At 42.2% G+C, this 69,783-nt stretch overlaps 2 protein-coding genes and 18 non-coding genes across 30 annotated transcripts; 2 read left to right on the top strand and 18 right to left on the bottom strand.

The window, feature by feature from the left end:
* Window positions 1-481: 481 nt before the first annotated feature.
* On the bottom strand, window positions 482-553 carry trnap-ugg (transfer RNA proline (anticodon UGG)). Its single transcript has one exon. It is a non-coding gene; the product is annotated as a tRNA-Pro (tRNA).
* Window positions 554-1,408: 855 nt separating this feature from the next.
* Window positions 1,409-1,480, bottom strand: trnap-ugg (transfer RNA proline (anticodon UGG)). Its single transcript has one exon. It is a non-coding gene; the product is annotated as a tRNA-Pro (tRNA).
* An 862-nt stretch (window positions 1,481-2,342) lies between these two features.
* On the bottom strand, window positions 2,343-2,414 carry trnap-ugg (transfer RNA proline (anticodon UGG)). The gene has a single exon. It is a non-coding gene; the product is annotated as a tRNA-Pro (tRNA).
* Window positions 2,415-3,274: 860 nt separating this feature from the next.
* Window positions 3,275-3,346, bottom strand: trnap-ugg (transfer RNA proline (anticodon UGG)). The gene has a single exon. It is a non-coding gene; the product is annotated as a tRNA-Pro (tRNA).
* An 861-nt stretch (window positions 3,347-4,207) lies between these two features.
* Window positions 4,208-4,279, bottom strand: trnap-ugg (transfer RNA proline (anticodon UGG)). Its single transcript has one exon. It is a non-coding gene; the product is annotated as a tRNA-Pro (tRNA).
* An 862-nt stretch (window positions 4,280-5,141) lies between these two features.
* trnap-ugg (transfer RNA proline (anticodon UGG)) lies at window positions 5,142-5,213 on the bottom strand. The gene has a single exon. It is a non-coding gene; the product is annotated as a tRNA-Pro (tRNA).
* Window positions 5,214-6,065: 852 nt separating this feature from the next.
* trnap-ugg (transfer RNA proline (anticodon UGG)) lies at window positions 6,066-6,137 on the bottom strand. The gene has a single exon. It is a non-coding gene; the product is annotated as a tRNA-Pro (tRNA).
* Window positions 6,138-6,999: 862 nt separating this feature from the next.
* trnap-ugg (transfer RNA proline (anticodon UGG)) lies at window positions 7,000-7,071 on the bottom strand. Its single transcript has one exon. It is a non-coding gene; the product is annotated as a tRNA-Pro (tRNA).
* An 858-nt stretch (window positions 7,072-7,929) lies between these two features.
* On the bottom strand, window positions 7,930-8,001 carry trnap-ugg (transfer RNA proline (anticodon UGG)). Its single transcript has one exon. It is a non-coding gene; the product is annotated as a tRNA-Pro (tRNA).
* An 861-nt stretch (window positions 8,002-8,862) lies between these two features.
* Window positions 8,863-8,934, bottom strand: trnap-ugg (transfer RNA proline (anticodon UGG)). The gene has a single exon. It is a non-coding gene; the product is annotated as a tRNA-Pro (tRNA).
* An 858-nt stretch (window positions 8,935-9,792) lies between these two features.
* Window positions 9,793-9,864, bottom strand: trnap-ugg (transfer RNA proline (anticodon UGG)). The gene has a single exon. It is a non-coding gene; the product is annotated as a tRNA-Pro (tRNA).
* An 860-nt stretch (window positions 9,865-10,724) lies between these two features.
* Window positions 10,725-10,796, bottom strand: trnap-ugg (transfer RNA proline (anticodon UGG)). Its single transcript has one exon. It is a non-coding gene; the product is annotated as a tRNA-Pro (tRNA).
* Window positions 10,797-11,656: 860 nt separating this feature from the next.
* trnap-ugg (transfer RNA proline (anticodon UGG)) lies at window positions 11,657-11,728 on the bottom strand. The gene has a single exon. It is a non-coding gene; the product is annotated as a tRNA-Pro (tRNA).
* An 862-nt stretch (window positions 11,729-12,590) lies between these two features.
* trnap-ugg (transfer RNA proline (anticodon UGG)) lies at window positions 12,591-12,662 on the bottom strand. Its single transcript has one exon. It is a non-coding gene; the product is annotated as a tRNA-Pro (tRNA).
* Window positions 12,663-13,522: 860 nt separating this feature from the next.
* Window positions 13,523-13,594, bottom strand: trnap-ugg (transfer RNA proline (anticodon UGG)). The gene has a single exon. It is a non-coding gene; the product is annotated as a tRNA-Pro (tRNA).
* An 857-nt stretch (window positions 13,595-14,451) lies between these two features.
* On the bottom strand, window positions 14,452-14,523 carry trnap-ugg (transfer RNA proline (anticodon UGG)). Its single transcript has one exon. It is a non-coding gene; the product is annotated as a tRNA-Pro (tRNA).
* An 861-nt stretch (window positions 14,524-15,384) lies between these two features.
* trnap-ugg (transfer RNA proline (anticodon UGG)) lies at window positions 15,385-15,456 on the bottom strand. Its single transcript has one exon. It is a non-coding gene; the product is annotated as a tRNA-Pro (tRNA).
* An 861-nt stretch (window positions 15,457-16,317) lies between these two features.
* Window positions 16,318-16,389, bottom strand: trnap-ugg (transfer RNA proline (anticodon UGG)). Its single transcript has one exon. It is a non-coding gene; the product is annotated as a tRNA-Pro (tRNA).
* A 13,104-nt stretch (window positions 16,390-29,493) lies between these two features.
* LOC118366028 (eukaryotic translation initiation factor 4H-like) lies at window positions 29,494-40,280 on the top strand. 7 transcript variants are annotated; one of them, XM_035748340.2, is made up of 9 exons: window positions 29,511-29,662; window positions 30,011-30,096; window positions 31,974-32,155; window positions 32,241-32,305; window positions 33,059-33,155; window positions 33,988-34,047; window positions 36,184-36,339; window positions 38,109-38,224; window positions 39,214-40,280. In XM_035748340.2, exons 2-9 carry the CDS (start codon window positions 30,020-30,022, stop codon window positions 39,238-39,240), a joined length of 780 nt encoding a protein of 259 aa, XP_035604233.1. In that variant the 5' UTR covers window positions 29,511-29,662; window positions 30,011-30,019; the 3' UTR covers window positions 39,241-40,280. The 7 variants fall into 7 exon arrangements, with proteins under 7 accessions (XP_035604234.1, XP_035604235.1, XP_035604236.1 ...); XM_035748336.2 differs by having other exon boundaries at window positions 31,968-32,155; XM_035748338.2 differs by lacking the exon at window positions 29,511-29,662 and adding an exon at window positions 29,698-29,905.
* Window positions 40,281-47,715: 7,435 nt separating this feature from the next.
* LOC118366026 (E3 ubiquitin-protein ligase rififylin-like) lies at window positions 47,716-67,835 on the top strand. 5 transcript variants are annotated; one of them, XR_004821862.2, is made up of 8 exons: window positions 47,716-47,922; window positions 54,342-54,527; window positions 56,735-57,136; window positions 57,358-57,444; window positions 61,229-61,442; window positions 62,947-63,099; window positions 63,360-63,383; window positions 63,526-63,638. XR_004821862.2 is itself a non-coding variant. In XM_035748333.2 (7 exons), the coding sequence occupies exons 2-7, from the start codon at window positions 54,351-54,353 to the stop codon at window positions 63,705-63,707; spliced, it is 1,086 nt and encodes a 361-aa protein (XP_035604226.1). In that variant the 5' UTR covers window positions 47,717-47,922; window positions 54,342-54,350; the 3' UTR covers window positions 63,708-67,835. The 5 variants fall into 5 exon arrangements, 4 of the variants coding, with proteins under 4 accessions (XP_035604226.1, XP_035604227.1, XP_035604228.1 ...); XM_035748333.2 differs by lacking the exon at window positions 62,947-63,099 and having other exon boundaries at window positions 47,717-47,922; window positions 63,526-67,835; XM_035748334.2 differs by lacking the exon at window positions 62,947-63,099 and having other exon boundaries at window positions 47,717-47,922; window positions 54,307-54,527; window positions 63,526-67,835.
* Window positions 67,836-69,783: the final 1,948 nt, after the last annotated feature.

Below are 69,783 nucleotides of genomic sequence, written 5' to 3'. Positions count from 1 at the left end.
ATTTTGCACTGGATGCTTCTCAATCCGACCATAACTGCTGATGTCACACCTCTGCATCTTTGGTGAAATGTGGCAGAGCGAGAGCAATATTTGTCAAAACACATCCCTAAAATCTGTCTTCTCATACAAATGTCTGTAGCTTCCGAACGGTTTGACCTACAACATAGTTTGACCATTCTATGGAAAGGGGAGACTCTCACAAACACAATGCTGTTCTCAGTTTTGCTCTACGACCCCCACAAGTGCCACGGGGACTCGTCTGAAGGTCACCTATGTCCCAGTAAAATGACAGATGTTTTAACCAAGGAAGAAATTAATAAATGTTGTGCGATGCTGAAGCCACTAGTGCAGAGCCCAATGGATTAGCAGTCCATTGCCTTAATCACTCATCCACCTGGTCCTGCACTCCTGTGGTGGCAGTCGCCCCTCCAACCAGTTGTCCAAGATCCGCCTGTCTCAGATTGTGAAAGGCTCTTCAAAAGGGCTCGTCCGGGATTTGAACCCGGGACCTCTCGCACCCAAAGCGAGAATCATACCCCTAGACCAACGAGCCATTTATTTCAAGACATTGTTTTGCAGTCGCCAGCAATGACGGTGAAGACATGGATTGACGGGTCGATGTTGCCAGGCCACAGTGAATCACGTGAGTGTTGGTGGTATACTTGTGAGCATAGCTCTCTTCCAAGCAGTTGACCAGGTTTCAGTTCAAATACTCTGTAATTCATCTGCTGAGTCTTTCAGATTCAATCTTCTAGCTGTAACAGCAAGAAACAAATTAAGAAAGAGCTAAATGTAGATTTTGACAATGAAAAAGTAGACATCAAAATCAATTGGAACTCATTTCATTTGATCCGATTGACGCACCGGTATGTGAATAAAATTTAAAAAAACATTGGAATCTGTCAGTATTAAACTAGAAATGTATCGTATTTTGCACTGGATGCTTCTCAATCCGACCATAACTGCTGATGTCACACCTCTGCATCTTTGGTGAAATGTGGCAGAGCGAGAGCAATATTTGTCAAAACACATCCCTAAAATCTGTCTTCTCATACAAATGTCTGTAGCTTCCGAACGGTTTGACCTACAACATAGTTTGACCATTCTATGGAAAGGGGAGACTCTCACAAACACAATGCTGTTCTCAGTTTTGCTCTACGACCCCCACAAGTGCCACGGGACTCGTCTGAAGGTCACCTATGTCCCAGTAAAATGACAGATTTTTTAACCAAGGAAGAAATTAATAAATGTTGTGCGATGCTGAAGCCACTAGTGCAGAGCCCAATGGATTAGCAGTCCATTGCCTTAATCACTCATCCACCTGGTCCTGCACTCCTGTGGTGGCAGTCACCCCTCCAACCAGTTGTCCAAGATCCGCCTGTCTCAGATTGTGAAAGGCTCTTCAAAAGGGCTCGTCCGGGATTTGAACCCGGGACCTCTCGCACCCAAAGCGAGAATCATACCCCTAGACCAACGAGCCATTTATTTCAAGACATTGTTTTGCAGTCGCCAGCAATGACGGTGAAGACATGGATTGACGGGTCGATGTTGCCAGGCCACAGTGAATCACGTGAGTGTTGGTGGTATACTTGTGAGCATAGCTCTCTTCCAAGCAGTTGACCAGGTTTCAGTTCAAATACTCTGTAATTCATCTGCTGAGTCTTTCAGATTCAATCTTCATTAGCTGTAACAGCAAGAAACAAATTAAGAAAGAGCTAAATGTAGATTTTGACAATGAAAAAGTAGACATCAAAATCAATTGGAACTCATTTCATTTGATCCGATTGACGCACCGGTATGTGAATAAAATTAAAAAAAACATTGGAATCTGTCAGTATTAAACGAGAAATGTATCGTATTTTGCACTGGATGCTTCTCAATCCGACCATAACTGCTGATGTCACACCTCTGCATCTTTGGTGAAATGTGGCAGAGCGAGAGCAATATTTGTCAAAACATGACACATCCCTAAAATCTGTCTTCTCATACAAATGTCTGTAGCTTCCGAACGGTTTGACCTACAACATAGTTTGACCATTCTATGGAAAGGGGAGACTCTCACAAACACAATGCTGTTCTCAGTTTTGCTCTACGACCCCCTCAAGTGCCACGGGACTCGTCTGAAGGTCACCTATGTCCCAGTAAAATGACAGATGTTTTAACCAAGGAAGAAATTAATAAATGTTGTGCGATGCTGAAGCCACTAGTGCAGAGCCCAATGGATTAGCAGTCCATTGCCTTAATCACTCATCCACCTGGTCCTGCACTCCTGTGGTGGCAGTCGCCCCTCCAACCAGTTGCCCAAGATCCGCCTGTCTCAGATTGTGAAAGGCTCTTCAAAAGGGCTCGTCCGGGATTTGAACCCGGGACCTCTCGCACCCAAAGCGAGAATCATACCCCTAGACCAACGAGCCATTTATTTCAAGACATTGTTTTGCAGTCGCCAGCAATGACGGTGAAGACATGGATTGACGGGTCGATGTTGCCAGGCCACAGTGAATCACGTGAGTGTTGGTGGTATACTTGTGAGCATAGCTCTCTTCCAAGCAGTTGACCAGGTTTCAGTTCAAATACTCTGTAATTCATCTGCTGAGTCTTTCAGATTCAATCTTCATTAGCTGTAACAGCAAGAAACAAATTAAGAAAGAGCTAAATGTAGATTTTGACAATGAAAAAGTAGACATCAAAATCAATTGGAACTCATTTCATTTGATCCGATTGACGCACCGGTATGTGAATAAAATAAAAAAAACTTTGGAATCTATCAGTATTAAACTAGAAATGTATCGTATTTTGCACTGGATGCTTCTCAATCCTACCATAACTGCTGATGTCACACCTCTGCATCTTTGGTGAAATGTGGCAGAGCGAGAGCAATATTTGTCAAAACATGACACATCCCTAAAATCTGTCTTCTCATACAAATGTCTGTAGCTTCCGAACGGTTTGACCTACAACATAGTTTGACCATTCTATGGAAAGGGGAGACTCTCACAAACACAATGCTGTTCTCAGTTTTGCTCTACGACCCCCACAAGTGCCACGGGACTCGTCTGAAGGTCACCTATGTCCCAGTAAAATGACAGATTTTTAACCAAGGAAGAAATTAATAAATGTTGTGCGATGCTGAAGCCACTAGTGCAGAGCCCAATGGATTAGCAGTCCATTGCCTTAATCACTCATCCACCTGGTCCTGCACTCCTGTGGTGGCAGTCGCCCCTCCAACCAGTTGCCCAAGATCCGCCTGTCTCAGATTGTGAAAGGCTCTTCAAAAGGGCTCGTCCGGGATTTGAACCCGGGACCTCTCGCACCCAAAGCGAGAATCATACCCCTAGACCAACGAGCCATTTATTTCAAGACATTGTTTTGCAGTCGCCAGCAATGACGGTGAAGACATGGATTGACGGGTCGATGTTGCCAGGCCACAGTGAATCACGTGAGTGTTGGTGGTATACTTGTGAGCATAGCTCTCTTCCAAGCAGTTGACCAGGTTTCAGTTCAAATACTCTGTAATTCATCTGCTGAGTCTTTCAGATTCAATCTTCATTAGCTGTAACAGCAAGAAACAAATTAAGAAAGAGCTAAATGTAGATTTTGACAATGAAAAAGTAGACATCAAAATCAATTGGAACTCATTTCATTTGATCCGATTGACGCACCGGTATGTGAATAAAATAAAAAAAACTTTGGAATCTATCAGTATTAAACTAGAAATGTATCGTATTTTGCACTGGATGCTTCTCAATCCTACCATAACTGCTGATGTCACACCTCTGCATCTTTGGTGAAATGTGGCAGAGCGAGAGCAATATTTGTCAAAACATGACACATCCCTAAAATCTGTCTTCTCATACAAATGTCTGTAGCTTCCGAACGGTTTGACCTACAACATAGTTTGACCATTCTATGGAAAGGGGAGACTCTCACAAACACAATGCTGTTCTCAGTTTTGCTCTACGACCCCCTCAAGTGCCACGGGACTCGTCTGAAGGTAACCTATGTCCCAGTAAAATGACAGATTTTTTAACCAAGGAAGAAATTAATAAATGTTGTGCGATGCTGAAGCCACTAGTGCAGAGCCCAATGGATTAGCAGTCCATTGCCTTAATCACTCATCCACCTGGTCCTGCACTCCTGTGGTGGCAGTCGCCCCTCCAACCAGTTGCCCAAGATCCGCCTGTCTCAGATTGTGAAAGGCTCTTCAAAAGGGCTCGTCCGGGATTTGAACCCGGGACCTCTCGCACCCAAAGCGAGAATCATACCCCTAGACCAACGAGCCATTTATTTCAAGACATTGTTTTGCAGTCGCCAGCAATGACGGTGAAGACATGGATTGACGGGTCGATGTTGCCAGGCCACAGTGAATCACGTGAGTGTTGGTGGTATACTTGTGAGCATAGCTCTCTTCCAAGCAGTTGACCAGGTTTCAGTTCAAATACTCTGTAATTCATCTGCTGAGTCTTTCAGATTCAATCTTCATTAGCTGTAACAGCAAGAAACAAATTAAGAAAGAGCTAAATGTAGATTTTGACAATGAAAAAGTAGACATCAAAATCAATTGGAACTCATTTCATTTGATCCGATTGACGCACCGGTATGTGAATAAAATTTAAAAAAACATTGGAATCTATCAGTATTAAACTAGAAATGTATCGTATTTTGCACTGGATGCTTCTCAATCCTACCATAACTGCTGATGTCACACCTCTGCATCTTTGGTGAAATGTGGCAGAGCGAGAGCAATATTTGTCAAAACATGACACATCCCTAAAATCTGTCTTCTCATACAAATGTCTGTAGCTTCCGAACGGTTTGACCTACAACATAGTTTGACCATTCTATGGAAAGGGGAGACTCTCACAAACACAATGCTGTTCTCAGTTTTGCTCTACGACCCCCTCAAGTGCCACGGGACTCGTCTGAAGGTAACCTATGTCCCAGTAAAATGACAGATTTTTTAACCAAGGAAGAAATTAATAAATGTTGTGCGATGCTGAAGCCACTAGTGCAGAGCCCAATGGATTAGCAGTCCATTGCCTTAATCACTCATCCACCTGGTCCTGCACTCCTGTGGTGGCAGTCGCCCCTCCAACCAGTTGCCCAAGATCCGCCTGTCTCAGATTGTGAAAGGCTCTTCAAAAGGGCTCGTCCGGGATTTGAACCCGGGACCTCTCGCACCCAAAGCGAGAATCATACCCCTAGACCAACGAGCCACTTATTTCAAGACATTGTTTTGCAGTCGCCAGCAATGACGGTGAAGACATGCATTGACGGGTCGATGTTGCCAGGCCACAGTGAATCACGTGAGTGTTGGTGGTATACTTGTGAGCATAGCTCTCTTCCAAGCAGTTGACCAGGTTTCAGTTCAAATACTCTGTAATTCATCTGCTGAGTCTTTCAGATTCAATCTTCATTAGCTGTAACAGCAAGAAACAAATTTAGAAAGAGCTAAATGTAGATTTTGACAATGAAAAAGTAGACATCAAAATCAATTGGAACTCATTTCATTTGATCCGATTGACGCACCGGTATGTGAATAAAATAAAAAAAACTTTGGAATCTATCAGTATTAAACTAGAAATGTATCGTATTTTGCACTGGATGCTTCTCAATCCTACCATAACTGCTGATGTCACACCTCTGCATCTTTGGTGAAATGTGGCAGAGCGAGAGCAATATTTGTCAAAACACATCCCTAAAATCTGTCTTCTCATACAAATGTCTGTAGCTTCCGAACGGTTTGACCTACAACATAGTTTGACCATTCTATGGAAAGGGGAGACTCTCACAAACACAATGCTGTTCTCAGTTTTGCTCTACGACCCCCACAAGTGCCACGGGACTCGTCTGAAGGTAACCTATGTCCCAGTAAAATGACAGATTTTTTAACCAAGGAAGAAATTAATAAATGTTGTGCGATGCTGAAGCCACTAGTGCAGAGCCCAATTAGCAGTCCATTGCCTTAATCACTCATCCACCTGGTCCTGCACTCCTGTGGTGGCAGTCGCCCCTCCAACCAGTTGCCCAAGATCCGCCTGTCTCAGATTGTGAAAGGCTCTTCAAAAGGGCTCGTCCGGGATTTGAACCCGGGACCTCTCGCACCCAAAGCGAGAATCATACCCCTAGACCAACGAGCCACTTATTTCAAGACATTGTTTTGCAGTCGCCAGCAATGACGGTGAAGACATGGATTGACGGGTCGATGTTGCCAGGCCACAGTGAATCACGTGAGTGTTGGTGGTATACTTGTGAGCATAGCTCTCTTCCAAGCAGTTGACCAGGTTTCAGTTCAAATACTCTGTAATTCATCTGCTGAGTCTTTCAGATTCAATCTTCATTAGCTGTAACAGCAAGAAACAAATTAAGAAAGAGCGAAATGTAGATTTTGACAATGAAAAAGTAGACATCAAAATCAATTGGAACTCATTTCATTTGATCCGATTGACGCACCGGTATGTGAATAAAATTTAAAAAAACTTTGGAATCTATCAGTATTAAACTAGAAATGTATCGTATTTTGCACTGGATGCTTCTCAATCCTACCATAACTGCTGATGTCACACCTCTGCATCTTTGGTGAAATGTGGCAGAGCGAGAGCAATATTTGTCAAAACATGACACATCCCTAAAATCTGTCTTCTCATACAAATGTCTGTAGCTTCCGAACGGTTTGACCTACAACATAGTTTGACCATTCTATGGAAAGGGGAGACTCTCACAAACACAATGCTGTTCTCAGTTTTGCTCTACGACCCCCTCAAGTGCCACGGGACTCGTCTGAAGGTAACCTATGTCCCAGTAAAATGACAGATTTTTTAACCAAGGAAGAAATTAATAAATGTTGTGCGATGCTGAAGCCACTAGTGCAGAGCCCAATGGATTAGCAGTCCATTGCCTTAATCACTCATCCACCTGGTCCTGCACTCCTGTGGTGGCAGTCGCCCCTCCAACCAGTTGCCCAAGATCCGCCTGTCTCAGATTGTGAAAGGCTCTTCAAAAGGGCTCGTCCGGGATTTGAACCCGGGACCTCTCGCACCCAAAGCGAGAATCATACCCCTAGACCAACGAGCCACTTATTTCAAGACATTGTTTTGCAGTCGCCAGCAATGACGGTGAAGACATGGATTGACGGGTCGATGTTGCCAGGCCACAGTGAATCACGTGAGTGTTGGTGGTATACTTGTGAGCATAGCTCTCTTCCAAGCAGTTGACCAGGTTTCAGTTCAAATACTCTGTAATTCATCTGCTGAGTCTTTCAGATTCAATCTTCATTAGCTGTAACAGCAAGAAACAAATTAAGAAAGAGCGAAATGTAGATTTTGACAATGAAAAAGTAGACATCAAAATCAATTGGAACTCATTTCATTTGATCCGATTGACGCACCGGTATGTGAATAAAATAAAAAAACTTTGGAATCTATCAGTATTAAACTAGAAATGTATCGTATTTTGCACTGGATGCTTCTCAATCCTACCATAACTGCTGATGTCACACCTCTGCATCTTTGGTGAAATGTGGCAGAGCGAGAGCAATATTTGTCAAAACATGACACATCCCTAAAATCTGTCTTCTCATACAAATGTCTGTAGCTTCCGAACGGTTTGACCTACAACATAGTTTGACCATTCTATGGAAAGGGGAGACTCTCACAAACACAATGCTGTTCTCAGTTTTGCTCTACGACCCCCAAGTGCCACGGGACTCGTCTGAAGGTAACCTATGTCCCAGTAAAATGACAGATTTTTTAACCAAGGAAGAAATTAATAAATGTTGTGCGATGCTGAAGCCACTAGTGCAGAGCCCAATGGATTAGCAGTCCATTGCCTTAATCACTCATCCACCTGGTCCTGCACTCCTGTGGTGGCAGTCGCCCCTCCAACCAGTTGCCCAAGATCCGCCTGTCTCAGATTGTGAAAGGCTCTTCAAAAGGGCTCGTCCGGGATTTGAACCCGGGACCTCTCGCACCCAAAGCGAGAATCATACCCCTAGACCAACGAGCCACTTATTTCAAGACATTGTTTTGCAGTCGCCAGCAATGACGGTGAAGACATGGATTGACGGGTCGATGTTGCCAGGCCACAGTGAATCACGTGAGTGTTGGTGGTATACTTGTGAGCATAGCTCTCTTCCAAGCAGTTGACCAGGTTTCAGTTCAAATACTCTGTAATTCATCTGCTGAGTCTTTCAGATTCAATCTTCATTAGCTGTAACAGCAAGAAACAAATTAAGAAAGAGCGAAATGTAGATTTTGACAATGAAAAAGTAGACATCAAAATCAATTGGAACTCATTTCATTTGATCCGATTGACGCACCGGTATGTGAATAAAATAAAAAAAACTTTGGAATCTATCAGTATTAAACTAGAAATGTATCGTATTTTGCACTGGATGCTTCTCAATCCTACCATAACTGCTGATGTCACACCTCTGCATCTTTGGTGAAATGTGGCAGAGCGAGAGCAATATTTGTCAAAACATGACACATCCCTAAAATCTGTCTTCTCATACAAATGTCTGTAGCTTCCGAACGGTTTGACCTACAACATAGTTTGACCATTCTATGGAAAGGGGAGACTCTCACAAACACAATGCTGTTCTCAGTTTTGCTCTACGACCCCCTCAAGTGCCACGGGACTCGTCTGAAGGTAACCTATGTCCCAGTAAAATGACAGATTTTTTAACCAAGGAAGAAATTAATAAATGTTGTGCGATGCTGAAGCCACTAGTGCAGAGCCCAATGGATTAGCAGTCCATTGCCTTAATCACTCATCCACCTGGTCCTGCACTCCTGTGGTGGCAGTCGCCCCTCCAACCAGTTGCCCAAGATCCGCCAGTCTCAGATTGTGAAAGGCTCTTCAAAAGGGCTCGTCCGGGATTTGAACCCGGGACCTCTCGCACCCAAAGCGAGAATCATACCCCTAGACCAACGAGCCACTTATTTCAAGACATTGTTTTGCAGTCGCCAGCAATGACGGTGAAGACATGGATTGACGGGTCGATGTTGCCAGGCCACAGTGAATCACGTGAGTGTTGGTGGTATACTTGTGAGCATAGCTCTCTTCCAAGCAGTTGACCAGGTTTCAGTTCAAATACTCTGTAATTCATCTGCTGAGTCTTTCAGATTCAATCTTCATTAGCTGTAACAGCAAGAAACAAATTAAGAAAGAGCGAAATGTAGATTTTGACAATGAAAAAGTAGACATCAAAATCAATTGGAACTCATTTCATTTGATCCGATTGACGCACCGGTATGTGAATAAAATAAAAAAAACTTTGGAATCTATCAGTATTAAACTAGAAATGTATCGTATTTTGCACTGGATGCTTCTCAATCCTACCATAACTGCTGATGTCACACCTCTGCATCTTTGGTGAAATGTGGCAGAGCGAGAGCAATATTTGTCAAAACACATCCCTCCCTAAAATCTGTCTTCTCATACAAATGTCTGTAGCTTCCGAACGGTTTGACCTACAACATAGTTTGACCATTCTATGGAAAGGGGAGACTCTCACAAACACAATGCTGTTCTCAGTTTTGCTCTACGACCCCCAAGTGCCACGGGACTCGTCTGAAGGTAACCTATGTCCCAGTAAAATGACAGATTTTTTAACCAAGGAAGAAATTAATAAATGTTGTGCGATGCTGAAGCCACTAGTGCAGAGCCCAATGGATTAGCAGTCCATTGCCTTAATCACTCATCCACCTGGTCCTGCACTCCTGTGGTGGCAGTCGCCCCTCCAACCAGTTGCCCAAGATCCGCCAGTCTCAGATTGTGAAAGGCTCTTCAAAAGGGCTCGTCCGGGATTTGAACCCGGGACCTCTCGCACCCAAAGCGAGAATCATACCCCTAGACCAACGAGCCACTTATTTCAAGACATTGTTTTGCAGTCGCCAGCAATGACGGTGAAGACATGGATTGACGGGTCGATGTTGCCAGGCCACAGTGAATCACGTGAGTGTTGGTGGTATACTTGTGAGCATAGCTCTCTTCCAAGCAGTTGACCAGGTTTCAGTTCAAATACTCTGTAATTCATCTGCTGAGTCTTTCAGATTCAATCTTCATTAGCTGTAACAGCAAGAAACAAATTAAGAAAGAGCGAAATGTAGATTTTGACAATGAAAAAGTAGACATCAAAATCAATTGGAACTCATTTCATTTGATCCGATTGACGCACCGGTATGTGAATAAAATAAAAAAACTTTGGAATCTATCAGTATTAAACTAGAAATGTATCGTATTTTGCACTGGATGCTTCTCAATCCTACCATAACTGCTGATGTCACACCTCTGCATCTTTGGTGAAATGTGGCAGAGCGAGAGCAATATTTGTCAAAACATGACACATCCCTAAAATCTGTCTTCTCATACAAATGTCTGTAGCTTCCGAACGGTTTGACCTACAACATAGTTTGACCATTCTATGGAAAGGGGAGACTCTCACAAACACAATGCTGTTCTCAGTTTTGCTCTACGACCCCCTCAAGTGCCACGGGACTCGTCTGAAGGTAACCTATGTCCCAGTAAAATGACAGATTTTTTAACCAAGGAAGAAATTAATAAATGTTGTGCGATGCTGAAGCCACTAGTGCAGAGCCCAATGGATTAGCAGTCCATTGCCTTAATCACTCATCCACCTGGTCCTGCACTCCTGTGGTGGCAGTCGCCCCTCCAACCAGTTGCCCAAGATCCGCCAGTCTCAGATTGTGAAAGGCTCTTCAAAAGGGCTCGTCCGGGATTTGAACCCGGGACCTCTCGCACCCAAAGCGAGAATCATACCCCTAGACCAACGAGCCACTTATTTCAAGACATTGTTTTGCAGTCGCCAGCAATGACGGTGAAGACATGGATTGACGGGTCGATGTTGCCAGGCCACAGTGAATCACGTGAGTGTTGGTGGTATACTTGTGAGCATAGCTCTCTTCCAAGCAGTTGACCAGGTTTCAGTTCAAATACTCTGTAATTCATCTGCTGAGTCTTTCAGATTCAATCTTCATTAGCTGTAACAGCAAGAAACAAATTAAGAAAGAGCGAAATGTAGATTTTGACAATGAAAAAGTAGACATCAAAATCAATTGGAACTCATTTCATTTGATCCGATTGACGCACCGGTATGTGAATAAAATAAAAAAACTTTGGAATCTATCAGTATTAAACTAGAAATGTATCGTATTTTGCACTGGATGCTTCTCAATCCTACCATAACTGCTGATGTCACACCTCTGCATCTTTGGTGAAATGTGGCAGAGCGAGAGCAATATTTGTCAAAACATGACACATCCCTAAAATCTGTCTTCTCATACAAATGTCTGTAGCTTCCGAACGGTTTGACCTACAACATAGTTTGACCATTCTATGGAAAGGGGAGACTCTCACAAACACAATGCTGTTCTCAGTTTTGCTCTACGACCCCCTCAAGTGCCACGGGACTCGTCTGAAGGTAACCTATGTCCCAGTAAAATGACAGATTTTTTAACCAAGGAAGAAATTAATAAATGTTGTGCGATGCTGAAGCCACTAGTGCAGAGCCCAATGGATTAGCAGTCCATTGCCTTAATCACTCATCCACCTGGTCCTGCACTCCTGTGGTGGCAGTCGCCCCTCCAACCAGTTGCCCAAGATCCGCCAGTCTCAGATTGTGAAAGGCTCTTCAAAAGGGCTCGTCCGGGATTTGAACCCGGGACCTCTCGCACCCAAAGCGAGAATCATACCCCTAGACCAACGAGCCACTTATTTCAAGACATTGTTTTGCAGTCGCCAGCAATGACGGTGAAGACATGGATTGACGGGTCGATGTTGCCAGGCCACAGTGAATCACGTGAGTGTTGGTGGTATACTTGTGAGCATAGCTCTCTTCCAAGCAGTTGACCAGGTTTCAGTTCAAATACTCTGTAATTCATCTGCTGAGTCTTTCAGATTCAATCTTCATTAGCTGTAACAGCAAGAAACAAATTAAGAAAGAGCGAAATGTAGATTTTGACAATGAAAAAGTAGACATCAAAATCAATTGGAACTCATTTCATTTGATCCGATTGACGCACCGGTATGTGAATAAAAAAAAAAAAAACTTTGGAATCTATCAGTATTAAACTAGAAATGTATCGTATTTTGCACTGGATGCTTCTCAATCCTACCATAACTGCTGATGTCACACCTCTGCATCTTTGGTGAAATGTGGCAGAGCGAGAGCAATATTTGTCAAAACATGACACATCCCTAAAATCTGTCTTCTCATACAAATGTCTGTAGCTTCCGAACGGTTTGACCTACAACATAGTTTGACCATTCTATGGAAAGGGGAGACTCTCACAAACACAATGCTGTTCTCAGTTTTGCTCTACGACCCCCTCAAGTGCCACGGGACTCGTCTGAAGGTAACCTATGTCCCAGTAAAATGACAGATTTTTTAACCAAGGAAGAAATTAATAAATGTTGTGCGATGCTGAAGCCACTAGTGCAGAGCCCAATGGATTAGCAGTCCATTGCCTTAATCACTCATCCACCTGGTCCTGCACTCCTGTGGTGGCAGTCGCCCCTCCAACCAGTTGCCCAAGATCCGCCAGTCTCAGATTGTGAAAGGCTCTTCAAAAGGGCTCGTCCGGGATTTGAACCCGGGACCTCTCGCACCCAAAGCGAGAATCATACCCCTAGACCAACGAGCCACTTATTTCAAGACATTGTTTTGCAGTCGCCAGCAATGACGGTGAAGACATGGATTGACGGGTCGATGTTGCCAGGCCACAGTGAATCACGTGAGTGTTGGTGGTATACTTGTGAGCATAGCTCTCTTCCAAGCAGTTGACCAGGTTTCAGTTCAAATACTCTGTAATTCATCTGCTGAGTCTTTCAGATTCAATCTTCATTAGCTGTAACAGCAAGAAACAAATTAAGAAAGAGCGAAATGTAGATTTTGACAATGAAAAAGTAGACATCAAAATCAATTGGAACTCATTTCATTTGATCCGATTGACGCACCGGTATGTGAATAAAATAAAAAAAACTTTGGAACTATCAGTATTAAACTAGAAATGTATCGTATTTTGCACTGGATGCTTCTCAATCCTACCATAACTGCTGATGTCACACCTCTGCATCTTTGGTGAAATGTGGCAGAGCGAGAGCAATATTTGTCAAAACATGACACATCCCTAAAATCTGTCTTCTCATACAAATGTCTGTAGCTTCCGAACGGTTTGACCTACAACATAGTTTGACCATTCTATGGAAAGGGGAGACTCTCACAAACACAATGCTGTTCTCAGTTTTGCTCTACGACCCCCTCAAGTGCCACGGGACTCGTCTGAAGGTAACCTATGTCCCAGTAAAATGACAGATTTTTTAACCAAGGAAGAAATTAATAAATGTTGTGCGATGCTGAAGCCACTAGTGCAGAGCCCAATGGATTAGCAGTCCATTGCCTTAATCACTCATCCACCTGGTCCTGCACTCCTGTGGTGGCAGTCGCCCCTCCAACCAGTTGCCCAAGATCCGCCAGTCTCAGATTGTGAAAGGCTCTTCAAAAGGGCTCGTCCGGGATTTGAACCCGGGACCTCTCGCACCCAAAGCGAGAATCATACCCCTAGACCAACGAGCCACTTATTTCAAGACATTGTTTTGCAGTCGCCAGCAATGACGGTGAAGACATGGATTGACGGGTCGATGTTGCCAGGCCACAGTGAATCACGTGAGTGTTGGTGGTATACTTGTGAGCATAGCTCTCTTCCAAGCAGTTGACCAGGTTTCAGTTCAAATACTCTGTAATTCATCTGCTGAGTCTTTCAGATTCAATCTTCATTAGCTGTAACAGCAAGAAACAAATTAAGAAAGAGCGAAATGTAGATTTTGACAATGAAAAAGTAGACATCAAAATCAATTGGAACTCATTTCATTTGATCCGATTGACGCACCGGTATGTGAATAAAATAAAAAAACTTTGGAATCTATCAGTATTAAACTAGAAATGTATCGTATTTTGCACTGGATGCTTCTCAATCCTACCATAACTGATGTCACACCTCTGCATCTTTGGTGAAATGTGGCAGAGCGAGAGCAATATTTGTCAAAACATGACACATCCCTAAAATCTGTCTTCTCATACAAATGTCTGTAGCTTCCGAACGGTTTGACCTACAACATAGTTTGACCATTCTATGGAAAGGGGAGACTCTCACAAACACAATGCTGTTCTCAGTTTTGCTCTACGACCCCCTCAAGTGCCACGGGACTCGTCTGAAGGTAACCTATGTCCCAGTAAAATGACAGATTTTTTAACCAAGGAAGAAATTAATAAATGTTGTGCGATGCTGAAGCCACTAGTGCAGAGCCCAATGGATTAGCAGTCCATTGCCTTAATCACTCATCCACCTGGTCCTGCACTCCTGTGGTGGCAGTCGCCCCTCCAACCAGTTGCCCAAGATCCGCCTGTCTCAGATTGTGAAAGGCTCTTCAAAAGGGCTCGTCCGGGATTTGAACCCGGGACCTCTCGCACCCAAAGCGAGAATCATACCCCTAGACCAACGAGCCACTTATTTCAAGACATTGTTTTGCAGTCGCCAGCAATGACGGTGAAGACATGGATTGACGGGTCGATGTTGCCAGGCCACAGTGAATCACGTGAGTGTTGGTGGTATACTTGTGAGCATAGCTCTCTTCCAAGCAGTTGACCAGGTTTCAGTTCAAATACTCTGTAATTCATCTGCTGAGTCTTTCAGATTCAATCTTCATTAGCTGTAACAGCAAGAAACAAATTAAGAAAGAGCGAAATGTAGATTTTGACAATGAAAAAGTAGACATCAAAATCAATTGGAACTCATTTCATTTGATCCGATTGACGCACCGGTATGTGAATAAAATAAAAAAAAACTTTGGAATCTATCAGTATTAAACTAGAAATGTATCGTATTTTGCACTGGATGCTTCTCAATCCTACCATAACTGCTGATGTCACACCTCTGCATCTTTGGTGAAATGTGGCAGAGCGAGAGCAATATTTGTCAAAACATGACACATCCCTAAAATCTGTCTTCTCATACAAATGTCTGTAGCTTCCGAACGGTTTGACCTACAACATAGTTTGACCATTCTATGGAAAGGGGAGACTCTCACAAACACAATGCTGTTCTCAGTTTTGCTCTACGACCCCCTCAAGTGCCACGGGACTCGTCTGAAGGTAACCTATGTCCCAGTAAAATGACAGATTTTTAACCAAGGAAGAAATTAATAAATGTTGTGCGATGCTGAAGCCACTAGTGCAGAGCCCAATGGATTAGCAGTCCATTGCCTTAATCACTCATCCACCTGGTCCTGCACTCCTGTGGTGGCAGTCGCCCCTCCAACCAGTTGCCCAAGATCCGCCTGTCTCAGATTGTGAAAGGCTCTTCAAAAGGGCTCGTCCGGGATTTGAACCCGGGACCTCTCGCACCCAAAGCGAGAATCATACCCCTAGACCAACGAGCCACTTATTTCAAGACATTGTTTTGCAGTCGCCAGCAATGACGGTGAAGACATGGATTGACGGTCGATGTTGCCAGGCCACAGTGAATCACGTGAGTGTTGGTGGTATACTTGTGAGCATAGCTCTCTTCCAAGCAGTTGACCAGGTTTCAGTTCAAATACTCTGTAATTCATCTGCTGAGTCTTTCAGATTCAATCTTCATTAGCTGTAACAGCAAGAAACAAATTAAGAAAGAGCGAAATGTAGATTTTGACAATGAAAAAGTAGACATCAAAATCAATTGGAACTCATTTCATTTGATCCGATTGACGCACCGGTATGTGAATAAAATTTAAAAAAACTTTGGAATCTATCAGTATTAAACTAGAAATGTATCGTATTTTGCACTGGATGCTTCTCAATCCTACCATAACTGCTGATGTCACACCTCTGCATCTTTGGTGAAATGTGGCAGAGCGAGAGCAATATTTGTCAAAACATGACACATCCCTAAAATCTGTCTTCTCATACAAATGTCTGTAGCTTCCGAACGGTTTGACCTACAACATAGTTTGACCATTCTATGGAAAGGGGAGACTCTCACAAACACAATGCTGTTCTCAGTTTTGCTCTACGACCCCCTCAAGTGCCACGGGACTCGTCTGAAGGTAACCTATGTCCCAGTAAAATGACAGATTTTTTAACCAAGGAAGAAATTAATAAATGTTGTGCGATGCTGAAGCCACTAGTGCAGAGCCCAATGGATTAGCAGTCCATTGCCTTAATCACTCATCCACCTGGTCCTGCACTCCTGTGGTGGCAGTCGCCCCTCCAACCAGTTGCCCAAGATCCGCCTGTCTCAGATTGTGAAAGGCTCTTCAAAAGGGCTCGTCCGGGATTTGAACCCGGGACCTCTCGCACCCAAAGCGAGAATCATACCCCTAGACCAACGAGCCACTTATTTCAAGACATTGTTTTGCAGTCGCCAGCAATGACGGTGAAGACATGGATTGACGGGTCGATGTTGCCAGGCCACAGTGAATCACGTGAGTGTTGGTGGTATACTTGTGAGCATAGCTCTCTTCCAAGCAGTTGACCAGGTTTCAGTTCAAATACTCTGTAATTCATCTGCTGAGTCTTTCAGATTCAATCTTCATTAGCTGTAACAGCAAGAAACAAATTAAGAAAGAGCGAAATGTAGATTTTGACAATGAAAAAGTAGACATCAAAATCAATTGGAACTCATTTCATTTGATCCGATTGACGCACCGGTATGTGAATAAAATAAAAAAAACTTTGGAATCTATCAGTATTAAACTAGAAATGTATCGTATTTTGCACTGGATGCTTCTCAATCCTACCATAACTGCTGATGTCACACCTCTGCATCTTTGGTGAAATGTGGCAGAGCGAGAGCAATATTTGTCAAAACACATCCCTAAAATCTGTCTTCTCATACAAATGTCTGTAGCTTCCGAACGGTTTGACCTACAACATAGTTTGACCATTCTATGGAAAGGGGAGACTCTCACAAACACAATGCTGTTCTCAGTTTTGCTCTACGACCCCCACAAGTGCCACGGGACTCGTCTGAAGGTCACCTATGTCGGCCCTCATTAGTATATGGCCAATCAGAATACAATATGCAAATAATATCACATAATATAATAGCAATAAGGCACCCAGGGGATTTGTGGTGTATGGCCAATATACCACGGCTAACAGCTGTATCTAGGCACTCTGCATTGCGTCATGCATAAGAACAGCCCTTAGCTGTGGTATATTGACCATATACAGTGCATTCGGAAAGTATTCAGGCCCCTTGGCTTTTTCCACATTTTGTTATGTTACAGCCTTATAACAAAACGGATACAATCGTTTATTCCCCTCATCAATCTACACACAATACACCATAATGTGACGACCCTCCCACTCTTGTCTGCCGTATTCTGTCTTTGTTCTTGTTTCCTTATTACGATGCCGGTGGGCGGAGTTGGGAGGGTCGTCAGCTTCATGGGAAACACCTGGGCCAGGTGTCTCCCAGGATAAATAGACCTCTTCCACATTCATGGAGGAGACTCTCTCCATGCAGACACCTTTTGTAGATTGTGTTGTGGTTCTTGGTGGCCTTTTGTTTGTTTGCATTGGCATCTTTCAACACCCTGCATTATCACATTCATGCATGCAAAACACTCACTTACACTACTGATTACTGATTACACACACCATTGTATATTTTCCTTAGTTGCTTTAGTTAATAAATATATATTTTGTTACTCCTTATCTCCACGTTGTCTCCCTTTGTTACGGGCTTTGAGCCGGTTCGTGACAATAATGACAAAGCAAAAACAGTTTTTTAGACATTTTTGCAAATGTACTAATAATAAAAAATGGAAATATTATGAATACATAAGTATTCAGACCCTTTACTCAGTACTTTGTTGAAGCACCTTGGGCACCGATTACAGCCTCAAGTCTTCTTGGGTATGATGCTACAAGCATGGCACACCTGTATTTGGGGAGTTACTCCAATTCTTCTCTACAGATATTCTCAAGCTCTGTCAGGTTGGATGGGGAGCGTTGCTGCATAGCTATTTCCAGGTCTCTCAAGAGATGTTTGATCGGGTTGAAGTCCGGACTCTGGCTGGGCCACTCAAAGACATTCAGAGACTTGTCCCGAAGACACTCCTGCGTTATCTTGGCTGTATGCTTAGGGTCGTTGTCCTGGTGGAAGGTGAACCTTTCGCCCCAGTCTGAGGTCCTGAGTGCTGGAGCAGATTTTCATCAAGGATCTCTCTGTACTTTGCTCTGTTCATCTTTCCCTTGATCCTGACTAGTCTCCCAGTCCCTGCCACTGAAAAACATCTCCTCAGCGTCCCCACCTCCAGACGTGACTCTTGGCATTCAGGCCAAACAGTTCAATCTTGGTTTCATCAGACCAAAGATTCTTGTTTCTGTCACAATGTGCTCAACTGGTTTAAAGTAAGTCAGGTGCAGGAGAGCAGAGATGGGTGATAACAGGCGCACTTTATTCATGCACCCTTTATTCGTGCCTTTACTGAGGAGTGTATTTGTATTTATTATGGATCCCCATTAGCTGCTGCCAAGGTGGCAGATACTCGCGTGCCCTCAGGCCCCTACTCCACCACTACCACATATCTACAATACTAAATCCATGTGTATGTGTATGTATAGCGCATATGTTATCGTGTGTGTGTGTGTGTATGCATTTGTCTGTACCTATGTTTGTATTGCTTCACAGTCCCCGCTGTTCCATAAGTATTTTATCTGTTTTTAAAATCTAATTTTACTGCTGCATCAGTTACTTGATGTGGAATAGAGTTCCATGTAGTCATGGCTCTATGTAGTACTGTGTGCCTCCCATTGTCTGTTCTGGACTCGGTGACTGTGAAAAGACCTCTTGTGGCATATGTCTTGTGGGGTTTGCATGGGTGTCTGAGCTGTGTGCCAGTAGAGATGAAGTCAATCTCTCCTCCACTTTGAGCCAGGAGAGATTGCATGCATATTATTAATATTAGCTATCTGTGTACATCCAAGGGCAAGCCGTGCTTCCCTGTTCTGAGACAATTGCAATTTTCCTAAGTCCTTTTTTGTGGCACCTGATCATACGACTGAACAGTAGATAAGGTGTGACAAAACTAGGGCTTGTAGGACCTGCATTGTTGATAGTGTTGTTAAGAAGGCAGAGCATTGCTTTATTATGGACAGACTTCTCCCAATCTTAGCTACTATTGTATCAATATGTTTTGACCATGACAGCTTCCAATCTAGGGTTACTCCAAGCATTTTAGTCATCTCAATATGCTCAATTTCTACATTATTTATTACAAGATGTAGTTGAGGTTTGGGGTTTAGTGAATGTTTTGTCCCAAATACAATGCTTTTAGTTTTATAAATATTTAGGGCTAACTTATTTCTTGCCACCCACTCTGAAACTAGCTGCAGCTCTTTGTTACGTGTTGCAGTCATTTCAGTCACTGTAGTAGCTGACGTGTATATTGTTGAGTGTATATTATTGACTTTAGCTTCCCTCCAAGCCTGAGGGCACACACTAGTTGGCTTAAATTGAAGATGTGGCAATATCGTCTGCTATTATCCACAGTAATTTTCCATCCAGAATGTCAGACCCCGAAAAGTACAATTATTGTATTTCATAATTTGGTCTGATATACTTGGATGTGTAGTGTCAGCATTTGTTGCTGGCATGCCATCCCTAAGTTTGCTAATCTTGCCAATTAAAAAGTCATTAAAGTAGTTGGCAAAATCAGTGGGCTTTGTGATGAATCAGCCATCTGATTCAATGAATGATGGAACATATTTGGCTTTTTTTCCCAAAATGTAATTTATGGTGCCCCAAAGCTTTTTATTCCTTATATCATTCCTTATATAATTGATCATTGTTTCATAGTATAGTTCATTTTGATTTAGTTTAGTCACATGATTTCTGACGAGGAGGAGTAGTAATAAGGATCGGAGGACCAATGCGCAGAGTGGTAAGTGTTCATTATATTTATTTATAACTCAGAACACTAAATAACAAAATAACAAAGAGAACGAAATGAAACCGAAACAGTCCTGTATGGTGCATACATAAAACACAGAACAGAAAATAAACACCCACGAAATACAAGTGGGAAAAGGCTACCTTAGTATGATTCTCAATCAGAGACAACTAACGACACCTGCCTCTGATTGAGAACCATACCAGGCCAAACACAACACAGAAAACGGAACATAGACAACCCACCCAACTCATGCCCTGACTATACTAAAACAAAGACATAAATAAAAGAACTAAGGTGAGAACATGACAATTTCTTAATTTGCAGGACGTTTGCCAATCTGTTGGGCTGCCAGACTTATTTGCCATACTTTTTGCATCATCCCTCTCAACCAATTCCTCATCAATCCGAGGAGATACAACAGTTTTTACAGTAATTTTCTTTATGATGCGTGCTTATTAGTAACTGGAAGAAGCAATTTCATAAATGTGTCATATGCAGCATCTGGTTGCTCCTCATTACACACCACAGACCAGCAAATATAATTTACATCATTAACATATGAATCACTACAAAACTTATTGTATTCACAATATTAGGCCCAGCCTTTGGAACTGCGATTTTCCTAGAAATGGCTATTAAATTGTGATCACTACATCCTATGGATTTGGATACTGCTTTGAAACACATTTCTGCAGCATTAGTAAAGATGTGATCAATTCATGTTTATGATTTAATTCCTGTGCTGTTTGTAACTACACTGGCAGGTTGACTAACAACCTGAACCAGGTTGGAGGCACTGCTTACAGTTTGAAGGTATTTATTGAGTGCGCAGCTTGATGATAGCCAGTCAATATTTAAATCACCCAGAAAATATACTTCTCTGTTGATAAAACATACATTATAAAGCATTTCACACACATTATCAAGATACTGACTGTTAGCACTTGGTGGTCTATACCAGCTTCCCACAAGAATGGGCTTTAGGTGAGGTAGATGAACCTGTAGCAATATTACTTCAACATTAGATTGTCTCTAAGCTTTACTGGAATGTGGTTTTGAATATAGACCGCAACACCGCCCCCGTTGGCACTTCTGTCTTTTCGGTGTATGTTATGACCATGTATTGCTACCACTGTATCATCAAAGGTATTATCTATGTGCATTTCAGAGTCAGGATAAGAATTTCATGTTACAAACAAGTTATTGATTTCATGGACCTTGTTTCATATGTTAATATGGGCTATTTGTATCACTTTTCTGGGTTGCTTGATTGGTTTTAATGCTTTACTGAGCTGCACAAAGTGGTCTTCCTACTAGGGCACATTGCCTCAGTGCTAACAGTGTAACTCTGGTTCATAGTATTCGGTGCAATTAATTACCTAAATTAAACGGCTTACATTGTGTTTGCCAATGCCCCTAGGATCATGTACACTTGATGCAGCATTATGATGACTCATTGTCACAATGGAAGGGATCAACTGAGCTGGTCTCAGGTGTTGTTTCTACAGGTCTAGTGGACTCCGGTGCCGCAGGGAATTTAATTGACCAGGCCCTCGCCTCCTCCCTGAACATAACTTCGTACCCGCTCTACTCTTCTTTTTTCTGTCCAAGCCCTGGATAGTGCAATTGGGATCTGGCACAAATACGCACATCACAGCACCAGGAAAGCCTTACCTTCCTCATCACCTCCCGTGGCTCCAACTTCATAACTCCACCATCTCCTGGTAAGGATGAGAATCCCCGCCTGGGGACCAAGATGCCAGAGGACCTGCTTCCTACACCCTGTGGTTCCACGTAAGTGAAAGGTCCTACAACCCATCACTCGTTCCTCCCGTATCGTTGGCCATGTGTTTTGGGACGTAGATGTGGACCTCTTACCAGGCTCTGGAGAGGGAACCAGGTCCTGCTACCTGACCTCCAGAGTGTATCTACATCCCCATGGGGATGATACTCATCTTCAATGTGTATTGATTCCTACTAGCCAGCTTTGTAAGAGGTAGATTTGTACTAGCTATGCTGATCCTTAACGTTTTTTCTTTGCATCGGGTCTCACTGAGACTGGATTCCTCAAGAGACATGCTATTCAGCTGCCCATGAACTTTTAAACATATCTATGATCGTATGTTCTTACGGAGCTGCAAAATATAACTTTTTGGGCGACCTGACAAATTCACATAGAAATGTGTATCATACATCTGTCATGCTCAATGAAAGCAAGTCTAAGAAGCGGTAGATTTCTTCTATGTGCGTTATTCTAGGCTTCCCGTTTCATTTTTGCATCTTTTACTTTTGGTTTTGCACACCAGTTTACAACACCTGAAAATACAATATTTTGGGTTATGGAAAATATATTTCACAGCGGTTTAAATGGTGCAATGATTCTCAACACTATACCTTGCTTGTTTTGTCATATAAACTGAAATTAGGGAAACTATTAGAATTTTATCAACAGGAAATGGCTTTGCGATTTCTAAATAGTGCATCGTTATACTCTTAGAAAAAAAGTGCTATATATAACCTAAAAGAGTTCATCGGCTCTCCCCATAGGAGTACCCTTTGAAGAACTCTTTTTGGTTCCAGATAGAACTCTTTTGGGTTCCATGTATAGAAAACCCCAAAAAGGGTATCATGTAAACATGCCTTTGCTAACACTCATGTGTGCTCCATTTTAGTTGGTAAGTACTGTAAATGTGAGCAGTTGAAACACTTGACAAAGACAACAAGATATTTTCAGTAGATTCTGACTCTTAAATATATTTTACAGTGCGTTACTGTTCTGTTGTGTCCGGCATGCCCATATTATGCAAATTATTAATTTATTTTCTCTTTTTATGCTTGAAAAGCCCGAAAAAACCATAAGGTTCATGTGTTGCGGGCCCTCTGGAAATTCCAAGAAATGTCCCTGACCTCTGTGGTGGAGGAGGACACAAAGTATGTATGAGCAAGTTGCTATTTTTTAAAGAAATCTCTAGACTTTCACAAACTTCTTCAACTAGTAACATGGAAATACTTTTAGCCAGCTGAGTCCACAAAGCTTCATCAGGAATGTTCTTTTCTAGTTTTATTTCAATTCTCAAATTGATACTGTTTTAATGTCCTGATTATCTTCACTGCAGATCTGACCAATCACACCATTCTTTAAGAGGGCCACTATGCTACAGATTGCCTTCTGTGCCTAACCTAACCTTAACCCTTTAACCTCTTAGAGGTTAGGGTCATTTTTTTCAACGTTTTGATAAAAAGTGCGCAAAATTTCAACGCCCTGTTACTCATGCCAGGAATATAGTATATGCATATGATTAGTTTGTGTGGATAGAAAACACTCTGGAGTTTATAGAACTGGTTCAATCATGTCTGTGTCTATAACAGAACGTGTGTAGCAGGCAAAACCCCAAGGAAAAATGGTCAAACTCCTAAACTTAACTCTAACCTTAACTCCTAGCCTAGCTAACGTTAGCCAGCTAGCTAACGTTTGTCTTCTAGCTGGAATTCGTAACATATCATAAGTTTAGCAAATTTGAGCAAATTCTTGGTTTTATTGGTTATTGGTTTTGCAAATGTGTAACATATAATACAAATTGTAATTTTTAACATACCCTATGTATACAAAAGTATGTGGATACCCCTTGAAATTAGTGGATTCACATTTTTCTGCCACACCCGATGTTGAGAGATGTATCAAATCGAGCACACAGCACATTGCAATCTCTGTCTACAAATATTTGCAGTATAATGGCCTTCCCGAAGAGAGCTCAGTGACATTCAAAATGACACTGTCATAGGATGCCACCTTTCCAACAAGTCAGTTCGTCAAATTTCTGCCCTGCTAGAGCTGCCCCAGTCAACTGTAAGTGCTGTTATTGTGAAGTAGAAACATCTAGGAGCAACAACGGCTCGGGTGTAAAGTGGTAGGCCACACAAGCTCACAGAAGTGCGTAGCGCATACAAATCACCTGTCCTCGGTTGCAACACTCACTAGCGAGTTCCAAACGGCCTCTGGAAGCAACGTCAGCACAATAACTGTTTGTCCGGAACTTCCTGAAATGGGTTTCCATGGACGAGCAGCCGCACCCAACCCTAAGATCATCATGCGCAATCCCAAACATCGGCTGGAGTGGTGTAAAGCTCACTGCTATTGGACTCTGGGGCAGTGGAAACTCTGGAGTGATGAATCATGCTTTATCATCTGGCAATCCGAAGGCCGAATCTGGGTTTGGTGGACACCATGAGAACGCTACCTGACCCAATGCATTGTGCCAACTGTAAAGTTTGGTAGAGGTTGAATAATGGTTCAGGCTAGGCTCCTTAGTTGCAGTGAAGGGAAATCTTAAAGTTACAAGATACGTTCTAGACAATTCTCTGCTTCCAACAGTTTGGGGAAGGCCCTTTCCTGTTTCAGCATGACAATGCCCCAGTGCACAAAGCAAGGTTCATACAGAAAAGGTTTGTCGAGATCGGTGTGGAAGAACTTAAATGGCATGTACAGAGCCCTGACCTCAAACCCACCTAACAACTTTGGGATGAAATGCGAACACCGACTGCGAGCCAGGCCTAATCGCCGAACATCAGTGCCCGACCTCACTAATGCTCTTGTGGCTGAATGGAAGTTCCCGCAGCAGTGTTCCAACATCTTGTGGAAAGCCTTCCCAGAAGAGTGGAGGCTGTTATAGCAGTAAAGGGAGGACCAAGTCCATATTAATGGCCATGATTTTGGAATGAGATGTTCAAGTAGCAAGTTGTTATAGGTGTAAGATGGCACAATGATGCCATCTGTTTGTAAATGTTCATTACTGCAACTCATGTGTTTTACCGGTGTGCTTGAGATACACGGATGTATTGTGATGTACTGAACAAGACTGGTTACTCGCATCAATGCCTCTGTCTCGTCATTTAACATTCAAACATGGTGTCAGAAGTGGGATAACTAAACATGCTTTCCGCAAATTAGAGTCACCTGTTCTGGTTTACCAAACAAATGCTTATTTGAGTAAAATCTTGCCTGAAATTGGCCTTAGCTAGAGTGAGTTTGCTCGTTAGCTTCAGTGTTGTTAGCACTGGTTAGACATGGCAGCGAACATTCCCCCTCCCGCTGTTATGAAGCTCAGCGGGGATTGGAGCATGAACTGGGATACGTTTAGAGGTGAATGGGAGGACTATGCGCTAGCAACAGGACTTCTGGAAAAGGACGATGAGGTAGTGGCTGCCACTTTGAGGACCACGTATACAAACACAACCTGAACCTAACAGCAGCTCAGCAAGGTAACACTATAGCTATTCTTGATGCTCTTGAACATTACTTTAAGCCAGCAAAGAACGTCATCTACGAGCGTTATGTTTTCAGTTGTTGCAAACAGGAGGACGGGGAAGTCCACACTGAGTTGGATGCAGCAATCCAGCCTGTCCAGTGTGCACCCCGCAATGTACCAGTGGCCATGAAAGCAGCTACGAAGGCTCAGCTTGATAAATACGAAGCAGATGGCCACATCATACCCATCACCAAGCCTACAGACTGGATAAGTAATATGGTTAACATCAAGAAACCAGACAAGCTACGGATATGCATTGATCCTAAACACCTCAACCGGGCTCTGCGACGTTCACATTACATTATGCCCACGTTGGAGGATGTTCTTTACAAGCTCCCAAAGGCCAGAGTCTTCACGCTCGTGGATGCCAGAGATGCCTTCCTGCAGTGCAAGCTCGACGAGCCCAGCAGCTACATGACCACCTTTTGGACACCCTGGGGCAGGAAGAGGTGCTTGAAGCTTCCGTTTGGTGTCTCTGTGGCTTCAGAGGTGTATCAGCGGAAACAGCATGAGCTGTTGATGGGACTCAGTAGCGTGAAACCCATAGCAGATGACATCCTCATAGTGGGCTGTGGGGACAGTGATGAGGAGGCAGAATGTGACCATGGCTCCAAGCTGCTGGCCCTGATGGTCAGATGCAGACAGGTCAAGCTAAGGCTAAGCATAAAAAGGCTTCAGTTTAAAGTGCCAGAGGTCCGCTGTCATGGGCACATCTTGTCCTCCACCGGATTGAAGGCGGATCCTGAAAAAGTAAAGGCTGTCTTGGAAATGCTCCACCCATCTAATGTGAAGGGAGTGCAGCGCTTCGTCGGATTCGTCACCTACCTGGCCAAATTCCTACTGCGTCTCTCTGAAGAGTGTGAGCCGCTAAGGAGGCTCATGGACAAGAACACCATCTGGCATTGGCTCCCAAAACATGACGCAGCGGTGAGGGAAATAAAACAACTTGTCACCCAGACACCCGTACTGCGATACTACAATGTGTCAAAACCTGTCACGATTCAGAGTGACTCAAGCCAGTATGGACTTGGCTGTTGCCTCATGCAGGAGGGCCAGCCTGTGGCATTTGCCTCTAGGGCACTCACCCCAACAGAGCAGAACTATGCCCAGATAGAGAAGGAGTGCTTCAGCATTGTGTTTGCATGCCAACGCTTCCACAACACACAGTGTGCAGCTTACAAACAGAGCAAGTGGATGTTGAACACATCAACCAGGCTGACTACCTCAATGTTACGGACAAACGCCTTATACAAATCAGGCAGCACACAGACAGAGACGAGCAACTCCAGGCATTGAGGTCTGTGATTCTGATGGGCTGGCCCGACTGCAAGGAAGAAACTGCTTTAGCCGTCAGAGAATAGTGGCCAGTCAAAGAGGAGCTCAGTGTTCAGTAATATTCAAGTGTCAGAGAGTCATTATTCCCCAGTCTCTGCGCCCTGAGATGTTGGCGCCGTGCACTCAAGTCACATAGGACGTGAGGCCTGTTACAGACAAGCACGTGACACACTATTGGCCAGGAATGCAGATTGAAATCAAAGAATATGTCAGTAAATGCACAGTCTGCAATGAATATGCCATTGAGCAACAGAGAGAGACGATGATGTCCCATAAGCTACCGATGCGCCCCTGGCAGATAGTAAGTCTAGATCTCTTCCAGCACAGTGGCAAAGACTTTCTGCTCGTAGTCGATCATGACTCAGACTTTTGGGAGATTGACCTCCTCCCCGACCTCTCAGCAGAGACAACGATCAAACGCTGCAAGGCTCAGTTTGCCCGCTATGGCCAGCCAGATAGGGTAATTTCAGACAATGGACCCCAATTCTCCAGAGTTGAGTTCCGAAAATTTGCTGCAGGATGGGAATTCGAGCACGTCACTTCATCACAACGACACGCAAAAGCTAATGGGAAGGCGGAGTCCGCAGTTAAAATCGCAAAGAACCTCTGCCAAAAGGCTCTGCAAGAGGGCAAAGATGCCTGGAAAGCAATCTTGCAGTGGCGCAATACCCCGACAGAAGGCATGGATAGCAGCCCGGCCCAGCGCCTCATGGCACGGTGCTTAAAAGCAGCTCTGCCAGTAGCCAGCACTCTCCTGGAGCCATGTGTGGTGACAGACCTGCTGGTGAAGCTACGTCATAGAAGACAGGTCTCCAAGTTCATCTACGAAAAAATCAGCAAAAGACTTGTTGGGGAATAATCAGAATTAGTTGGGTAACATAGATAAGATGTTTTATTTTCATTATATGCTTGTGAGTTACTTATCATCAGAATGTATATTTTTGGATAATACTGTTGACCGGTTGCAGTTATCTGTTCTCTGTCAGGTTTCAGTTACTTGGGCCACAGAAAGGGGAGAGGTCAAGCTTGTCATCATATGTAAACATATCTTTTAAACCAATTATTTCTTGGCTCCACAATGTATGTGTGCCAGTCACTGTGTCTCTGTGATCTTGTCCAGGAGGGGTGTATTTGATATATGCCTGTTGATGAGGTTTTGTTTTATGGTCCTGAGAGCGAGATAAGAACATAGTTTAGGAGACAAAGCTGAACGATAGTTTATAGCTAATGCTGTCTGGCTATGTGTGTCTTTGCTATAAAGGATCTCAGTTGCAATGTGTAAGGACTCTCAGATAATTCATTTACAGACACTGAATTGATCTGAGAGTCACAGGGTTGTGATGGAGCTCATATAATTAAAGATGGACTTTATGATAACTCTGACTTGCGTGTGGTTTGCTCTCATGAATTGGTAAATACAGGAAATTTCCACTACAGACTTACCTGAGCTCAGGGTGGGTGAAACGGTCCGAATGAAGCCACTACCAGGGGACCAGACGGGCCTCTGGAGACTCGGATCTTGTGTATAGAAAGTGGCACCACGCTCCTACTTGGTCGAAGTGAATGGATCACTGTACCGTCGCAACAGTGTTGACCTTCGGATTGCTGAGCCAGCAATGACAAAAGACGGAACCCCAGCAAGTCACATGGGGCCTGAGGCACTTTGCGAAGAGCCAGGGGATCACAGGTCGGACGCTCCCTCGCCCATCAATACTCCCCTTAGACAGTCAGGTGACACGCCTTTGCGGGAACCCGCAGTCCTCGCAGACAAGCCTCCTTCCTGTCTTTTCTTCTGTCCCAGCCACCAAAAATACTTAATCTGTAGATTTCCCATCAGGGATTGTTGACAGAGAGATAAAAGTGAAGAGAATATCAAAATGTGTTGTTGGTACCTGATAAAAAATAATAAGAATTTAAAAAAAAATCTAAACTGTTCATGTTGGAAATTGTTACTAGGTTTGTTTTGTTAGTGAATTGACACCTCCTGTCCTTTTTTCCCTTTATTTAACTAGGCAAGTCAGTTAAGAACAAATTCTTATTTTCAATGATGGCCTAGCAACAGTGGGTTAACTGCCTGTTCAGGGGAAGAACCACAGATTTGCACCTTGTTGACTCGGGGATCTGCCTTTTCAACCATCTGGTTGCTTGACCCAACGCTCTAACCACTAGGCTACCCTGCCGCCCCTATTTTCAGATGTTATGGGTGTAAGATGGCACAGTGCTGCCATCTGTTGGTAAATGTTAATTACTGCAACTCATGTGTTTTACCGGTGTACTTGAGATACCCGGATGTAATTGTGATGTACTGAAAAAGACTGGTTACTCGCATCAATGCCTGTCTCGTCATAACATTCAAACACAAGTGTCTACATCATTTTGCCCATGTAGAGATCATTCGTTTTGCAAATGCTAATATATTGTACATTTTTCAAATTCCTAACATAGTGTACATTTGCAAATTCGTAACATAAAATACGAATTGTAATTCGTAACATATCCTAGGAAATCGATGGACGTTCACAAATGAATACCATACAAAACGTAACATATGATCAAACTAAATGGGGTGTCTTAGATTTACAAACACAATAATAAGAAATGCTCTGAGACCAGGTTAGCATGGTGTAACTCCAACTGGGGTGGAGGGAGACAATTTGATCAAATGAGCTACATTGATATTCCTGTGGGAAAAGAGTGTTGGCTAAAGGACTGTACTACTTCATGAATTGCCTAACATCATGTGCACCTTTTTCTTACAGTTGTTGTAATTGCCCAGCCAGGATAAATACCAATATCTAGATGATACTGGGGTTGGATCTTGTTAGTTTACTAATATTTAATTTAGTTAGGGCATTTGAGGGCATCTGTAGTAACTTTACTTAACTGTGCAAAAAGTGTTCGTTATGGTTGAGGCACTGAGAGGACAACTAAAATTGAGTACCCCTATATTGAAGGTCCTTCGACAAACAACTGCTTTCTCCAACAGCAATCTCGGCAATGGCGGATTACGATAACTACGATGACCGGGATCGGGCTTACGGTAGTTTTGGTGGAGGCAGAGGGTAAGAAAATACCTGGACGAATAGAATGTATCAGTATTAACGTATGGTGATGCGAGAAAAGCACTGATGCCGTAGTATATACAGGGGCTTGTTCGAAATTCTTCTGAAAGATAGGCCCGGGTTCAGAACTCGGGCCAGACAGTGTCAGTCTGGTTAGCCTCTCACGGCCGCTTTGATGAATGGGAAGCCGGTATTGAGGGCGGGGAAAACTCGTGGATTGACCATAGCTAGCCACTTCCAGATGTGCGTGTGAGATTTTCCATTACATAATGTTATCGACTTATTCATGTCGGTTTGACAATACATATTATGACATGGTTATGATTGCAAGTCATTCTATCTTCACAGACTGCCAGCATGGCACTTGGCGCCAGCATCTCATGGGCTGCATGTTGTGCTAGCAAGTCAGGGACTGCGTCGAATGGCCAAATCGGGTAATAACAGCTCGAGATGTCAACACGCACCATTCCCCGACATCATTATCAATACATGGCATGTTTAACAACTAGTTACCAAGTAATCATTATTCAATGCACAAGCCTTTTGATGCCTTGTTTAGTGGTAACGTTAGCTAGACAGCTAGCTAGACTAGCTTGTTCTAATTGCATGAAGATGTATGCGGAGGACTAGCTAGCTAGTATGCTAACTCTGCTAGCTAGCCTAGTTTGGCCCAGTGCACCCTGCATCCATTTACTAGCTAGTTTGATGAGCGCACACATGTCAGTTAGCTAGCTAGGTCTTTATGATTTGCAGAACGTTAGCTAACGTTAACTATAGTAGCAATGATTGCCGATTTACGCTTTGCTCAGGTAGTTAGCTAGGTTTGCAATGCATTTAACTAACATAACGTGGGCTAACTCGAGCATTGCCATTGATGCCTTAGACAATCACTACCAGGAAAATGTAAACGTTTACGTGCCAACGATGTTGCGGCGATACTGAACTTATTTCTGAAACTCAGTCCTAGCTAGGTAGCCAGCTATACAGAACTTCAAAATAGCCTAATCAACGAAAACACTATGCATTTAACAAGCTAGCTGACGGTATTACTGCAGTTAAAACGTCCTCTCTTGGATGGGATCAACGTAACTATGATAATTTCGAAAATCAGGGAGTTATGTCTTCCACCCCTTGTCAGTGACTGTCATAACATTAATTGTTATAATCATATTCTGCTTTGCTTTATTCACACAGGAAAGGAGTTGGAGCCCCTGATCATGAAATACCTAAACTAGTCCTGTATCTATTGGGCTGTTTGTCATACATTAATTTGACACCATGGCCAAATAACTACACATTATCACCTTGTCTTATCAAATGCTATGTAAGATCACAACAGTCAACTTGGTTATTTTACAATTGCTCTCCTTTCTAATTGTGGGAAAGATATATGCATGCATGCCCAACGTCCCTTTCTTAGAAGACACATTTGAGTTGAATGCATTGTTGTGCAACTGAATAGATATCCCCTTTCCCTGGTTGGTGGCTGTACCTCTTGATTCTGCCAGGTCGCCCAGTTTGCTTGACACCCGAGGAATGCTGCAGGCATGCAGGACCCAATCTGCATTTCTCTCTGCACTGTCAGATTGGAGTGCTGTTGCCAGCAAGGGAACAGGTTCCTTGCAGTTTTGCAAGGCCCCGTAACTCCTCATGAGGAGCATACGTTTTTTGCGTTTAAATAATCTTAGCCGACGCTCTTATATCCAGTGCATTTATCGAAGTTCAGTAGGGAAAATCAATTACGTGGCACAGTCATTACAAGCAAACCCTTCTTCAAATTGACTTATCAGTGCACATGAACTTCTGCTGTTCATTGAGAAAAATTACACAAATGGCAGCTCTGTACTATTGTTTACCCGTATTTAGCCCAACAGGGATGCCATCTTTTTCTGTGCGCTGCTGACACTATTGGCAATTAAATAGAAAAAAAACAGATTATTTTTCCATCTCAATTCTTTCTCCAGTTTCCAGAGAGCCTAGTCCTATTTCCTGTATTGTATGTGCCACGTTATGTATTTTCCTATGGGATTGGAGCTGTAGATCTTTGGTAATGTGATTGGTAATGGATCTGTCCAAGTGTACATCATTTATCAAAGGCTCAGAAAGTCAGCTGAAAAGTATGACTGCGCTACCTATTTGCCACTTTTTCCTGGGACGTTAGGTTTTGCTTGTGACTCCGTTAATGTCCCAATTATCAACCATAATCTCCTGCTCAAGTCATTGACCATTAGCCACTCCCCGTACAGGACCCTGAGTTTGTATCTGTTGTAGTCTGTTCTCTCATGGAGGTGTTCGTTTCTGGTAGACCCAGAGGTGGCAGTGGACCTGGTGGACCCCGCAAGCAGAAGGATCTACCAACAGATCCCCCATACACAGCATATGTGGGCAACCTGCCCTTCAACACAGTACAAGGAGACATAGACGCCATTTTCAAAGACCTCAACGTCAGGAGTGTTCGACTAGTTAGAGACAAAGAAACGGACAAATTTAAAGGTGAGCAAGCATCCATTCGCTTAGCATAACCTCACAAAACCTCACAAGCCATGGCGACACAGTTTGGTTATTTTTCTCCTTTCAGGTTTTTGTTATGTGGAGTTTGATGACTTGGAATCCCTTAAAGAAGCTTTGACATATGATGGTGCTGTGAGTACCCACAATTAGTTTTCTCAGATCCTCAAATGTAAATGTATCTGGCTCATAAATGTAAAACAAAGGGATACTGTGGTTTCGTGTCAAAATTATAAAAACAAACAGCTGTATGTTACTCAGTCTTTACAAAAAAGCTGTAGCACATACTATTTAACTTAACACAGGTTCTTAAACTGCGACTCAGCGTTATGACGTGACCATGAGCAACTATGTGAACCAAATATGTTGTAGAGTGACACTGATGCATCTGCATAAATTCGCTTCACTCTCATACAACGTGATGGCTGCGTGACAACTGCAGAGGAGATTAGCTGCTGGTATTGTCCTCTTTGTTGTTTTGGAAAGTGGTCCGATCCTGTTTATTCTTGCATCACTGAGTGAACTTCATAGTCCTTTAAAAAGGTATAATCTGCTTTGTATGGAAAATCTAAGTATTGTGATATGGGCATCGTGACAAAGATATAAATTTGTGCTTTTTTTTTGTTGCATAAAACAAATAAAACTGTCCCCAACATTGATATACACTTATTGTGTTTTGCACCTTCCATAAAATAGATTGCAGTCCAAAATGATTAAATGTGTAGTGACAACCGACTGTCATTTTATAAAAGGGACAATTGAATACGGTGACAAGTCCAACCAACAGTGATATACTTGTAGGACATAAACACTGTTGGAAGCATTATCAGAGAAGCGGACCACATTGTTTAATTTCTTCCTAGTGCTGACTTTTGCCCCCATCTCCAGCTCCTTGGAGACCGGTCACTCAGGGTTGACATAGCAGAGGGCCGAAAACAAGAGAGGGGTGCCGGAGGATTCGGCTTCCGGGGGAACGACAGAGGAGGTACCCGCTTGTGCTCACTGGAATGCTAACTTGTTTGTTCCTCTTACTACTACTGCTTAGCATATTTCTTACTTATCATTACAACTACAAAGAAATGTAAACTGATTCCGTTTTTCTATTACATGCTCTGAGTCGTGATAATGATTTGTAGATTGTCTTAATTGTAAATATGAAGTAGCAATACCTCTTGGCCTAGATTTGAACAATTACGCGATTTGAACAATTACGCGTCTTTAACATTGACCTGAGACTCATCTTTCACCATACTTAAATCAAGGCCGTCTTAAAATCTTTAAATTATCAAAAGCTTTGCTGTTCTGTTTGACTTTGCTACCATCTAAGCATACAGTGCATTTCACTTATAAGAATAATGGAATAATCAATAATTTGTCGTGTGGTCATAAAAATGAGACAAGATGCTTGTACTTTTATAGATCAACGGATTATGCAATCCTCTATAATCACAGTATCAGTCCTTATAAGAGAGTGCATTGCACAAGTTCCACTACCACTGTTGCCTCTGTGGCCTTATTCTTGTTTTATTTCACTACATACTGACATTTCAGAATACCTGGCACTTTTCATAATGTATCCATTCTACATCTTTACTCCCTTCTCTCCTGCTTCCTTTTCTGTATTAAATGGTGCTAACAACTGAGCAGCTAAGCCTAATTTGTCTCTACTTTCTCAACCAAATACTTCAACTAGCTGTCTCTAGAAGTAGTACTACTAACCTAGGACATTGGCTAACCAGCAAGTGGGTTCCACACCCCTGCCTCAGCTCAAAGCACCACTCACCCCTGTTGTTTAAACTGAGCCCTGTCCCCTGCAGGCCGAGGGGGCTCTCGTGGAGGTGGTCCCAGGGGAGGTTCCAGAGACGACTACGAAGGAGGTGGGATGAGCGTTCAGCTGACTTAGCCGGTCCCCAACCGGTCATTAGAGCGGACCCAGTTTGACCGCTGCAATTTAAGATCCAAGCAGTGCAGTACAGTGTAGTTGGTAGTGAGCACCAAGCTAAAGAAGCAAACAAATTGTTTAAAAATGTTTGCTGTGTGAATCAAATTTTATTTGTCACATGTGCCGACTACAACAGGTGTAGATTTACAGTGAAATGCTTACTGTTAAGAAAAATGTGTGTTATGTAAAAATAGATGGGTTTAAAAAAAAATCACAAAAAAAAATAAATAAATTAAGAGCAGCAGTAAGGGTGTACCAGTACAGAGTCAATGTTCGGGGGTACAGGTTAGTCGAGGTAATTTGTATATGTAGGTAGTTATTAAAGTGACTATGCGTAGATAATAACAGAGTAGCAGCAGTGTAAAAGAGAGGGGGGACAATGCAAATAGTCTAGGTAGCCATTTGATTAGCTGTTCAGGAGGCTTGGGGGTAGAGGCTGTTAATAACCTCTTGATTCTAGTCATTCCGGATCCGGGATCGTGAATACAGCCTCAAGCTCATTACCATAACGCAACGTTAACTATTCATGAAAATCGCAAATGAAATGAAATAAATATATTAGCTCTAAAGCTTAGCCTTTTGTTAACAACACTGTCATTTCAGATTTTCAAAATATGCGTTTGAACCATAGCTAAACAATCATTTGTGCAGTATTGATAGCCTAGCATAGGATTAAGCCATGCATTCAGCATGCAACATTTTCACAAAAACAAGAAAAGCATTCAAATAAAATCATTTACCTTTGAAGAACTTCAGATGTTTTCAATGAGGAGACTCTCAGATAGCAAATGTTCCGTTTTTACAAAAATATTATTTGTGTAGGCAAATCGCTCCGTTTTCTTCATCACGTTTGGGTAAGGGAAAAAACGAAAATTAAGTCATACGTGAACTTTTTTCCAAATTAACTCCATAATATCGACAGAAACATGTCAAATGTTGTTTAGAATCAATCCTCAAGGTGTTTTTCACATATCTATGTAGTCTCTTATGGTCAATCTTCCAATGATATGCCTATAAATACGTCACAATGCTGCAGACACCTTGGGGAAACGACAGAAAGGGCAGGCTCATTCCTGGCGCATTCACAGCCATATAAGGAGACATTGGAACACAGTGCCTTCAGAATCTGGGGCATTTCCTGTATGAAACTTCATCTTGGTTTCGCCTGTAGCATTAGTTCTGGGGAACTCACAGATAATATCTTTGCAGTTTTGGAAACGTCAGTTTTTTCTTTCCAAAGCTGTCAATTACATGCATAGTCATCTTTTCGTGACAAAATATCTTGTTTAAAACGGGAACGTTTTTTATCCAAAAATTAAAAGAGCGCCCCCTATCTCGAAGAAGTTAAGAAGCCTTTTAGATTCAGCGCTCCGGTACGGCTTGCCATGTGGCAGCATAGAACAGTCTGTTGGGGTGACTGGAGTCTTTGACAATGTTTAGGGCCTTCCTCTGACACTGCCTGGTATAGAGGTCCTGGATGGCAGGAAGCTTGGCCCCAGTGATGTACTGGTCCGTACGCACTACCCTCTGTAGTGCCTTGCGGTTGGAGGCTGAGCAGTTGCCATACCAGGCAGTGACGCAACCAGTCAGGATGCTCTCGATGGTGCAGCTGTAGAACATTTTGAGGACCCATGCCAAATTCTTTTAGTCTAAACACCTCTAAATCTGCAGAATAGTGTAATATAAGCAGTATTTGACCCCCCCCCCCCATGGGAATTCTAATGGGTTCTCCTAGAGATTTTTACTTTACGATTTGCACAAGTTTTTTTTCTGTCCCTTGGTGCATTTTGTTTGTGATCCCTCTGTCATCACTCATACAGGGGGTTCACCTCACTCATTCGTCAACTTACAGGGCTGCTCCAGGTGCTGGGAAATAACAGATTTAATGTTTAGAATGTTACTGAAAGGAATGTGGTGTTTAGAGCTGACAAGATTTCTTATCTTTTATTCCTCATGAGAGAATCGTTACTGTTCTACACAATACTTTATCTGAACGTTCTACAACGTTGCAATCCTGGATGAGCCCAAGACTGTCTAACCTGTCCTTTTCTTTCTGCATCTCCTTGTGTAGGCTACAGAGGAGATGACGACTTTGGGCGGGGTCGAGGAGGCAGCCGCGGTGGTGACAGAAGGGGAGGTGGTGGAGGAGCAGGCATGGGGGGACGCTACAGGGACGGCGGACCACCACTGCGCGCCGGCGCAGAAGACTTCAGAGAACCCTCTGACGGTGTCACAATCTCTCTTATCTCATATAAAACACTAGACCAGAGGTACTCCAATTAAAGTGGAGGTCTGAAGTAATGCTGGTTTTGTTTTCTCAACCGTAGTTGGTTAATTGATCTATAGATTTGACTGATTGGTCCGACACTCCACTGGTGTCACACGCTTGAACTCGTCCCTGATTAGAGGAGAATAATTCAAATCAGCAGTACTTCTGGAATCGAGGTCCGCATTTGAGAAAAATAACTCTAGGCAATGTTTAGTCATGGAAGAACAGATTAGTTTAGCTGGATTTCTGATGGATTTCTGTATTGTCACAGTAGAGCTTTTGTAAAGATAATGGGAAGGTGTTGACATTGACCCCTCCTTCAACCTTTTCTAGGGCAGGCGGAACCCCTCGACAACATTCCGCTGAAAAGGCAGCACGTGAAATTAAAAAATATTTTTTAGAAATATGTAACTTTCACACATTAGCTAGTCCAATACAGCAAATGAATGATAAACATCTTAATCTACCCATTGTGTCCGATTTCAAAAATGCTTTACAGCGAAAGCACAACATATGATTGTTAGGTCATAGCCAAGTAAAAGTCCCAAAAGGCAGAAATATCAAATTAATCACTGGCCTTTGATCTTCTTCAGATGACACTCATAGGATATCATGTTACACAATAGATGTTTTGTTCGATAATGTGCATATTTATATCCAAAAATCTCAGTTTACATTGTCGCGTTATGTGCAGTAATGTTTTGATTCCAAAATAAAAATATCCAGTGATTTTGAAGAAATACTCATAATAAACATTGATAAAAGATAGACTTCTCCTTAATGCAACCGCTGTGTCAGATTTTTTTTTTAAATTAACGGAAAAAGCATAATCTGAGAACGGCGCTCAGAACCCAAAACAGCCAGAGGAATATCTGCCATTTTGGAGTCAACAGAAGTTAGAAATTGCACCATAAATATTCACTTACCTTTGATCTTTATCAGAAGGCATTCCCAGGAATCCCAGTTCGATAATAAATGACTGATTTGTTCCATGTGTTCAGCCCAGTAATCCATCTTCATGAGGCACAGGCACTTCGTCCAGACAAAAACTCGAAAGGTTCCGTTATAGTCCTTTAGAAACATGTCAAACGATGTATGGAAACAATCTTTAGGATGTTTTTAACATAAAATAAATAAAATAATAATAATAAATAATGTTCCAACCGGATAATTCCTTTGTCTGAAGAAAAGCACTGGAACGAGAGGTAACTGTCGGGAGCGCGCATCATGAGACCAAGGCACTCTGCCAGACCACTGACTCACAGGTCTCATGAGCCCCTCCTTTATAGTAGAAGCCTCATTCAAGTTTCTAAAGACGGTTGACATCGAGTGGAAGCTGTAGGAAGTGCAACTGTATCCATATCTCTTGGTAGGCCAAGCTTTGAAAAACTACAAACCTCAATGTCCCACTTCCTGGTTGGATTTTTCTCAGGTTTTCGCCTGCCATATGAGTTCTGTTATACTCACAGACATCATTCAAACAGTTTTAGAGACTTCCGTGTGTTTTCTACCCAATACTAATATTAATATGCATATATTAGCATCTGGGACAGAGTAGGAGGCAGTTCACTCTGGGCACACTATTCATCCAAAAGTGAAAGTGCTGCCCCCTATCCCAAAAAGGTTAATACACTGAAAAATCCTGAACCCAGTGGCCACCTTGTTGACATAACATTTGACTTGACAAGTTAATCATGTTTGTCTTTTTTTCCCTTCGCTTTCTGCAGAGGAGAGGGCGCAGAGACCACGGCTTCAGCTGAAGCCACGCACGGTGGCTGCCCCACTGAACCAAGTCGCCAACCCCAACTCTGCCATATTTGGCGGAGCCAAGCCCAGGGAGGAGGTAATTCCCAAAGACAAACCTTAAGATATTGACCAGGCCTGAGAGCATGGGAGGGCAGGGACGGTGTAGAAAAATGAAACGATGCCAATGGGATACATTAACGCCTTCTGTTAGTATCCCTGTCTGTTGGAGATGACGAACTGAACAAATCCCTCTGAGTTCAGTTTGAGTTAAGTATTTCATTGAGACAGAATACAAACAAGATGAGAACACACACACACTCTTGGAAAAATAATACAACACCTGAACACCAAGACCCAAAGAGCAGCTTGTGAATGCATGTCAAACTGTTAACATGGTTTTTATGTACACCTCTGCTACCCTGTGATTAGTGCCTGCTTTGTCTGTAGTTCTGTTGGGAGAAGGTCCATTCATGTTGATTGCAGTTAAAGATTAATACAATTGAGCTGAAAAGTAACAACTTTTCAAAGGTTATTTAGTAGTGTAATTAACTACTATATTCGACCCTCTGTTGGAATTGGAAGTGTCTCTCGACCCTAACTCTGAAGTGGATAGGCATGGATCCCTACTAGAATTCTGCCCCCATTTACAAAATCAGTATAACATGAATTGTTAGAATAGAATGGTTTGCTCTGATGGTTTGGTTCATGGCAGTTGTGGCTGAGCTTCTGTAGGGGGTCATGAAGGTTTTATCATCTCAGTTGTTCAACACAACACCATTGTCTTAAGAGAATATGCTCCCCTCCCACAGACGCCAACAAGAAAGCTTGGTCAGAAATGTGCTGCTTTTGTTTCGGTTTAGCCCCGATTGTTCAGCCGTATGGTCAGTGTTCAGTTTGGGACCAGTGCAAAAAAAGAAAACATTTCATTAGTGGAGCTTTTAAGGTCATTGTATCTGCTTAACTATCCAGTTGTAGTGTAGAAGTTCTTTAAACTGTTTTATCATTTCTCTAATTAAATTATTTTAACATTTCCTCTGGCATTGAACCTGTCTAACCATAATGTTTTTTTGTTTCCCATTCTCAAAGCTTGAAAAAGAGGCAGAAAAGGAATAGATATATCCACGTGGCTACATTATTCTGGAAGTCTACTCTGGATCTACTGGCTTTGTTTACCAAAAATCTTTCAAAGACTTCTCCCAAAGAGCTCGCTGGGGAGTCAGGCGCTGGGTTCCTCTTTCTGCTCGCTAACACAAAGCAGGCCTTCATCTAATTGGAAAAAAAGAGCAGTTGGACCCAAGGCTGCTGTGAGGGGCAGGGGCCAGGCCTATGTCAACCTGACCCGTACCCCACACACATCAAAAGGAACTCTGGACAGTGGCTTCAGTTTGGTTCTGTTGCCTTTGGGTAAGGACTTTGCTGTGTAATTTTCTCTTACCTTTCCCAAGGCATCTGTTGTGTTCACCAAATGATTTGCAGTTTTAGACATACAGCTGTAAAACGCTGTTCCTTTGGTGTCTTTTATACATTTTCCTCCTAAATTTCTGCTCTATTTGTGAAATGATTATCATTTCAGCTTCAAATTTCCACTGTCTTAAATATTAAATGATAACATTGCCAAGAGAACTGAATCCTTAATGTTGTCTCAATGTGTAATTCTGGAACCTGATTTTGAAAGATTTTTGATCTTAGTCTGTTCAATCCAGGATAAAATGGCTTCCTGCAATAATGGAGCGATGCGAGGAGAAGCTGAAGCGCTCACTAGATTAAATCAGAAACATGGGTTATTGCAACGGTCTTTGTCTGGCAACTTTCTACTTCCACAGCTTGCTAGTTATATGCATTTTATCAACAAAAAAATGTATCACCTAAACACTGCAAAATATACAACTTTAACATAGGAAACTGTTAACTGAAGAAAAAAAAAAATCTGCTCATTTGTCCCATGGAGACTAAATCTAGTCTGCCTACCAGTAGATGGTGTAGGATGCTTTTGAGAATTTGTTGCGCTACCATTTTTATTTACATTTTACTGGTTATGAAATTTAGTGATACCTTGTTCTTACTGTACTATAGAAAGATCTGCTGTTTTTATTCATTTTTTTTGTTCATTTTCCTACACTGTTTATGGCAATAAAATGTATAATCTTACATAACTTTATTATGAATGTGTTTTAGTGGGATGGGTGAATGAGGCAAGGCAATGAAGTAGTTCTCTGAGAACACATGAACCAATGTGAACATGGAATAAAAACATTTAAATTTAATAGAACGGGGCAGGCATTGCTTTGAAAAAGAACGCTTGTAAGGAACATGCATACATATCCAGGTTCTAAGTTATTCTTCATTATTCCCTATAAGTTCTGTTCGCAAGTGTCTTTCTGCATACATCAGAAACAACTAGGTCTCTCATCCCCAGGCATCGCATGCAGAGAGCCTAGTTCCTCGTCCTCAACACTACCCCGTGTCTATTCATTATGACAAAATGATTGTTTCTATTAGACACATTTTAGGTGGGTCCTGTATTGTTTGCTTCTGTTTAAGAAATGTTTTGCAACAGAATCGGTGTAATGAATATGCCCCTGAGCAAGAACTTTTGCTTTTATTTTGATTGAAGCACCCAATATTAGTTATAAATTGGCTCTTTGTTTTGCGGAGGGTAGATGGGGATGAATATATATAAATAAATATACACACACAGGTTTTGGTATTTTGAACAGTTAAAATAAAATTATTGAATTTTCTGTTACTACTTACATGAAAAGTATATACAGTTGAAGTTTACATATACTTAGGTTGGAGTCATTGACTCATTTTTCAATCCCCACAAATGTCTTGTTCACAAGCTATAGTTTTGGCAAGTCGGTTAGGACATCTACAAGTAATTTTTCCAACAATTGTTTACAGACATGATTTAATTCACTGTATCACAATTCCAGTGGGTCAGAAGTTTACATACACTAAGTTGACTGTGCCTTTTTAAATAGCTTGGAAAATTCCAGAAAATTATGCCATGGCTTTAAAAGCTTCTGATTGACATAATTTGAGTCAATTGGAGGTGTACCTGGGGGTGTATTTCAAGGCCTACCTTCAAACTCAGTGCCTCTTTGCTTGACATCATGGGGAAATCAGCAAAGACCTCAGAAAATTAACTGTAGACCAAATGCCTGAAGGTACCACGTTCATCTGTACAACCAATAGTACGCAAATATAAACACTATGGGACCAGGCAGCTGCCATACTGCTCAGGAAGTAGACACGTTCTGTCTCCTAGAGATGAATGTACTTTGCTGCAAAAAGTACAAATCAATCCCAGAACAACAGCAAAGGACCTTGTGAAGATGCTGGAGGAAACAGGTACAAAAGTATCTTTATCCACAGTAAAATGAGTCCCATATCAACATAACCTGAAAGGCCGCACAGTAAGGAAGAAACCACTACTCCAAAACCGCCATATAAAAGCCAGACTACGGTTTGCAACTGCACATGGGGGCAGAGGTCATACTTTTTGGAGATATGCACGGGGGTGGCAGCATCATGTTGTGGAGGTGCTTTGCTGCAGGATGGACTGGTGCACTTCACAAAATAGATGGCATCATGAGGTATGAAAATGACGTGCATATATTGAAGCAACATCTCAAGACATCAGTCAGGAAGTCAAATCTTGGTTGCAAATGGGTCTTCCAAATGGACAATAAACCCAAGCATACTTCCAAAGTTGTGGCAAAGTGGCTTAAGGACAATAAAGTCAAGGTATTGGAGTGGCCATCACAAAACCCTGACCTCAAGCCTATCGAAATTTAGCTTGTGGAAAGCTACCCGGAACATTTGACCCAAGTTAAACAATTTAAAGGCAATGCTACCGAATACTAATTGAGTGTATGTAAACTTCGAACCCACTGGGAATGTGATGAAATAAATAAAAGCTGAAATAAATCCTTCTCTTTACTATTATTTTGACATTTCACATTCTTAAAATAAAGTGGTGATGCTAACTGACCGAAGACAGGGAACTATTACTAGGATTAAATGTCAGGAACTATTGATATTAATGTTGGAAAGTTTGATACTTGTTCTTTCATCAGGATTTTTTTTTTCAGTTGAAAGTCAGATGTTTTACATACTTGGCTAAGGTGTATGTAAAACTTCTGACTTTCAACTGAAAAAAAAAAAATCCTGATGAAAGAACAAGTATCAAACTTTCCGGCATTAATATCAATTTCACATATAGTCCTTTGGGAAACTATCTTGTAAAACTAAAAGTTCAAAGTATTAGGCCATTGGGTTGACCACATTTTGTCAATAAATCTTCACTAAACACATTTTGGTGTGTCAAGTACAGCATATTTCATTGTCTGCTGACTCTGTCCAATAACCCACATGGATTATCATGCATAATGTCATTGTGTTCGTGATAATGTCTGAATGAGGACCATCCTGAGATGTTCATGTTAATATTTGATATATTATGTCTGACCGAATGGCTGCCCGAAAGAGGATTCCAATTGATGTCCAGATGTTAGTATCAAAAAATACATTTCTCTTGCAATATTTATTTTTATTCCTGTCTACAATGTTCTGTAAAATTCATCCCTAATGTTTTTTTAGTGTAAAATATTTCAGAAATTAGCCAGTGCCAGTATGTGCTGTCATAACACAGCAATGGAGTTGACATTGGCAAGAGCACAAAACAATCTGCGACCATGTTAGATGAAAATGTCTGACATTGATATTTCGCATGAGAAGTCATTTATCATGTTCTGCTAGTATCAACCCTTTGAATAAACCTATGGTGAATATAGGCCTACCCCATGTGAAACGCTCACCAGCTACACACTTCTATGCATAATACCAGGGCCACATAAATAGGCAAACGTTGTGGAATGTTGCAGATACAAATGTCATGAATCGATCTGACACGATGTTTGTTGTACATGCTGTATTTCCATCTGAACGTCGCACAACGCTGTGTCCTGCTGAACGCAACGCGTTATTCATCTGGACAACTACAAAAATGGTATGGTGGACAGACTGGAATTGAAAATGTCGTTAAAGGCAGATCCCACACTACATTTCTAATGAGATGTGGGGGAATGCACTACAACCTCTAGGTAAACCCCACAACAGTGTGTTTGAATAAAAGTGCAGGGAGTTATATAGGCTACAGGTGCAGTGATCAACTTGCAGCTCCTTTGGTAAATCAAAGTAGGCAGGGACACATACAGTTGATGAAGTACCTGAGAGAGACAGCTGTGTAGTGGACGGCGGATGTAGCGTGGAGTTCTGTGTTAGAGAGGAAGTGTGTTCGGCTCCTTTTTTGCTGTCACTTTGATCAGGCAGGCATGGATACCAAGATGGACCCAGACCCATACAGAGGTAAGAAAGACCATCTGACCACATATCACTATTTATTTTAGCCTGAAGGTTTTGGTGCATGGTTTCCTGTAATTAGATGAAATAATCCTGGATATAGCACTTTCAATAGAAACTCTCTATTTAGCTGTCTTTTTTTAGTCCAGGACTAGGGTTGATCTGGGCTAGGGAAGCTGACTCATGTTTAGACAATATACACCTTATGAGTGATTAACAGGCCATATAGGAACTGTACTGGTTGTTTTCCAATTATCTGCAAATTTCATACGGTTGACATTCATTTTGCTAACTAATTGAAGAGGTTGGACTTTTGGTGCACCACAATCATCTTGGTGCTATGGAATCGGTATCAATTAATTAAATTTCCCCCAAAATACTTGATTCTGAACCAACGACATATCAGCTGTGGCTAGAAGTTTCTGCCAGACTTCTGAAAACCCAACATTTCCTGTTCTTAATGACAATCTTAGTTTACAATCTGTTGGTGTTTCAAAGTACATGTTGAGTAAGTCCAGTCCCTTCCTTCAGAAAATGTGCCTAATGTTTCATACCAGGAAGCAATCACTGTAATTTACTTTTTGATTAAACATGTTTGTGTTACCTGTTCCAGCTCCTTTCCTGGCTGAGATCCCCAAACAGCCAGTGAATGGCATTACTGTAATTACAAACAACACCAGATTTGTTTTAGCTTTTTCAGCAACAAGGAAAGAACAAGTTCTGTAGTGCCATCCAGTGCGGGTAAGTTAAGTGTTTCATGTTTATATACTACTTCTGATGGTGTCATGATACAGGTACCAGGTGGCTGCTAATACTGATAGATACTAATCTCTGTAACTGGTGAGCAAGGGTTCTAAGCTACACTCTTCTTCTCACAGTGTCTGGACTTCGTGGAATCACCTATGTACTGCCCTCACCCAAACTAGTATTCACTTTATTTAACTAGCAATTTCCAAACACCTGAAGGTACCACGTTCATCTGTACAAACAATAGCACGCAAGTATAAACACCATGGTACCACGCAGCCGTCATACCGCTCAGGAAGGAGACATGTTCTGTCTCCTAGAGATGAACGCACTTTGGTGTGAAAAGTGCAAATCAATCCCAGAACAATAGCGAAGGACCATGTGAAGATGCTGGAGTAAACCGGTACAAAAGTATATATCCACAGTAAAACAAGTCCTTTATCAACGTATCCTGAAAGGCCGCAAAGCAAGGAAGAAGCCACTACTCCAAAACCGCCATAAAAAAGCCAGATTAAGGTTTGCAAATGCACATGGGGGCAAATTTTGTACTTTTTGGAGAAATGTCCTGGTCTGATGAAACAAAAATAGAACTGTTTGGCCATAATGACCATTGTTATGTTTGGAGGAAAAAGCGGGAGGCTTGCAAGCCGAAGAACACCATCCCAACCATGAAGCAAGGGGGTGGCAGCATCATGTTGTGGGGGTGCTTTGCTGCAGGAGGGACTGGTGCACTTCACAAAATAGATGGCATCATGAGACAGGAAAATGATATGGATATATTGAAGCAACAACTCAAGACCTCAGTTAAAGCTTGGTCGCAAATGGGTCTTCCAAATTGACAATGACCCCAAGCATACTTCCAAAGTTGTGGCAAAATGGCTTAAGGACAACAAAGTCAAGGTATTGGAGTGGCCATCACAAAACCCTGACCTCAATCCTATAGAGAATTTGTGGGCAGAACTGAAAAAGTGTGTGCAATCAAGGAGGCCTACAAACCTGACTCAGTTACACCAGCTCTGTCAGGGGGAATGGACAAAAATTCACCAAAATTATTGTGGGAAGCTTGTGGAAGGCTCTCCAAAACGTTTGACCCAAGTTAAACAAGTTAAAGGCAATGCTACCAAATACTAAATAAGTGTATGTAAACTTCTTACCCACTGATGTGATGAATGAAACAAAAGCTTAATAAATAATGATCTCTACATTTATTCTGTCATTTCATATTCTTAAAATAAAGTGGTGATCCTAACTGACCTAAGACAGAGAATTTTTACTATGATTAAATGTCAGGAATTGTGATAAATAGAGAATGTGAAAGCGGGTGAGAATAGAGAATGTGAAAGCGGGTGAGAATGTGAAAAAGGGTGAGTGCTCGCAACCAAATTATGTTCAGTACATTGACATCCTCTGTTATAGTTGGCTATGATGACTTATACACAAATCGGTTTATCCCCCTTTGCAGTTGGAGAAAAGTCACCACCAACTCTCCAACTGTGGTGACATAGGAGATCAAGGGGAAAACTATCCAGACCACATATATACGTTCAGGCTCACTTAGAAACACTGCATACAGTGCCTTCAGAAAGTATTCACACCCCTTGACATTTTCCTCCACATTTTGTTGTGTTTACAGAATTAATTTCAAACGGATTAAATTGAGAGGTTTTGTCACTGGCTACACACAATGTCAAAGTGGAATTATGTTTCTCAAATTTGACAAATTAATAAAAAACGAAAAGCTGAAGTGTCTTGAGTCAATAAGTATTCAACCCCTTTGTTATGGCAAGCCTACATTTCAGGAGTAAAAATGTGTTTAAACAAGTCACAAAAGTTTGCATGGACTTACTCTGTGTGCAATAGTGTTTAACATGATTGTTGAATAATGACTACCTCATCTCAGTACCCCACATACAACTAACTATCTGTAACGTCCCTCAGTCGGGCAGGGAAAGGCACCTACAGTATTGGTAGTTGGTTAAAACATTTAAAAAGCAGACATTGAATATCCCCTTGAGCATGAAGCTATTAATTATACACCCAGTAACTACAAATATACAGGCGTCCTTCCTAACTCCGTTGCCAGAGAGGAAGGAAACCACTCAGTGATTTCACCATGAGCCCAATGGTGACTTTAAAACAGTTACAAAGTTTAATGGCTGTGATAGGAGAAAAACTGAGGATGTGATCAACAACATTGTAGTTACTCCAAAATACTAACCTACTTGACAGTGAAAAGAAGGAAGCATGTACAGAATACAAAATATTCAAAATCAATCAATTATATTTATAAAGCCCTTTTTACAAGAGATGTCACAAAGTGCTTATACAGAAACCCAGCTTAAAACCCCAAACAGCAAGTAATGCAGATGTAGAAGCACTTTGTGACATCCAAAACATGCATCCTGTTTGCAACCAGGCACTAAAGCAATACTGTAGAACATGTGGCAAAGCATTAACTTTTTGACCTGAATACAAATATATGTTTGGGGGAAAATACCTCTCTCCATTACCACTCTCAATATTTTCCAGAATAATGGTGGTTGCATCATGTTACGGGTATGCTTACAATTGTAAAGGACAGGGGAGTTTTTCAGGATAAAAAATAAGTGGAATGGAGCTAAGCACAGGCCAAATCCTAACGGAAATCCTGGTTCAGTCTGTTTTCCACCAGACACTGGGAGATGAATTCACCTTCAGCAGAACAATAACCTAAAACACAAGGCCAAATCTACACTGGAGGTGCTTACCAAGGTGACAGTAAATGTGGTCAAGTTATAGATTTGACTTAAATCTACTTGACAATCTATGGCAAGACCTCAAAATGGTTGTCTAGGAATGATCAACAACCAATTTGACAGAGCTTGAAGAATTTTGAAAATAATAATAGCCACATGTTGTAAAGTGTGTAAAGCTCTTAGAGATTTACCCAGAAAGATTCACAGCTGTAATCGCTGCCAAAGATGCTTCTACAAAGTATTGACTCCGGCGTGTGAATACTTAAATAAATTATATATTTTGGTAAATGCTAAAATTTCTCAAAACATGTGTTCACTTTGTCATTATGGGGTATTGTGTGTAGATGGTGAGAAACAAATCAATTAAATACATGTTCAGGCTGTAAAAATAAAATATGGAAGGAATAAGTCAAGGGGTATGAATACTTCATGAACTGTTAAGGATGATTATCACATGTATATCGCTATCATACAGTGCGTATGATGGCGATATACATGTCATAATCATCCCTTACAGTTCTATGTTTTAATGCTACAATCAAATAGTGGCAGATAAATTCCGGATAAACAAATTGGTTTACGAGATTTGATGTTGATTTGCAATGTAATTGATAGCATGTAATACATTGAAGTTGTTGGGGACGCTTTAATAATTATTCAGCATCGTTTTATTAGTGTCCACCAGAGGACGCCACTTCCTTGGAAATAAAATGCAAAACTGATTAAAAAACTTTCGTGCACCCACATTCGCGATTGAAACTGTCCGGGGGAGTGTCACTGGCTAGAAGCACTTTCTTCCTGTTTCACTTCAACGAACTTGGGAGTTATTCCTTGTAATTGTGTGAATGTCGGGGAACATTAGCTCCACAAAAGTCATCCAACTGCTAGCGAGCTACTTGCCAGCTGCTTCTAGCAGGCGCTTACGACCCCAGGCTACCTGAACCAGGTAGCTATAATGTTGATCATTTCCACTCGATAAATAAAGACTTCCAGTTAGCAGCAGCTGGCTAGCTACTAACGTTAAGTTTGCTAGCCAGCTATTATGGGCAAAGGTTATGCGTTCGCTAGTATCTGTACAGCTCAAATGTATTGCTAACGCAAGGCAGTGAACCAAAGTGCTGACAACATCAGATGAATAGGTAACGTTACATTGATTTCGAGTCTTCTTTTTCCGGTCTTGCTGAATATTTACTTGCGAAGATGACGGCTTGTCCATATGTACGGGGACATCCCCGCCACTGTTTTGAGTGCTTTAGTTATGTGCCACGTTCTGAGTGTCGTGGCTAACGTTAACTACATGGGTGGCTATATTGGTTTTGATTTTGGACCGTATTACTGTAACGTTTTGACTTTTATTTTGGACCTTGAGACCCTGTAATTTTTTCTGACAGTGTAATGAAAGTGTCCAGTGAACCTAACTGACTAGGTATTTGAACTGTATACGTAAAGCATATTGTAGTGTGAACTGTGACTGTTGAGACAAACTTGCTGTGTGGATTTGTGAGAAGTCTACTTCTAACTCGAAGTTCCATTACATTACACTAATCGTTGGTCGAAGCGTCTTCTACCATGCGGGGTTTTGTTAAGAGCCCCGACGCTCGGTCGGACGCTTCGCTTGCGGCACGGAAGCATAAATAACTTATCGTTCATATCAGCGAGAAAATGTTTTTAAAAAACGTTACACCTTTTTTTTATACGGTTAGTGTTCCCACACCGCCATATATCCGCGTTATAGCGCGTGTTTGGAAGAAAGAGGGACTACCTGTGTTTACACATGTATGGTATTCTCGATATCTAATAGTCACTGAAAACTACTGTCTGCAGCAACTGTGATAAAGCCGGTTAAAACAAATTACAGTGTGTCAATTTTGCGTCTGTGAAATTATTTTGATGTGATATGAAAGTAATTGGGCTTAATGTCACTAGAACTGTATTGCAAATGAGAGTCAAATCAAATTGTATTTGTTACATGCGCCAGATACAACAGGTAAGCATTTCACTGTAAGGTCTAACTTACAATCCCTTAACCAACAATGCAGTTTAAAGAAATACAAGTAACACAGAAGTAAAGAGCAGTAGTAAAATAATAATAGCGAGGCTATACACAGGGGGTACTGGTACAGAGTCAATGTGCGGGGTAATTGAGGTAATATGGGCATGTAGGTAGAGTAAGTGACTATGCATAGATAATAACAGAGAGTAGCAGTTGAGTAAAGGGGGGCAAAGCAAATAGTCTGGGTAGCCATTTGATTATCTGTTCAGGAGTCTTATGGCTTGGGGGTAGAAGCTGTTTAGAAGCCCCCCAGTGATGTACTGGGCCGTACACAATACCCTCTGTAGTGCCTTGCGGTCAGAGGCCAAGCAGTTGCCATACCAGGCAGTTATGCAACCAGTCATATGTTCTGGATGGTGCAGCTGCAGAACCTTTTGAGGGTCTGAGGACCCATGCCAAATCTTTTCAGTCTCCTGAGGGGGAATAGGTTTGGTCGTGCCCTCTTCACGACTGTCTTGGTGTGCTTAGACCATGTTCGTTTGTTGGTGATATGGACACCAAGGAACTTGACGCTCTCAACCTGCTCCACTACAGCCCCGTCGATGAGAATGGGGGTGTGCTCGGTCCTCCTTTTCCTGTTGTCCACAATCATCTCCTTTGTCTTGATCACGTTGAGGGAGAGGTTGTTGTCCTGGCTAGAGGTCGACCAATTAATCGTCATGGCCTATTAATTAGGGATGATTTCAAGTTTTCATAACAACCTATGTTGGTCTATGGTGGTCTGCTTGAAACATGTTGGTATTACAGACTCAGACAGGGAGAGGTTGAAAATGTCAGTGAAGACACTTGCCAGTTGGTCAGCGCATGCTCGGAGTACATGTCCTGATAATCTGTCTTGTCCTGCGGCCTTGTGAATGTTGACCTGTTTAAAGGTCTTATTTACATCAGCTGCGGAGGGCATGATCGCGCATTCGTCCGGCACAGCTGATGCTGTCATGCATGCTTCAGTGTTACTTGCCTCGAAGCAAGAATGGAAGTAATTTAGCTCATCTGCTAGGCTTGTGTCACTGGGAAGCTCTCACCTGTGCTTCCCTTTGTAGTCTGTAATAGTTTGCAAGCCCTGCCACATCCGGCGAGTGTTGGTGCTGGTGTAGTATGATTCAATCTTAGTCCTGTTTTGACGCTTTGCCAGCACATTTAACATTTAGAAATGAGGTAAAACAGATTTAAGTTTCCCTGCATTAAAGTCCCCGGCCACTAGGAGCGCCTCCTCTGGATGAGCATTTTCCTGTTTGCTTATGGCGGTGTACAGCTTATTGAGTGAGTCTTAGTGCCAGCATCGGTCTGTGATGGTATGTAGATGGCTACGGAAAATACAGATGAAAACTCTCTAGGTAGATAGTGTGGTCTACTGCTTATCATGAGATACTCTAACTCAGGCGAGCAAAACCTTGAGACTTCCTTAGATATTGTGCACCAGCTGTTGTTTATAAATATACATAGACCTCCAGCCCTTGTCTTACCAGAGGCTGCTGTTCTATCCTGCCGATACAATGTAAAACCCCACAGCTGTATGTTATTCATGTCGTCGTTCAGCCAAACATAAGATATTAGTCATTGATTTTTAGTTTCCAATGATTGCACGTTGGTCAATAGAACGGATGCTAGTGGGGTTTTACTCGCTCGCCTACGAATTCTCAGAAGGCAGCCTGACATTCACCCCCTTTCTCTCTGTCTTCTCTTCACGCAAATGACTGGGATTTGGGCCTGTTCCCGGGAAAGCAGTATATCCTTCATGTCGTACTCATTAAAGCCTGTTGTGACTAGGGGGCAGTATTTTCATTTTTTGAAGAAGAAAAACATTCCCGTAGTAAACTGGATATTTTGTCAGGACAAGTTGCTAGAATATGCATATAATTGACAACTTGGGATAGAAAACACTCTAAAGTTTCCAAAACTGTAAAAATATTGTCTGTGAGTATAACAGAACTGATGTTGCAGGTGAAAGCCTGAGAAAAATCCAATCCGGAAGTTCCTCATGTTTTGAAACCGCTGCGTTCCTATGCGTCCCTATTGAGCAGTGGCTAGCAACCAGATTACTCTTTCTCCGTATTCCCGAAGGTGTCTACAGCATTGTGACAGTAGTTTTACGCATTTATGTTGAAGAATACCCGTAAGCGGCTACATTGCGCAAGTGGTCACCTGATGCTCCCAGAGAGATTCTTGTGTAAAATACAGAGGTAGCCATTACTCCAATCGGTCCTACTGAAAAAAGTATTGTCCCGATGGATATATTATCGAATAGATATTTGAAAAACACCTTGAGGATCGATTATAAACTACGTTTGCCATGTTTCTGTCGATATTATGGAGCTAATTTGGAATATTTTTCGCTGTTTTCGTGACTGCAATTTCCGGGCGATTTCTCAGCCAAACGTGAAGAACAAACGGAGCTATTTCGCCTACAAAATTAATATTTTGGGAAAAAAGCAACATTTTGCTATCTAACTGGGAGTCTCGTGAGTGAAAACATCTGAAGCTCATCAATGGTAAACCATTTAATTTGATTGCTTTTCTGATTTCCGTGGCCAAGTTACCTGCTGCTAGCTGGACAACATGCTATGCAAGGCTATCGATAAACTTACACAGATGCTTGTCTAGCTTTGGCTGTAAAGCATATTTTGAAAATCTGAGATGACAGGGTGATTAACAAAAGGCTAAGCTGTGTCTCAATATATTTCATTTGTGATTTTCATGAATAGGAATATTTTCTAGGAATATTTATGTCCGTTGCATTATGCTAATTAGTGTCAGGCGATGATTACGCTCCCTCATCCGGGATGGGGAGTCATTAGAGGTTAAAGGAAAAAGCGTCTACCCGTTCGTGGTGAGTAATCGCTGTTCTTGATGTCCAGAAGTTATTTTTGGTCATAAGAGACGGTTGCAAAAACATAAATTCATGAGAGATTGAGGGTGTTGCCAAAGCCTAGTTAGTAGACCTCACCTTACATGCTGTATGGGTCTGTATGTGTTTATAAAGTGTCTTAGAGTAGGAGTGCTGATCTAGGATCTGTTTGACCTTTTAGATCAAAATGAATATTATAAAACAGGTGGGTTGTGTCCTGAATGCTGATTGGCTGAAAGCCATGGTATATCAGACTGTATACTACGTGTATGACAACAAATTACTTTTCACTGTTCTAATTACGTTGCTAACCAGTTGATAATAGCAGTACGGCACCTCTGGGGTTTGTGATATTTGGCCAATATACCACGGCTAATTGCTGTATCCAGGCACTGTGTTGCAGCGTGCCTAAGAACAGCTCTTAGCTGTGGTATATTGGGCATATATCACACTTCCTCTGGCCTTATTGCTTAATTGCTTGGACAGTGGGACCTGATCCCAGATCAGCACTCAGGCTGAACGCCAAGGTAACTTGTCTAAATGACTATCGCCCCGAAGCACTCACAAATGTTGCAATGAAATGTTTTGAAAGGCTGGTCATGGCTCACATCAACACCTTTATCCCAGACGCCCTACACCCATTCCCAATTTGCGTACCGCCCCAACAGATCCACAGATGATGCAATCTCTATTGCACGCCACACAGCCCTATCCCACCTGGACAAGAGGAACAACTATGTGAGAATGCTGTTCATGGACTACAGCTTAGCATTCAACACCGTAGTGCCCTCCAAGCTCATCACTAAAATAAGTACCCTGGGACTGAACACCTCCCTCTGCAACTGGAGCTTGGACTTCCTGACGTCTTTTAGGCTGTGTTTTGTGTAGGCTTACCCTGGCGTGACGTTTTGATTACCATGTAAATCTCTCTCGGACAAGGTGACTTTTATCAATATTTTCGGCTCTATTTACCCTGATTCGAAAATACTCATTAGCCTCAATGTAGACATCATGCAAGACTACAAATCCCTGCAAGCTCCTGCTTGTCATCTTTAGCTGGCACCGTGGCTAACAGTTATTGTGTCACTTTAAAACTTGCACATTTTCCCCTAACCCAAGTCCCCTCCAGTACTCCCTGTTCACCCACAACTGCATGGCCGGGCACGACTCAAACACCATCATTAAGTTTGCTGACCACACGACGGTGGCAGGCCTGATTATTGATGACGATGACAGCCTTAAGGGAGGAGGTCAGAGACACTGCCAGGACAACAATCTCTCCCTCGATGTCAACAAGACCAAGGAGCTGATTGTGGACTACAGGAAACGGAGGGCCGAGCACATCCACATCGACTGGGCTGAAGTGTCCACATTACTAAGGATCTATCTTGGTCCACACACACCAACACAGTTGTGAAGGCTGCATCGCTTGGTATGGCTACTGTTTGGCATCCGACCGGCTACAGAGGCTAGTGCGTATGGAACTACAATCTACCTCAATTACCTCATACCCATGCACATTGACTCGGTACAGGTACCCCATGTATATAGCCAAGTTATCGTTACTCATTGTGTATTTATTATTACATGTTTTACTTTTCTATTATTTCTCCATTTTTTTCTCTCTCTGTGTTGTTTGTAAGGGCCCGTGAGTAAGCATTTCACTGGTAGTCGACACCTGTTGTTTACGAGGCATGTGACAAATAACATTTAAGGGCCCTGGAGTGGAGACTACAGTTTGGCTTCCTTTGTTCATGTTTGGGAGATAGGATGTCACTCCATCAAGAACAGTGTTGCCAGCCTGTGCTCCTGCAGCTCTGACTGCGGACAAGCTCTGAATTAATGATGGGAGCCCTACTTCTGGTAGCCAAATTCAGCTGCCTGGTCTCCTTACTGACAAAAGTTTGAGGCCACCGCCATTCACTGCAGATCTCTCATTTCAATTACAATTCCAGTGTCATTGATTGAGCCCTATATGACGTTGGGCGTCCCAACATAATACCGCCGCACCACTGCACTGTAACATCAGCACTTCAGTTGTTTTTCTTATAGCCTAGCCTAGCTTTTCAACCCCTCTTACAGCTCTTTCTTCACTGCACCACCCCAGCCCTGGCTCATGCCCTTCAAATTTCTCTCAAGTTTGTCCAACTCAAACATACCCTGACTCTCTTTAGTCACTCACTACTCACTCACTCTGTTCATGATCTTAACTATTCAAAACCTCTACACTCCTTATTCTTTTCTTTTTCTCCCCAAAACTCTTTAGTCTGGTCTGTCTTCCCTAACCCACTCTATACATCTTAACGCTTAACACGTGTGTGTGTGTGTGTGTGTGTGTGTGTGTGTGTGTGTGTGTGTGTGTGTGTGTGTGTGTGTGTGTGTGTGTGTGTGTGTGTGTGTGTGTGTGTGTGTGTGTGTGTGTGTGTGTCCAGGTGGGGAGCCCATCTAAGAGTTGCTGTGTTTCCAGGTGTGGAGCATGTGGGCGTCCTGCTGTAACTGGTTATGTTTGGACACTGCCACGGTGGAGGAGAGCAACAGCCGCACGCGTCACCAGGCCTATACTAACTCAGGCTACAGCAACTACCCGTCGCCCCCACTCCCGGACCACACGTGCAAAGCCTGCGGAAGCCGCTTCGTCACCCTAGCCAGAAAGGTACCTAAAACCCTTTCCCAAATCCGGACTTTGAGATCTATAGCACTGCAGGTTTTTCATCTTCTGTAATCAGTGGTTGATTCAGATCTGGCCAATTAGAAATTGATCAACATTGATTAAATGGATTTTGCAAGATTCTGGCAATTTATACTTACCAAGAGTCAGGTGAACGCATTGATAGCATTTGTATGTCTCTCTGTCCAGTATGAATGAAGTTAGGGGTAGTTTTGTGAGCCCATACTAACTAACGTTAGCGCAATGACTAGATTCTACCGGAATAGATAGCTTGCAGAGAAAAGAGAACCAGCAATACGTCAGACCTCAAGGCTTGACTCTTGAGTATCCAGCTCTTAGATTTTCCCACAACTTTCAATACCTCCATTATCTGGTGGATGCATGAAAAGGGTGAAACTAATGCAATGGTTATGTACTTTTCTGTACCTGAACCGCACTCAGGGCAAAATTTGAACAAGAAGAGCATATATGCTTATTGGTCTTCAATATCTAGGCGTCGTGTCTTTGGCATCATTAAAAGTGAAGACTTTATCAAATCAATTATTAGTACATGATTAAAACGAATCATGTAAATGTAATTAACTAGGAAGTCGGGGCACCAAGGAAAATCTTCAGATTACAAAGTTATAATTTTCCTAATATAACTCTTCAGATATTTCAATATCGGATCAATTAGTCTTCTTATTAATGAATTATTATTTACCTCCCGTCCGTCTCATTTCAAACATTGTAAATTGTTGGTTATCTGCATGAACCCAGCCTTTACTATAAATCATCCAAATACCATTTGGCTTAATCATTTATTTACTAACTAACTAAATAATCACAGAAATGCATAAGCAAACAAACATTAGATATGTTACTAACAAATGATAGGGAAGATTCCCTAGTGGGCCAAGCCGATATGATGGCTTGGTGGACAAAGGGAATTGGGTGTGGAAGCGGAAAAGACCAGAGGGATCATTACACACAGTACTAATATAATTATATTAGTTGAAATGCTAGTCCTTTGCACATGAACGCTCACTCATTTGGGAATAACTGCAATGAATATATATATTTACACCCATGTGTTGTGATCTTTTCTGTTGGAATCCGGTCCGTCTGCTGGAGAGTCAGTTCATCCTTGTCTCTTTCTCTCTCTCTCAGCTTTCCTGAAGATCAGTCTTTCATGGTTAGAATGGATACTTCAGAGTACCATTCAGAAATGTTCTCATAGCATAGATGTTTCGGCAGTTGTCTGTCTTTGTATCCCAGGTTGACGTAATTTCTAGCTGCAGACTAGTAATTAGTATCTAAGATTTGCTCTTATTCTGTAGGGATCGATAGTCTCAGAGTTGAACCATTTCCAGCTGTGTAGCCAATGCTCCCATGTAGTATGGTTAGGAATTCAATAACTATTCGCAATCACAGCTCACGCTGTGGGTTTGCTTAGTCTAAATTCAAACTTGTGCCACCTCAGTTTCCACTGTGGATTTCCTCAGTATTAAGAGGATTTTCTTAGGATGCCTGATCATGTCGCCTGATCATGTCTGTGCTCACGGGGGCGGGCCAATGACTTAGTTAAACTTTAAAGGGAATACAATTCTCTCACATTGTAGGTTTAACATCATATTACATAATTTCATAAATAGTTTCATCTTTACTCATTCATTTTATACAATAATTAAATGCAAACCCCATAATTGATAAATGTACATATTCAGAGATATAGTTATGTGTGTTTCCTGTCCTCTGAGGTCACCAAATGAAACACACTTATCATACACATTCTTTAAGTGTCTATGGACCATTCCCACCTCCTCACAAGTGGACATTTTGTTTCATTTTCCCATTTTGGGGATTTAGGAGTTTTGCCACGTGAAATCGTTTGTTCACTCTGTGGTCTCTCTCCATACTGCATGGCCAAGTGGAGAGAGTCTCCTCCAGTAATTTACGACCTGAGATAACAGAACCTGGGTGTAGGAGAGAGGGGGAAGCCAAAATCTATACCCAAAAAGGGCCACGTCATGACAGGCATTACGTTGTCAGTGTCAGGTCGGAGCATAATCTGGGACAAATTTTAAAGGGAACTCTTCTGGTCCAGTAATGTACTGGTTTGTGAAAGTTGAATTGTTATGGCCAGGGAGGGAAAATAAGCTTGCAGACACTTGATTGACAGTCATTGTGTGTCGGTCTCCTCTCCCCCGCAGCATGTCTGCATGGACTGCAAGAATAACTACTGCGGCAGGTGTTCGGCCCAGCTTGAGCCCCGTCCACGCCTTTGCCACACCTGCCAGCGGTTCCACGGCACACTTTTCGATCGCACCGAGCTGATGAAGGTCAAGGTGAAGGACCTGCGCGACTACCTCCACCTGCACAAGGTCTCAACGCAGATGTGCCGTGAGAAAGAGGAACTGGTGGAGCTGGTCCTGGGACAGCAGACACAGTCACTCTCTGGCCCAATCGTAAACCCTCTGACCCAAACCGCCACCCAGCATGAGACAACTCCTCCTCCAGGACACCCCACCACCACCACACCCTCTACACACCCCGAATCCACCTCCACAGACCATGCCCCTTCACAGCCGCCACCCACTCAGGAGGACAGTCAGGTGAGGCCCAAACCCAGGAGAACCCGCCATACCACCCCTTACCCCTGTTTCTGTCAAACATTAATTTACAGTTTTGTCCATAACCTCACCTTTTGTGTTGCGTAGCAATAGCTTGAGAATGGATAACTAACTTTCGGTGTGGCTTCTCCTAGTTAGAGAGTATGGCTAACTCCAGCTCGCTAATGTAGTGTTTTGGGTGCGTGGTGGGTTTCTGCTCGTAGACCGTGTCTGTGTTGGTGTCCCCGGGTCTTGAGGAGCCACTGGACACTGAGGGAGATACAGAGCTGCAGGGAGAGCAGGAGCTACAGGTACTACAGACTGACCCTGATCTTGAAGGCGTTGCCATTGTTAGGGCCAGGAGTTGTTCCTGGTTGGGTCACATGGTGAAGAAAAACTCTTGGCCCTAGCAATGGTACTACTATAGCAGCGATGGGCTTCCTCTCATTAGTTCTGGGCCTGTATTCATAAAGCATCTCAGCGTAGGAGTGCTGATCTAGGATCAGCTCCCCCCTGATTCATTAGTTTAAAATACAAAACAATAGCTGATTTTTAGATTTTTATTTGATGTTAAAATGCATAAAAATGTTACACCAAGCAACAGATACATATACCAAAGTAGCTGAGTCTTGTTTCCATTATGGTCCTCTATTGGTAGGCAAGGGCTGCAGGACAAAAACAAGTGACATGGGCACTGCCATAGATTCATTCGCTCATAGTGTCCAAATATTTAAATGTTTACAAAAGAGAAAATATACACTAATAATTATCAACTAGCGCAGAGGGGTTACACTTGGCTCTCAACATTAACCATGCCTTGTAGAAGTGTTTAAATCTAAATCCCTTTATCTAGAAATGTGATTTTCTGGTTGACCTAGTCAATTACTTTCTGCCCTATGCTTACCTCTGTCAGGAATCTCACCACTTCACAACCTAAGTATTTCACACTTCTTGGCTCCTACTCTGAGACACTTCATGAATACAGGTCCTGAGCTCAGATGGGTCTCAGAACCTGCTTAGGTTGCTAGATAGTTTTTTGTTGTTGTTATGTGTGCCCTACACAGAATGAGAGCAAACCTTCTGTGGAACAGGCCTATGATTTGTACCAGATTTGACCTCCATTGATGCAAGAGGTGTTTTAACTATGATGGCCATAACCTGCTTTGGCAGGAAGTTCTTAAGGCTAGCCTTCTCAGAACAGGTAACGTTCTTTTACTACGACTTATGTTAAATATTAACTAAATTAAGCAAGTTGACCTTTTTTGGCAAATCTGCACACACCCCTGGACTTTTTTCACATTTTCTTATGTTACAGCCTTATTCTAAAATGTATTAAATTATATTTTTTCCCTCATCAATCTACACACAATACCCCATAATGACAATGCGAAAACAGTTTTTTAAAAATGTTTGCAAATGTATTAAAAAAATAAAACACATACCTTATTTACTTAAGTATTCATTCCTTTACTAAAAGACTCAAAACTGAGCTCAGGTCCATCCTGTTTCCATTGATCATCCTTGAGATGTTTCTACAACATGATTGGAGTTCACCTGTGGTAAATTAAATATATTGGACATGATTTAGGAAAGGCACACACCTGTCTATACAAGGTCCCAAAGTTGACAGTGCATGTCAGATCGAAAACCAAGCCATGAGGTTGAAGGAATTGTCCGTAGAGCTCCGAGACAGGATTGTGTCGAGGCACAGATCTAGGGAAGGTACTAAAACATTTCTACACCATTGAACGTCCCCAAGAACACAGTGGCCTCCATCATTCTTAAATGGAAGATGTTTGGAACCACCAAGAACCTTCCTAGAGCTGGTCGCCCGGCCAAACTGAGCAATCGGGGGAGAAGGGCCTTGGTCAGGGAGGTGACCAAGAACCCGATGGTCACTCTGACAGAGCTCCACAGTTCCTTACAGAAGGACAACCATCTCTGCAGAACTCCACCAATCAGGCCTTTATGGTAGAGTTGCCAGACGGAAACCACTCCACAGTAAAAGGCACATTACAGCCCACTTGGAGTTTGCCAAAAGGCACCTAAAGAATCTCAGACCATGAGAAACAAGATTCTCTGGTCTGATGAAAGCAAGATTGAATTCTTTGACCTGAATACCAATGTGTCACGTTGAGGGAAAGATGAACAGAGCAAAGTACAGAGAGATCCTTGATGAAAACCTGCTCCAGTGTGCTCAGAACCTCAGAATGGGGGTGACGGTTCACCCTCCCAACAGGACAATGACCCTAAGCACACAGCCAAGACAACACAGGAGTGGCTTCGGGACAAGTCTAAATGTCCTTGAGTGGCCCAGTCAGAGCCAATAAGACTTGAGGCTGTAATCACTCCCAAAAGTGCTTCAACAAAGTACTGAGTAAAGGGTCTGAATACTTGTGATGTTTGCGTTTTAAAAAAAATATATATATATATATATACATTTGCAAAAACTTCTAAAACCCTATTTTTGCTTTGTCATCCTTGGGTATTGTGTGTAGAAAAAGGGAAAAATATTTTATTCCATTTTAGAATAAGGCTGTAACGAAATGTGGAAGAAATAGAGGGGCTTTTTGATTGGTTGAAAAATACAATTATCAATCTAAAAAAAGTATTCCTTGTGAGACAATCCAGGATAATAAAGGAAAAGGAGCATTCAGTATCTACATAGAGTTGAGTTTATTTGAGTCAAACTGGCTTACTTTTTGGTGTAGAAGCCTACTCAATATACTTAGTTTAATCATACTGTAGGACATACGGCTAGTGACTGTTTTAGACCTTCCAGTGCCTTTATGCTCAGACATTCCCATTGTAAAGCAGTGTTTTATTGTTTGATGGCTGGCAGCCCATGTCTGCATGGTGTGTCCCATTATTCACCTGTCTGTCAGAATATTCCCCTTGTAGTTGAGCAGTAATATATTCTTATCCCCACTGATGGATATCAGCTTTGGCATGTAATGTGGCGTGTTGTCATTCCCTGCACTGTCTGTGAAAGCCCCATGTGACTGACAAGGTTCCTCTTAATACAGTTTGGGTTGGGATAGCTAAACAAGATAGTTAGTGTTGTCACACGATGACACTAGTTGTTGACCTAGAGATAGATCTCAAAGAACCATAATCAATCTTGTGCTATAGGTTCTAGCCCTGTATTCATAAAGCGTCTCAGAGCAGGAGTTGCTGATCTAGGATCAGTTTCACCCATCAATGTAATCTTATTCATGAGGTTCTAAAAGGGCAAAACTGGGGCCTCCTGAGTGGTGCAGCGGTCTAAGGCACTGCATCACAGTGTTTGAGGCATCACTGATCCCGAACTGTCTCGCAGCTGGCCGCGTCCTGGAGACACATGAGGCGGTGCAAAATTGGCCCAGCGTTGTCCGGGTTAGGTGAGGGTTTGGCGGGCCAGGATGTCCTTGTGCTATCGCGCTCTAGCGACTCTTGTGGTGGGCCAGGCGCATGCATGCTGACACAGTCGCCAGTTTTACGGTGTTTCCTCCGACACATTGGTGCGGCCGGCTTCCGGAATAAGCAAGCAGTGTGTCAAGAAGCAGTGCGGCTTGGCAGGGTCGTGTTTCAGAGGACGCACGGCTCTCGACCTTCGCCTCTCACGAGTAAGTGCTGGAGTTGCAGCGATGGGAGAAGACTACAAATGTTGATATCATGAAAAAGGGGTAAAAGGCTAAACTGATACTAGATCAGCACTTTGTGAATATGGGCCCTATTGCCAGTTAGTGGATCCCTTTAATCAATCATTCTGACATTCATACATGATGGCTGTCAATGTGATGTGATTGTTCACGATTTTTGTCTGACCTTAGAAAATCAGGAATAGCCTACCATTTGTGTCATTCCGTTCTGTAACCTTTTTCACCAGATGTTCTGTTATACCAATCAGTACTGGGGCCCGTTCAGGCGGGTGCAACGTACTGAACATTGCTGTTAAAATGTCATTGAGCTGACTTGATCCCATACTCTTAGATGCATGTGTTAGTTATAGATCAATGCATGTCTGTTTTACAGGCACTTAACACAATGTATCTGAACGTTCCACAACATGTTTCCCTATTGAACTCAACCTTGATTTGTTGTGCTGTTGCTCAGTCCTCAGACACAGAGGAGGTGCTGGTGCCAGGCCGCAGGGCGTCGCTGTCTGACCTGGCCGTGGCAGAGGACATCGAGGCCCTCAGCGTCCGGCAGCTCAAGGAGATCCTGGCCCGTAACTTTGTCAACTACAAGGGCTGCTGCGAAAAGTGGGAGCTAATGGAGAGGGTCACCCGCCTCTACCACGACCAGAAGGACCTCCAGAATCATCTGGGTAAAGGAGGTTTTACCTGCAATATTTGTGATAAATGGTTGTTTTCATTACCGGCATCATAGTTGAACTGGGAATCAAACAGGACGTAACTTGGAGGGATCTAGTACGAAACAGAGAGGAACATACCTGAATTTGTCCAATAAATAACTCTTGTTTTTGTTGAAGAAAATCAATTCTGTCGGGAAACGGTTTGCTACTTGCACTAATAAATACACCCCAGACAGTAACTTGTTCTGGATAAGTGTCTGCTAAATTACTCAAATGTAAAGGAGGACTGTAGTAAAATGAGGCACCTATTTGGACTGTTTTCACTTAGCTAGGTTTAAGCCAATTGAATCCTGTGAGATATTTTACACCTGTATGACCACCAACACTTGCCCAATCGATTAGTGAATAACACCTACTGTATGTCTGAACAACACATTGGGCAGGATCCTGTGTCTCTACTGTGAGACAGCTTAATGTACAAGTAGACCCCCTGGACAGGAGGCTAGTGTATCACTAGGCCTTAACCCAAATACTTCTCCCAAATGCTGAGTGCCAAGTAGAGAGACATCGGGTCAATTTTATAGCCTATGACTCGGGCGGGGATTGAACCTTCCAATCTCAGGGCGGACACTCTAACCACAAGGCCACTGGGCTGGTTGTGAATTTGTGGATATGGTAGAGGTATACCTTCTAAGTCAGCGAACATCTTGGCCACTCAGATAAACCTGATAATTAAAGGAGAAGTTAGCACTTTTTGAGATTTCACTTGTTTTTGAGAAACTTACCCCAACCAGCGATTCACTTCCTCACCCTCGCTGTGCAGTACTAGGGGCTCTGAAAAACATGAACAAATGCTCCAAAAACACCCAAATACGTCCTTTTAGAAACAGCAACGCGGTCAGTATAGTGATGCAGGTCATTAGATGTCTGTTTTGTGTGACTCAAGCTGTTTCCCCTATCCATCTGTTCCATTTTCCGTGTAGCTTGCTGCTAGAATAGACAGAGAGGTATCACTCGAGTCGCAACAAAATGGAATATAGCGTTGCAGATAATGTTTGGAATGACACAATTTTATGTGTACAACATCTAAAGACTTGCATCACTATACTGAGAGATTTTCAGTTTCTAAAATGACGTATTTGGGTGTTTCTGGAGCTTTTGTTTTTTTCAGAGCCCCTGTACTGCACAACGAGGATGAAGAAGGGATTCTCTGGTTGGGGTAAGTATAAAAAATGAGTGGATGGGCCCTTCTATAACATGCAATTTGCTTTAAAAATAGAGATTGTCCTCTAAATTTAAACAATGTACTCAAACAAGGGAATACGGTGAGACCCTATTACAATTCAATAATGGAGGTCTGGTATGAGACTGCGTTTGGGGATGTCACATAAGACATTCAGTACATGCAGTCCCCGCCACAGTGAATGAATGTCAATAACAGTTGCTGAATCCCTAACCAGTGCCTTCCCTTAGTCCTCGATTTGCTCGTTCACGCACGCCTCCGCCATATTCACAGGTGTCCCAAAACTGAGGGACAATTGAGGAGGTAGGGGCTAATTATATTACTTATATAATTATTAAACCCCCCGATACCCACTTCAACCGAGGCAGCAACACTGCAGGCACCATGGCGAAGTGCTATCCCAACCCGCACAGCAATATATTTGAGGTTTGCACAACTTCATAAAAAGTCATGGAAAGGCGTCTAATGATATGGCTAATGATATGTCTGATTTCAAGACTTGACACATGCAACAACTGAAATATCTCTCGAATGAAATGTTTTACTGTTACTAAGGTTCACATCTAGTTGAACAACTGGTAATTTCTTAATTTTAATATCTTGCTTATTTTATTACATTTTAAAAAAATGAATTGCATCATTCAAGGACATTTTTAACATGTTTTTTTTTACTTTTTCCCCTCCAGTTTCAAGTACAAATGACGGCACAGGTGAGTTTCTTTTCTCCCCGTGCTTCATGCAATACAAAGGTCCCCAATGATCAGCTATAGGTATTATAGCTCTCTCTGGTTAAGCTAATATTTAATGAGGTGTGTGTGTAATGGTGTTTTGTCCCTTGTTTCTTTCTCCCAGACCCCAGCGGTACCCCTGGCCAGGAGGAGAACCTGTGTAAGATCTGCATGGACTCTCCCATTGACTGTGTCCTACTGGAGTGTGGCCACATGGTCACCTGCACCAAGTGTGGCAAGCGGATGAACGAGTGCCCCGTCTGCAGGCAGTATGTGGTGCGGGCCGTTCATGTCTTTAGATCCTGAGACCCAAGCCTTGGGAACCCCACCCCCACCTCCCGTAAATAAACAAGGGACTTCCTTCTTGTGGCCTTACCACCCATAGACTAGACGAGGGGTATTAAACTCTTACCCTATGGGGTCCGGAGCCAGCTGGTTTTCTGTTCTACCTGATACTTAATTGCACCTACCTGGTATCCAAGGTCTAAATCAGTCTGAGATTTAGAGGGGAACAATTTAAAAAAGCAGTGGAACTGGCTTTGAGATCCAGAGTTGAGTTTAAGGGGACTAGACTAACCACCTCTCCCTCCAGATCTCCACTGCTCAGATGGTCCTTGAGACCCTGAGTAGTGGTTCCTCCTGTTGGAGGGATGAACAGGTGAGGTGAACCTCATTATCCCTTTGATAAACCACACAAACTCAATGACTGGACATGGGCACTTCCTACTGTTATTGACTGGACTTCTACAGTTCATATCCCAAGCTGATAAGGATATGTCTTATTATTAGAATAAGAGAGTGCCTGTATTAAACAGGCAATACCATATTTATTTATTTTTCCTTTGGAGACCTGCATATAAACACAAAAATGTCAAAGATTTTGCCGAGTTACAGTTCATATAAAGAAATTGGTCTACTGAAATAAATTAATTGGGCCCTAAAACCATAGATTTCAAATGACTGTAAAGGGGCGCCGCCATGGGTTGGCATAGGCCCACCCGATGGAGAGCAAGGCCCAGCCAATCAGAATGAGTTTGTCCCCACAAAGGGCTTTATTACAGACAGAAATACTCCTCAAATGTTAGTGGCCTTTTATTGTCCCCAGCACAAGGTGCGCCTGTGTATTGATCATGCTGTATAATCAGCTTCTTGATATGCCACACCTGTCAGGTGGATGGATTAGCTTGAAAAAGGCAAAAATGCTCACCCTCAGGAATGTAAACACATTTATGCGCACAATTTGAGAGAAGATTTCTGGGATCTTTTAACCTCTTCGAGATAGGGGGCGCTCTTTTAATTTTTGGATAAAAAACGTTCCCGTTTTAAACAAGATATTTTGTCACGAAAAGATGCTCGACTATGCATGGAATTGACAGCTTTGGAAAGACAAAACTCTGAAGTTTCCAAAACTGCAAAGATATTATCTGTGAGTGCCCCAGAACTAATGCAACAGGCGAAACCAAGATGAAGTTTCATACTGGAAATGCCCCAGATTCTGAAGGCGCTGTGTTCCAATGTCTCCTTATATGGCTGTCAATGCGCCAGGAATGAGCCTGCCCTTTGTGTCGTTTCTCCAAGGTGTCTGCAGCATTGTGACGTGTTTGTAGGCATATCATTGGAAGATTGACCATAAGAGACTACATTTACCTGGTGTCCCGCCCGGTGTCCTGTGTTGAAATTATTGCGTAATCTGTAGGTCCATGCGCGTTCCATTTCTTCAGAAGAGAAAGTCAACTGCCATGAAGGATTTATCGTCGATAGATATGTGAAAAACACCTTGAGGATTGATTCTAAACATCGGTTTGCCATGTTTCTGTCGATATTATGGAGTTAATTTGGAAAAAAGTTTGCGTTTTAATGACCTAATATTTTATTTTTATTTTTTCTTACCCAAACGTGATGAACAAAACGGAGCGATTTGTCAACACAAATAATGTTTTTTGTAAAAACGGAACATTTGCTATCTAACAGTCTCCTCATTGAAAACATCTGAAGTTCTTCAAAGTTAAATGATTTTATTTGAATCCTTTTCTGTTTTTTTGTGAAAATGTTGCATGCTGAAAGAGAGGCATAATCCTATGCTAGGCTATCAATACTGTTACACAAATGCTTGTTTAGCTATGGTTCAAAAGCATATTTTGAAAATCTGAGATGACAGTGTTGTTAACAAAAGGCTAAGCTTGAGAGCAAATAGATTAATTTCATTTCATTTGCGATTTTCATTAATAGTTAACGTTGCGTTATGGTAATGAGCTTGAGGCTGTAGTCACGATACCGGATCCGGGATGGCTCGACGCAAGAAGTTAATCAGCTCATGAAACATGGGACAAACACGAAACATGTTGCGCTTATATTTTTGTTCAGTGTGTATGTATATATAAGCACCAAGTGCTCTTAATAATGGATTCGATTGATGTAACTGTTAAGAGTTGAACCCCAGTAAAAGGGAAAGCATTTACATTAGTGGTTGAGCTGAGAACACATCCATAGGATTTCCCTATGTGTCTTGTCGTTACTCTGCGCTTAGCAAAGCAGGAACACCCTGTGGTGGTATAGTGTAAAAGCCAACCCATAGACACTGCATACATTGTTTATCAATGAAGCAAAGCCTGCAGATGTTCACTCAATCCCTCTGCTGTAGAATCAGATGGACACACAGTTTTAGTGCTTACGTTTTAGCCTGGTCCCAGATCTGTTTGTGCTGTATAGCCAACTCCTATGGTTATTGTCACGTCAAACCGAGAGTTCCCTGAAGGAGAGGCCCTTTTCCCACTGCAAACGGCACTATCTGGCATACTTTGTAGAAAGACACTACGGGGGCCGTACACCAACACACCACAAGGAGAGATGACCGCGAAGGTGAAGAGGGACAGACCAGCGCAACAAACCACAAAGGCAGAACTACTACCAGAGGCTTCCGACCAAGGGTTTTGCATGACATCGACCATAGGATTTGGTTATACAGCACAAACCGATCTGGGGACCAGGCTACTTATGCTGACAGTGGAAGAGAATATGTGGATCAGTGGTCCTTCACTATTCCAACTATATACAAGTGCTTTATCCTTCCAATACTCAACTGCTCATTGTATTTTTCAGCATCAACATTGACCAAAGGCCCTTACACTTGCTATTGTATTTTTCAAATAAGCCAAAATAAACCATGTCAGAATAGCCTGGTGTATAGCTAAATCTAGTCGTGCATAAGCATATAATTCACTAGTTGTGCACTATATGCGTTGTCATGACACACATACATAAAAGATGAGTTGTCGAAAGCACAAGCAGATCTTTGGCATTGCCCAAGATGAAAGTTGAAGCTCTTAAAGACATCTCATCCGTTTGGCTAGCCAAGTACCTTTAACTCCACAATGAGACTATCGTTTTTTTTAACCTCCGACTCTTTCGAGTTGCTATGAGGTCGATAATTTTTTTAATCATTAAACCCTTACCGTGTACCTATGTTTGTCCTCTGTTGCATGCCTTTCATTGTTTGCTGAATAGTTTTTAATAAAACCAAATACAACAATTGACTGTTTCCTTTTTGAGATTCAATTGGCACATGCGTCATCGGGCTGAGTTGCCATCTTAGAGCGACAGCAATGTGGAAACAGTCGGTGGTTGTATTTGATTAACGTTTTTATAAAACATTTACACAAAGGGATTTACACAAAGGCATGTAACAACAGACAAACATGTACATGGTAAGAGGTTAAATAATTAAAAAAAAATTGAAGTATCAACTGCATAGTAGGAGGTTCATTTAAACTAGTCTGCACTCAACTGGATGAAATCATTGTGGAGTTGAGGACCTTGGCAACCGTTTGGCATGAGTCTAAAGGCTCAACAATGGCGAAAGTACCTTGAACAATCCATTGTCCATTATCAGCTATAGGTAGTATAACTCTCCGATTTAATGACAGGTGTGTTTTTGCATACTCCGGTGCTAAACCTCCAGTCCCTCCCATCCCAGCTGAACATAATGAAAGATTGTTTGACTCTTAATAAGTGGCCTTCAAAAAACCAGCACCTTTACTCATGACAGTGAGCACACACTGTACTTTTGAATATAATGCAGCTTTGTGAAATCGTGTGCTTGCTCGGTTAGATGGAAAATGTGTATTGTCGAGATGATAGAGCCGTGTACATTGCACTAAGCTACATTTTAAAAAAATGTAGCTTTGTATTTAATAAGTAAGGAGTCTGGAATTGAGATGGTGCCCTTGTGTCCCAAATTCAATGCAGGTGCCATTTGGGACACCTGCCTTGTATGATGAAAGGAAGTGTACTTGACCTATTTTTCTTTCTGATAAATGAGGCGTTTTAATATATATTTACTTGACCATTGTTAGATTTTTAGGTTTCGATTACATTTCTAGCGACTGCAAAATAAAGAATTTATAAATACCATTGAAATTATGGACCTTGAATTTACCAATGTGACTGTTGTCTTTATTTTCCACCAGATCTCTTAATAGCATTTTAGCCAAACAGTCTATTTTCTAAACTGCTTAGATACATCTCCGAAAGACTCTTAAGTATAAAAACTACCTAATACGTTTGTGTGCATTATTCTGACATTTTTTTCTGATAAAAACATTTCCACATTGTCTTCATGTGAGGCCTATTATTTATCCAGAGAGTTTCACAGTAGATTCAATTATGAATAGTGGTAACTGGTTTATCCAGTCTGATGGCTAGGGGTGGGGTGTGCCCATGTTAGGTAAGATGGAATCCCAGGAATTCACCTCACTTAAAGGGAACATCTCAAATTCCTATAATGATCTTGACTATAATGTAGTGCTCTTTGAGAGGGTGGAGCAGGTTGCTGGATGCTCCATAAGCAGTCCATCGGGTATTTCAAATGGACTTGTCTTGGATAAGTTATTTAGTCCCAGTGTTTCACAGTTTGAACTATGCTTTTTTTTCTGGGAATGCATTCAAACTTAGATTTAGCGTTTTTATATTTGAATATACAATTGATTATTACAGATCTGAAGTACGTCATGCACATTATTATGCCCCTCAAGGACATGCCAGAGTAACCATACATCATTTGAAGTATTTGTATTTTGTTTGATTTGACAGACAGCGACTGGTTTCATTTTCACTCATTCAAACAGTATATGCATTTTCAACACAAAATGTAACACTCAATTTGGTCTAACGACAAATAATTTTGTGGACAGAGGGACAAATACTAAACTTTCAATTTGCAATGAATGCAAGGAGTGAACCACATCCTGGTACATGCCAATGGCGACAGCTAGACTTACTGGGGTCCGATTTGTTCTGGACCTGGGGACTGTGAAAAGACCACTGGTGGCATGTCTGGTGGGGTAAGTGTGTGTTTCAGTGCTGTGTGTAAGTTGACTATGCACACAATTTGGAATTTAACATTGTATCACATCTTTTATAAGAAACAGTCAGTCTTTCCTCAACTCTTAGCCAAGAGAGACTGACATGCATAGTATCGATATTAGCCCTCTGACTACAATGAAGACCAAAAACAGGCCACTCTGTTCTGGGCAAGCTGTAGCCAGGTCCTTCTTTGCAGCACTTCACCATATGAATGGACACTTATCCCAAGAAATGTAAAATTTAAACTAGAGCCTGCAGGACTTGGAGTGGAGTGTGGTGTAAAAAAAAAAGTTATTAAAAATGATTTCTTTATCACAGATAGACCTCCCCATCTTCACAACCATTGAACCAATATGTTTTGACCAGGTAACACCAAGTAATTTAGTTTCCTGAACTTGCTCAACTGCCACACCATTTATTACCAGATTTAGCTGTGGTCTAGAATTTAGGGGATGATTTGTACCAAATACAATGCTCTTAGGTTTGGAGATGTTCAACACCAGTTTATTACTGGCCACCCTTTCTCAAACTCACTGCAACTCTTTGTTAAGGTTTTCAATGATTTCACTAGCTGTGGTTGCTGATGCGTGTAGTGTTGAATCATCAGCATGCATGGACACACATGCTTTGTTTAATGCCAGTTGCAGGTCATTGGTAAAAATAGAAAAGAGTAAAGGGCAAAGTCAACTGCACTGCGGAACATTAGAAAAGCTTCCATTAAGGAAAACCTTCTGTATTCTATTAGATAGATAGCTCTGAATCAATGATATGGCAGAGGTTGAAAAGCCAGAACACATACGTTTTTTTCAACAACAGGTTATAGTCAATAATGTCAAAGGCTGCACTGAAATCAAATCCAATCAATCAATCAAATGTTTTTATAAAGCCCTTTTTACAAACGGCAAGCAATTGAGATGTAGAAGCACGTTGGCTAGGAAAAACTCCCTAGAAAGGCCGGAACCTAGGAAGAAACCGAGAGAAGAACCAGGTTCTGAGGTATGGCTAGTCCTCTTCTGGCTGA

Source organism: Oncorhynchus keta, chromosome 33 (assembly GCF_023373465.1).
Source record: "Oncorhynchus keta strain PuntledgeMale-10-30-2019 chromosome 33, Oket_V2, whole genome shotgun sequence".
NCBI lineage: Eukaryota > Metazoa > Chordata > Actinopteri > Salmoniformes > Salmonidae > Oncorhynchus > Oncorhynchus keta.
The sequence above is the reverse complement of the archived record's forward strand: the minus strand, read 5'-3'. Positions and strand labels throughout refer to the sequence as shown.

Coding starts and splice junctions, on each gene's coding strand:
- LOC118366028 (XM_035748336.2), top strand. CDS start 30,020: ATGGCACTTGGCGCCAGCATCTCATGGGCTGCATGTTGTGCTAGCAAG. Junction 30,097..31,967: donor GCGTCGAATGGCCAAATCGG/GTAATAACAGCT, acceptor CGTTTCTGGTAG/ACCCAGAGGTGGCAGTGGAC. Junction 38,225..39,213: donor GAGCCAAGCCCAGGGAGGAG/GTAATTCCCAAA, acceptor CCATTCTCAAAG/CTTGAAAAAGAGGCAGAAAA.
- LOC118366026 (XM_035748333.2), top strand. CDS start 54,351: ATGTGGGCGTCCTGCTGTAACTGGTTATGTTTGGACACTGCCACGGTG. Junction 54,528..56,734: donor TCGTCACCCTAGCCAGAAAG/GTACCTAAAACC, acceptor TCTCCCCCGCAG/CATGTCTGCATGGACTGCAA. Junction 61,443..63,359: donor GGACCTCCAGAATCATCTGG/GTAAAGGAGGTT, acceptor TTTCCCCTCCAG/TTTCAAGTACAAATGACGGC.